The sequence below is a fragment of the Loxodonta africana genome, chromosome 5, assembly GCF_030014295.1.
Source record: "Loxodonta africana isolate mLoxAfr1 chromosome 5, mLoxAfr1.hap2, whole genome shotgun sequence".
NCBI lineage: Eukaryota > Metazoa > Chordata > Mammalia > Proboscidea > Elephantidae > Loxodonta > Loxodonta africana.
Window position 1 is genome coordinate 153,107,174 of NC_087346.1, and position 72,089 is coordinate 153,179,262.

The 72,089-nt window shown below is 42.6% G+C and overlaps 1 protein-coding gene across 2 annotated transcripts; it reads left to right on the forward strand.

Annotated features, from left to right (window-relative positions):
* The first annotated feature begins 3,874 nt into the window (after positions 1–3,874).
* On the forward strand, positions 3,875–19,270 carry ZNF518B (zinc finger protein 518B). 2 transcript variants are annotated; one of them, XM_003411272.4, is made up of 2 exons: positions 3,875–3,954; positions 15,814–19,270. In XM_003411272.4, the coding sequence occupies exon 2, from the start codon at positions 16,014–16,016 to the stop codon at positions 19,239–19,241; it is 3,228 nt and encodes a 1,075-aa protein (XP_003411320.1). In that variant the 5' UTR covers positions 3,875–3,954; positions 15,814–16,013; the 3' UTR covers positions 19,242–19,270. The 2 variants fall into 2 exon arrangements, with proteins under 2 accessions (XP_003411320.1, XP_010589666.1); XM_010591364.3 differs by lacking the exon at positions 3,875–3,954 and adding an exon at positions 4,300–4,432.
* The last annotated feature ends 52,819 nt before the right edge of the window (positions 19,271–72,089 follow it).

A 72,089-nucleotide genomic window follows, 5' to 3' on the forward strand; every position in this document is an offset into this window, starting at 1 on the left:
ACTTTACCCTCTTTTGCAACTGAACAAATTCAGGCACAAAGAATTTATTAAAAACTTCTTAAGTGTTTTAAAAGAGAAAAACCCCTTCGAAGGGTCTCTTGTTTATGCATGAAGTTTAAAACGTCCGTGATTTGCATGTCTGTGCCTCTGAAAACCAGGGGTAAGTACCTGAACTGGGAGTTAGAGACCTGGTCACTGCTCCAAACCACAGTGGGATTTTAGTCAGGTAGGGTTGCTATGAGTTGGAATCGACTCAACGGCACTGGGTTTGGTTTTAAGATCTCACAGTTTGTAAGTGCCTGTTGTTGTTAGTTGCTGTCAAGACAATTCCAAGTCATGGCCAACTATTGTTCAACCACATCCTGGCCTAAGCCATAATATTTTCCATCTCCTTATATGCATGCTAAACCCAGACAATGACTAAGGAAGACTGAAGAAGAATTGATGCCTTTGAATTAGGGTTGGCGAAGAATATTGAACATACCAGGGACTGTCAGAAGAACAAACAAATCTGTCTTGGAAGAAGTATAGCCACCGTGCTTCTTAGACATAAGGATGGTGAGACTTTGTCTTACATACTTTGGACATGTTATCAGGAGGGACAAGTCCCTGGAGAAGGGCATCGTGCTTGGTAAAGTAGGGGGTCAGCAAAAAAGAGGAAGACCCTCAAAGAGATGGATAGACACACTGGCTGCAAGAATGGGCTCAAGAGTAAAAACGGTTGTGAGAATGGCGAAGGACCAGGTGGTGTTTCATTCTGTTGTACATAGGGTGGCTATGAGCCGGAGCCAACTGGAGGGCATCCAACAAAAACATTAAATATGTACTGCTCTGCTGGTCTACAGTCTACCACCCCCAGCACAATGAACATTCCATGAGAGCAGAGCCTTTTTCTTACTCCTCACTCCATCCCCAGCATATAGCTTGTGCCTGTACTAACAAAAACCAAAAAAAAAAAAAACCAAACCCACTGCTGTCAGTCAATTCCGACTCAGCGACCCCATAGAATTTCAAAGACTGTTAATCTCTACAAAAGCAGGCTGCCACATCTTTCTCCTGTGAAGCCGCTAGTGGTTTCGAACCGCAGACTTTCGGTTAGCAGTCAATCACTTTAACCACTGCACCACCAGGACCGTGCACAAATGAGGTACTCAATAAATGTCTGTTGAATAAATGAGAGAACGTCAGCTCCCAGCCCTTAGATTCGGCGACTATGATTTCAGCACGTGACTTTCCTTCCCTGTCTTAGGCAGTGGTACCTAGGAGGTGATCCACAAATCACTAAGAAAGAATTTAAGCCAACTTAGGCTAGGAGGTGGGGGATGAAGGTATGGCACGCAGATGTTCAGTTTAGAAAGTGTGTCCTGGCTGCAGGTCCGAAGATGACATTTCTAGGTGAACTCTCCCTGCATCAGAAGACTTTTCAGGACATTTCAACCTTAAGCGATTTGGTGGGAGTAGTTTTTTATCTTTGCTCGGCCATTTTCCAGGCTGGGAACACCCCATTTCCGGGCCCCCTGCAAAACCTTTTTTATCTCACTGAATGCTGGCTCCTGGGCGATGTAGACAAGGTAACGACAGTTGTTGAGCAATTCCTCTCTGCCGGGCACTGTGCTGAGCCTTGCTCTGCTTTCTCTTGTATGATGTTGACAATTTGCCTTCAGGGTAGGTCCTGTTATTCACCAAAGTTTACATAAGGAAACTGAGGCTCAGACAGGTTATCAGACCTTCGCAGCTTCTATATCCCAGAGCTGGGATTTTTTTTTTTTTGCTGCTGAGCCGATTTCCATGCATGGTGCCCCCATATGTCTCGAGAGTAGAACTGTATGCCATAGGGTTTTCAAAGGTTGAAATTTTTCCAAAGTAGATCACCAGGCTTTTCTTCTGAGGCGCCCTCACTCTAGAGGAACTTCCAGGAAGCCCAGGGGCAAACTTTCATCAATTCTATGTGACTCCAGAGGACAAAACTGTGACTCATGAGTGGAAGTTACAAGGAGAGGCAACCATTTGGGCTAAATTTTAGGAAAAAACTTCTAATACTTACATTTCTGGTTCAGTATGAGTGGGAATCGACTCGACAGCAACAGATTTGGTTTGTTTTGTTTTTAATACTTAGGATGCCGCTTAGAAGTGAGGATGGTGAGACTTCATCTTGCTTTCCTTGGATGCATCATCAAGAAAGACCTATAGCCAGAAAAGGACATCATGCTTGGTAAAATATGGGATCAGCGAAAACAAGGGAAACCCTCAATGGGACGTACTGACCCAAGAGCTGCAACAATGGACTCAAACATACCAACAATTGTGAGGATGGTGCAAGACCTGGCAACATTTGTTCTGTTATGACTGACTTGACAGCAACTAACCACAACAATTCTTAGAATTAAGTTTTTCCTGATTTGGCTCCTTTTGCCACTCAGATTTTGAATGGCCTCTACCCGTGCAGTCCTGAAACATAGGTATGCAGATACGTGTTTTTCTAAGAGGTCCATTCCTTTCTCTGAGCCCTAGGAGATAGAGACCCAGGAGGTAAGCAGTTCTCTTATCAGGAATGAGGTCCAGCAGGCTGCAGCATAGGGCATGGGGAGGACTTGTTGGACGATCTGTCTCTGGGTTAGCATTCTCAGCCCTGCTCATGCTATTTCGACGACGGAGAGTTTGTCCCGCTGGTGTCCCCTGGCTGGCGCTCTCTTCCTGAACTCCACTTCCCCGTTTTGCCGAATTTCCCAAGCCTGCATCTCCTCGGTGCCCCACGCTGACAGCCAAACAGGAAAGTGTTGGAAGCCAGCCTTGCTCCTCCCAGAGCTTTGAAGGAAACTTTGGTCTGTTGTCCCTGGAGCAAGTGCACTTCCCAGTGACGCTGCTTCCTCGCGACAATTTGCCCTTGCTAGGAAGCAGTTTTATTTTTTAAGGGAGTAGCCCTGGTACCGCAGTGGTTAAGAGCTCGGCTGCTAACCAAAAGATCAGGCAGTTCGAATCCACCAGCCGATCCTTGGAAATTCTATGGGGAAGTTCTACTCCGTCCTATAGGGTCACTATGAGTCGGAATCGACTGGATGGCAACGTTTTGGGGTTTTTGTCTTGTTTTAGCATTTGGTTATGCGGACCGCGGCATTATGGTTCCCTTTTATCCCCAGAGAAGGGCCTATTCTAGGTGCATCTTCCTTCCAGAAGATCAGAGGTGTGCGTGTGGGTGCAGGGAGAAGGTGTCTCCCCAAATAGGACTGAAGTCCAGGAAGCAGGAGGAAGCGCTGATATTAAATGAGTTTACCCCAGCCCCAGCCTCCCACAATCACTGTCTCATCTACGTGATAGGTGAGGCTGTGGGGCCCAGGTATGCCCTTCCCCACTTTTTGAAATGAAACATCTAGACTCGAGAGGTGAGGGGACTTCCTGGCCCAAGTGTTCGCAGCAAATATGTGAAGGAGTCAGAGTCGGGATTCGAACCCGGCCTTCAAGGCCACCTAATCCACTGCTAATCTCAAAAGCGGAGGCATTTGGAGGCTAAAGACTTCATTCATTCATCCGCTGCTGGACTTCAAGCCCCATGAGGGCAGGGACCAAATCCGCCCTCTGCGGGGCATACAGCAGGCGCTCCCTAAAGACCCGCTAGGCTGGCGATGCCAGACGAGTCGGTTCTCCGTTTGCAGAGGAGGCTCCTGGAGCTTGTGGGCCTTGCACGCCGCCGTGAACGCGTGGGCTCGCGCTCCGGGGCCAGAACCGGAGACCCGGCCGGGGGGCTGGCTTTCGGCTCCAGGCAGCGCTGCACCCGGCGGCGGCGCGCGGCCTTAGGGACTGCGGGCTCCGGACCTCGCGCCCGCCGCGCCGCCAAGTGCGCACGCGCGGCCGGCCGGCTCCGCCCCCTGAGTAGGGACCTACAGCGGGCGCGGCGAGCGGCTGGCGGCGGCGGCGGCCGTGTAGACGCGCCTCTGCCGGGAGCGGGACCGGCCGGCGGTGAGTGTCCGGGCGGGAGGGCGAGGCCGGGCCGTGCGCGCAGGGCGGCCGGGCCGGAAGCCGCCGGCGGGGGCCTGGAACCGGGGGACTGGAGGGACAGGAGCCGGGAGGCCGGGGGACAGGGGACGGCTCCGCGGCCCCCGCCTCGCGTGTCCGAGCCGCTGGCCGGCGTCGTGGCGAGGGGCCCGGGCGGGCGGGCGGGCGGGACGCGGGCTCGGGCCGGCCGGGGGCCGGGGGACAGGCCCGGGGGGCGAGCGGCCGCCGGCTCGGGCGGGGGTGGCGACAGGCCGCGGAGCCGGGGGAGTGCGGGCCGCGCCCCCGCCGCCTTTGTGCCGCCGCGACCCCTCGGCGCGCCCCTGCCCGCGGCCTCCCCGCCCCCAGCTTTGAAAGATGCCTCTCCTCGGAGCTCGCCTACCGGTCGGCGGAGCAGGAAGTGGCGTCAGAAGGCCATTTTTAAAGCCTCCTGCGGGCCTCGGAGGTAAGTGTTGACGTTTTGGGTTTTCAGTCGTTAGAAGACACCCCAGGCGGGCGACCCCACGGTGGGCCCGGGCGTCCCCGGGAGACGACGACGTAGTCGTATTGTACCCGCGCCTCCGTCCCTACTTAGCACCACGTTGTTAGAGGGCGAGTCGCCTGGGTTGGCCCACGCGTGGATATTGTGTACCATCGGTGTGATTGTGCCAACAATAAACTTGAAAACCAGACTGGCATCGTCTTTCCTTGGGAGTTTTCGAGAATGTGTCCGGGGATGGGCTTGGCCATTGAGTGCCTGAGCATCTTTTGTGTGTATTTGTGTGTGTGTGTGTGTGTGTGCGTGCGTGCGCATGAGAGAGAGAGAGCATGTGGATGGCGAAGGTTTGAATTGTTCCAAATACCGATGTCACTCTTTGTGGAAACTCCCCCACCCCAACCTGCCCTTTTCATCTTGTTTTTGGGGTGGTTGGGCTGTTTAAGGCAGGGGAAACAATGCTGGGTTCGAAGAAATGGAAGTTTCTTAGCGGGAAAGGGGAGGCCAAAAAGGAGAATGGGAAAAACAACCTGAGTCCTTTTAGGTACAATGTGGATTTAATGCATCCAGTTAAAATACTCCCTGAGTTTAATAACTGGGAAAACGAACCGTTTAATCAACCTGACATGAAAAAATAAAAAGCAAAGCACGGAGCACTTGGTTCTTTTTTAAAAATAAAGCCTGCACAGCTAAACTGTAATATTACCATAGATCCTCAAGCAGTAATCCTTATATTTTAGGATTGAAATCACCAGCAAGAGTAAGACAAGCCCTGGGCTCCAGGAGCTTGTACTCCTTTCCTGTAGAAGAGCTGAGAGAAAGAATAGGAACGTATGTCTTTATCTCTCTGAGTCACAAATGCAGAGTTCAACCCAGCCTGCGATGTGTGTATAAGGAGATTTAGGCCAAGGGCTCTAGAGGGCCAGAAAATCTTGTTTACAAACCAACGTGGTGTAGTCTCTTTAAGTAGAGTACATTTAGAATGTTCTTTTTAGAAAACAGTTACCTTAGATTTAAGTTAGCTTTAAAAATAACATTTTTGTATGTGTTCAGCTTTGTTATTCTGATAACATTCACTCAAGTGCAGTTTGAAAAAAGGCAGACAAAGGAGAGAGTTATGTCATCCATTGGGCCTCCTCCCCGACGTGTTAAGCAAAACTAATGTGGATTTTAAAAATCCAGTAATGGCGATGAAAAAAAATCACCTCTCTTTCATCCTTCTGTTCGCCTTGAAGTAGGGGATTCTGGGCCGACTTTTGTGCAAGAGGAAGAACAAAGAAGAACGTTTTTTATAATTGTCACTTAATGAAGGGTGCCATTTCTTTCAGTCATTCACTCATTCCATCATTCATTCGGCCAATCTGTGTTGAGTGCTTTGTGTAGCTAGGCCTTGTGCTGTTGACTATGATGGGATTTTTCCCAGTCCTGATTGTTCTCGAATTGTCCCTGTACTGCGTTGTCTTTGTTCACATACACAGACCCAGCCAACTGCAGTTTCCGGGCTCCATCCTTGGAGCGAAAGTGACCAGACACCGTCCACTCCAGATGTTCTCATCATGAGTGGAGGGAGGGGGCATCAGAACCACCTGGGAAGAATTTTAAATCACATGCTAAGCTTCGCCCCAGGAAAAGGGCAGCCTGAGGCATTAGGTCACGTGGGTCCTGGGAATCCTTTTTTTTTTTTTGAAGCTCCCTAAGTGATTTTGCCACCCACCCCTGCTTGAGAGCACTGCTGGGGCGCATTCCCCTTATTTTATAGAAGAAACATGCCCTAAGAAGCCAGGGCTGCAGGCCCCTGACTTAAACCCAAGTGTCTGGCTTCTGTTGCAGGGCTCCTGTGCAGCACCTTGCTTTCACCCAGGGTGCTGAGCATAGAAGGCTACACCAGGGCCAGAGGCTGTGAGACCAGATGGCACTTGGTGCCAGGCAGGAAGTGAGCACCAGGCCGAAGTGGCAACAGATCCTGACTCTTTAGTTCAAAGCCTCCTACCTCCTCATCCCAAGCTTGCCCCTGCCCCACTCTTGTAAGATTGGGCAAGGGAAGGAGTGAAAGTGTGGAAGAGCAAGGCTTCTGTGGCATCCCTGTGACCACTTTACTTTGAGGACCCAGGAAGTACTTATCAGTAGTAAATTAAGGGCTACCACCTACCCCACCCCCCGCTACAACGAATAATTTGCAGACCACTTTCACACATGATCTATTTAAATGTACGTGTTTGAACTATAATTTTTGAGGAAAGCAGGGTACCAGGAACCAGAATTTAGACCAGACACCAGATGCTGCCCTTCACCAATTCTGACCTTAGGAAAGCTATGCAGCTTCTCCAGACCTGGTTTCTTGGGATGGTTAAAGGATTTGGCTGAGGGAGAAGCAGGTAATTCAAGACTGGATTTGACAAATCTGGAGGTACTGTATGAACCTGCTCCTGCAGGTGCCCTCTCCACCTGACTCAGGTCAAGGTGCTCCAGTTGATAAAAGCCACCACACACCGAGAGAGAGCTCCCTGATCACATCCCTGATGTGGCATTGCACATTTTACTGACACCACCCACGAACTTCTCACCTCCCCCCATTACATTGCTTAAAGACAGCAGCCAGTGGCAGCAGGCTCACAGCTCACTCCGTGCCAGGCACCGTGCCAGCAGCGTTGACGTTTCCAGTCGTGGACGAGGTAGGTACTGGCATTGCCCACTTTACAGAGAGCTTCAGTGACATCTGCAAGGTCACACGACTAGGCAGTGGAGGGACTCCGAGTCTTAATCATCCTGTGGCAATCCCAAGGTAGTGTCTTTGCCCTAGCTCAGGCACCCTCAGGTGGGTCAAGTGTATAAAGGATTGGCAGTATTTTGGCCATTTCCATGTGCTGGTCTCTGTACTGTAGTGTCAGGTGATTCTCAACCTTGGCTGCGTGTTAGAATCACCTGGGAAGCTTTTAAACATCCTGGTGCCCAAGGTGCATCCTCCCCATCTCTAGCGATGGGGCTCGGGCCTGATTATTTTAGTCTCCCCAGGTAATTCTGGTGTGCAATATGGTGACCAACCGTCCCAACTTCCCCTCAACTTTCAGTTTTAAAACGGGAACTTCCTGGGTGAATTGGGACTGATTGGTCACCCTCATGCAGCCATCATTGAGAGCCACTGGGAGACATTTCTTCTAGGTTTGATGCACTTTTTACTAAATTCTAGATCCATTTCTTCTGCAAAAATCATTGTTTACCTTTAATGCAAGAAAATAGGGGAGACACAGCAGTGCGCACGCCCTTCATTTTAGCACCTTCAGAGAGCTGAAGTCCCTGGTTGGCTGACTAACAGAACGTTGCAGTGCTCCTTGTAATACTAGCCTTGTTTTACCCTGGGTGTCCCCCCCCCACCGCCCCCACACACACAAATGGAACTACAAGTTTGTTCCTTTGGAAGCTTTTTTTAAAAACAACTTTTATAATTACTTTGTTTTCTAATCTAGACTCAGTTGATGTGCCCAGCAGTGTCAGGTTGATCCCCAGAGAACTTCTTTGTGGGGTCGGGGGTGTCGGGAGCAGAGCATTGTTGCCTCCAACTACTGATGAAATCAGTTTGCCTTAAAAAACCAAACCTGTTGCTGTCGAGTTGATTCTGACTTATAGTGACCCTATAGAGTATAACTGCCCCATGGGGTTTCCAGGGAGAGGCTGGTGGATTCGAACTGCCTGCCTTTTGGTTAACAGCTGAGCTTTTAACCGCTAAGCCACCACCGTATGTTAAGCTATCAGTTTCTGCCTCTCTGGACTTTACTGAAATCTGCATTTGAAGTAGTCAACAAAAATGTGGTGATTTATCTCTTGACAGAACAGCTGCTGTTTGCCAAGCGCATAGGTATTCTCACATCAGCCATGCAAATTCAACATCAGTATCCCCTTTTCACAAGTGAAGGAGCCCTGATGGCTCGGTGGTTCAGAAAGGTCAGCTGTTGGAACCCACCAGCCAGCTCTTAAGGAGAAAGATGTGGCAGTCTGCTTCTGTAAAGATGACAACCTTGGAAACCCTGTAGGACAGTCCTACTCTGTCCTGTAGGGCTGCTATGAGTTGGAATCAGCTCGATTGCAGAGGGTTTGGCTTTGGTTTTTTCAGGTGAAAAAAACTCAGAGGTTAAGTAACAAGTCTGAAATACACAGCTAGTAAGTCCAAGACCTAGGTCTTGAACTTATTCTTGATATCCTCAGGTCATTACTCTTTCTGCTGTTTTCCTTTGAGCTGTTTTCATATGTAAAGCAGAGGAATGGGAACCAGGGCTCATTGCTGCAGCCACCTTGCCCCATCCAGTGCTGAAGGGAGGCACTTGGCTTCAGAAGAAAAATCTAGGATCCCAAAAGTGGTACGTGTGTCAGTAACGTGTGGAAGCATTTGTCATCACCACATTGTTGTCCAGATGACACTCAACTTGCAGTTCAGTCATTTTTAAGTGCATGGCAGTTTGGCAAAAAGGAAATAAGGCTTCATTGATCTTTTTCCTTGTTTAGGCCTCTACCAATTGAAGTCAATTCTGACTCACTGTAACGGTCCAGGAGATAGCTCTTGCTGAGGTCACAGTTTCTTCCTAAATACCTTCCAGCTGGGGATATATTAGCCATTTACATGTCTAATGTCAGATTTTTCCCCCAGTCAGGTATTGTCTGCATGCTCCAGGGCACTTTGGGTAGAATTGTTTGGAAAATTTTAGTTAGTGGGGAGTGTTAGACAAGCCTTTGGTATGGCTAAATAGACAAAAAGAACTTAGGTGTGTTACTTGAGTACCTGCCCGTGTCACTGGGCTGAAGGCTTCATGCATTATACATTTGCTTCTAAATCCCTTAAGTGTGATAATGCTGAAGCCTGTGTCCTGGCCTGTCAGTGAATCCAGAGAAATCACTTGCTTAAGGACCCAGCAAATAAGGTATGCAGGATCAGGGATTGAACTCCATTCCCACTGCTCTTCACGGCTGCAGAAGCTACATCCCTGCCCCTGTGGTGAATGTTCTAGAAGCCACAATGAAAGGAGGACTTCTGGGTTGTAATTGCTGGAAAAAACTTCTGAAACTTTATTCTCCATCCGGAAAGAATGCAGTCAGGCACCAGATACTGCTTTCACTGGCATCTCTCAGAACCAAGACTATGTGATGATCCATGGAGCATGCATATGACATTGTCGGCCAGCCATTTCTCTAACTTCTCACATTGACAGCTAGCACGGGAACACAGTCATTCGCTAGAAGTGCACGTCACAGTTCTGCGGGGCTTGGAGGGAAGTGGTAAAAACGTAGTCCAGTAACTAGTTTATATGTAAACCTTAACTGTAGTGAGTACTTTTTTAGTTAGGACTTCTTTTCCTTGGCAATTGTAAGAGGACCTTAACCATTTTGCCACTAAGGCTAAGTGAGTGGTTTTGCCCCTAAGGTTTAAGCTGGTAAGTATTATCTTTTAGGCTGTACAAGCAGATATGATTAAATTACAAAATGAGATTCAGTGTATGTTCTAGAAAGAGCAGTTACCTGGCAGCTAAGAAGCCTGTACTTTAGCCCCTCTGTTTATGTGACTGGCATCATTTCTTTTTCTCCTGTTTTCTTTGTAAATAATAATAATTTCTAACGTGTCCCATGCTTATGATGTGACTTACCTAGCCACGTCTACGCCCATTGTCACACTGAATCCTCACAGCAACCCTGTGAGGTAGGTGCTCTTCTAGTACTGTCTCTGTCACAGGTGAGGAATCAGATGCAGGTTCAGCGGTCTGCCCCCGTCATGCACCTGGAAGGTGACCACACTGGGATTTCAAGCTATAATCTGATTGCAGAACCTGTAGTTCCAAGTACTGTTCTGCTGCTTAGTTCTCTTCTAAGTCTGTTGAACATTGCCAGATCCCAGTATTTAGACGTCAAATGCTCATACAGTCTTCCATGTTTTGTATAGCCCTCAATGTCACTGAACTGTTTCCCCTCCCCCCCACCAAATTCACTGGTTTTTTTTTCCATGTGGCCCCATAATAAGTCTTTAAGAAACCAGGGCAAGTAAGGTGAAAGTCAATAAGAAAAACCCACAAGCGGAGAATGCATTTAGGCCTTTTCCCAGGAAATGACAAGACTCATTCAGAGGGAAAAAAAAAGCGCGTTGATAATACGCTGTGCCCCTGTCTTGGCGTGTGGTGGCCATCTTCAGCTGAGCGGCCTCTTCGGCCGATGCTGTAGATAATTCAATTTAAAAAACAAAACTCATCGAACGCTGTTGAATATTTGGAAAACAGGCCTCTTAATACATAAGAACACCTTATTTCCTGTGCCAAAAAGTTAATAATACTAAATATTTTCTGTTTTTGAGGTCTCCTCTAAGTTACTTGGAAGAATGTACTTTTTAAGTCCTAAGAGGTCAAGTGCAGAGGTCTGAAAGTGAGGCCTTGTGAGTTTGGAAGATAGGCAAGCACTGACCTGGGTGTTAGTAGTAACTGACTGGGTTTCTGCTCAGCATCAGGCCCATGCTTGGCCCTTTATCTGCAGTATCTCATGTAATCCTGGATCATTGGGCCCATTGGGCAGTCACTCTTCAAGAGGACCCCCCTCCACAGGTGATTGTACCTGGACACGAACCAGATGCAAGAATTGTATGTGGAAGGAAGAGGAGCTTGGGAGCTCACTACTTCAGTGTTCCTGCTGCAGCCGAGGAGTGTACATGTGTAAATACCAACATCAGATCCATCCGTCTTGGTTCTTCCATGCTACTGCCGGAGTTTACCTCTGTCTTAGGTGTTAAAGCTGAGATATTCCTCCCCCCCCCCCCCGACTAGCCACACAAGTTGCAGAGGCCAAAGAGAACGACACCTGCTTATTCTGAAGAAGCCTGACGTCTTTTTTACCTGGACTGAGAGAAGTGGCAGTGTAGTAATATTTCATTGTTTTGAGAATGGTTTAGAAGCTCATGGCCCAAATACCCTGCATTCTCCATTAAACTGTATTTGTTAATCACAACTCACGCTTCATACTGGCGCTTGCCCCTGTGGAATCTTAGTTCAAAATAACGGCTAGGTAGCTTCGTGGGGCATCTCCAGGTGGACTCTGCCGTCCTCGTGAACTACTGGTTTGGTTGATTCCCTAGGGACCTTCCTCTGTCAGAATGCTTGCTCTCCACTTCTTGTTGTCAGTGTAAACTCTGCTTTTCTAGACTGAAGGACATGGTCTTACAGTTCAATCCATCCTAGATTCCAAGTTTTCAGTTTAGAAAGAATGACACCCTTTCAAAAGGACTTGAAAGAAACTGGCAATATGGCACTCTGTAATTGTTGATGAGGCTGGGAAAGGTGCTGGGAAACTGAAAGTGGACAAATGGAATCCTGGTTTGGGTGATTGTTAAAACAGAGGGGTATCTTCCCGGGCTTTATTGTAGAATTTTTTGAAATTGGTATATAAGGTGTTAACATTGAAGCACTTGGTAAGCACGCTGTGTCAGGCAAGTAGTAACCTAATTAGGTGGTCCTCCCTTCCCTTTTTCCAGTTTGTTGTTATCGTTAGGTCCTGTCGAGTCAGTTCCAACTCACAGCGACCTTATGCACAACGGCAGGAAACACTGCCCTGTCCTGTGCCTTCCTCACAATCATTGTTATGCTTGAGCCCATTGTTGAAGCCACTGTGTCAATCCATCTGGTTGAGGGTCTTCATCTTTTTTGCTGACCCTGTACTTTACCAAACATGATGTCCTTCACCAGGGACTGATCCCTCCTGATAAGATGTCCAAAGTATGTGAGACAAAGTCTTGCCGTCTCCGCTTCTAAGGAGCGTTCTGGCTGTACTTCAAAGACAGATTTGTTTGTTCTTTTGGCAGCCAAGGATGGATTCAGTATTCTTTGCCAACACCACAATTCACAGGCATGAGTTCTTCTTCCAGTTTGTAGGATTATAAAGCCGGAAGATGAGCAGAGGTGTACCTACTGAGTGGCGTAGTCTCATGCAAATCTTTTGAACAGAATTGAGAACTAGGGGCTGGCTGAGAGAGGTGCATGTGAATAACTAGTCATCAAGAGAGAATAAGCTTTTTTTTTTTTTTTTCCCTAAAGCTAGGATAGAAGAACGTTAAGTTGCAGGGAGGCTGATTTTATTTCAGGGTGAATTCTTTACAGTGAGAACTCTGGAAAGAAAGGTAGCTGCCTAAAAGGACGGCATCTTCTGTTTTGTAGTGATATTAGAACACCAGCTGCAGGACTAATCGATGAAGCTGTTTTAAGGTCTTAAATGCCACTGGAAGCTTCAGCCAGTGATTTCTGATGCTGGCCTTCATCAGAACTACCTGCAGGGCTTTACAGACCAGACCACCACTGTCACCACCCCCCACCCATGCCCCCGAGACTTGGATTCGCCAGCTTGGGGATGAGGCCCAGGAGTGTGTATTGGAGGAGTCATTCCAAGTCTCCTCCAGGTGTGAGAGCCAGTGGACCAGATGCCCTCAGCCTGCCCTCCTCAGCCTCTGCGTCCTTTGGGGGTTTTTCTTGGGCTCTGGTTGCAGCTGTGGCTTCCTCTGTTTTAGCAGCTGGCAGCCTACACGTGCTGACAGGAGCACGCTGATGAATGAGAGTAGCGTTCTTAGACTTACAGTAAAAGTCTGATTGCAAGGATCAGCAGTGTCAGGCTGGGCTTAGAAATCACCCAAGCCAGCCCCGTGTTTTATAGATGAGCAAGCTGATGGCATTGGGTGACTTGATCAGGCATTCTCCGGGGTGTCCCTTCTGCCTCCCTTCACTGAAGCCACTTTACACATCCAGAAAATGAAGCGTCCCATCTTCCATCCACTCCTCTGACAGTTACGCTTCCCTTCTATCCCAGGGGTGCGAGGGAAAAGAACGGTCCTTGTCTTTGCCCTGCGTATCTCTGTTTCCCAGTCGGAGGCATCCTGCCTGTGCCCTATCCAAAACCACAGTCTCCTAGCATAGGGAGGTATTTGCACATTGAGGGGATATGCGCACCTCACAACCCCACAAGCCTCTTCCTGGGGGCACGCTTATATGGTAGAGCAGTCTGGTTGAGCCCCTAGATGCCCTTAGGGCTTGGCTGCATGCCGGAAGTTGCTTTGGAGAGGAGGTAACTGTATTACAGATGCAAAACAGGAAAAGGCAATCCAATAAAAAAATAAATGCTAAAGCCTGTCGGTAGCTACCACCACACCGTCTCCTGGGGCTTCCCGGAGCTGCTTTATGAAGGGAAGGTTTTAGGTCAAGCTAGATCGGAATATGCCACGGTTGTATCTCCTGACCCTCACAAGTGACCGTTTTGCCCCCAGCATGGGTCTTTCAGCCTGGCTTTATACGACGCTCGGCCTATTAGCAGTGTGCCCGAAGGAAGCTGCTAGTTCTCCCTCTTATTGCTGCCTGTCACCAAACAAGTGCCGAGTGCCTCCATGCCTCTTGACACTCAGAGACGCACTTTAAAATTTCAGAAGTGTTTTCTTGTGCTCTTCAGCCTTTTAGTCAGCAGAGCTATCCTGCAGGAGAGCTTGAACAAGTGCCCTTAATTTTGATTGCCAGACGAAAAACTTGTTACAAAAGTTTAAGTGGCTTTTTTAAGGTCCGAGAAGAAAAGGCTTTTAGCACGTCTCTAACTGGAAAGACTTTTGTTTGGCTCCTAGGTCTGTGTATTCTGAGGGTGGGAGGGAGCTGGGGCGTGGGGAATGTCTTTAAAGATCAGTGAACTATTTTCGTATAAAAATCAGTGACCGTTTTCCACACAATGTGTGTGACTATTGGAGCACTTGATTTAGATGTCACCTGCTAACCTGTTCCAAGCCATCATCATCTCTCACCTCAGTCCCCCTGCTGCTACTGTTGTACCCCTGACAGGCTTTTCTCTTCACAGCAGCTAGAGACTTATTGAGATATGAGTCAGGCCATGTCCTGTCACTGCTCCAGTCCCTCCCCTGGCTTCCCATCCCACATGGAGGACAGGCCCATCCTTACCATGCTGTGGTACAGATCCTTCCATGACCAGCCTCCCAGTTCCCTCTGACCACATCTCCCTGTGCTCGTTCCCCTCTAGCCTCAGGGCCTCCTTGCTGTTTCCCATGGAAGCCAGGCCCACTTCCCACAAGATGTTTGCTTCTGTCTTCTTGAAACACCCCTTTCCCAGACAGTCACATTGCTCCCTCCCTGGCTGCCCTCAGGTCTGCGCAAATGTCCGCTTACTGCGAGGCCTTTCCTAACTACCCACACCTCACCACCCCAGCCCTGTATCGCATCGCACAGGCAATCCTGTACCCCCTTGCCTTGTTTTGTGCTTTTTTTTCCCACTTAACATCTCTGGCAAATAAATGCGTATCCTGTTTCCCCTCCGCTTTATAGTGTACACATCACAAGGGTAGGGGTTGATTTCCTTTTGTTTATTTCTAAACAGTACTTGGAATAGTCCCTGGCTCATAAGAGATATGTGATAAAATGTTGAAGCCATAAATGATTAGTTGTCTACCGAACATTGTTGGTATCACTGGCTCTTAACCACTGGTGAAAGCAGGTGGCGTATAAAAGTGAGAGTTGGTATCCAGGCTGATAAGCTCTAATATAGAAATGGATGTGAAGATGTGGGCCAAAGCCCTGGCTCTACCACTTGATGACTGTTATGTCCTAAGCCTGAAATGGCAGTATTTCCTGTACAAGGTTTAGTGAGGTTGATGGGAAATTGTTGTTGTTGGGTACAGTTGAGTTGATTCCAACTCACTGACCCTGCGTGCAACAGAATGAAACACTGCCCAGTCCTGTGCCATCTCACAATTGTTATGCTTGAGCCCATCATTGTAGCCACTGTGTCAGTCCATGTCAATTGAGGTCCTTCCCCTTTTTTGCTGGCCCTCTACCAAGCATGATGTCCTTCTCCAGGGACTGGTCCCTTCTGATAACTTGTCCAAAGTACATGAGACAGAGTCTCGCCATTCTTGCTTCTAAGGAGCATTCTGGCTGTACCGCTTTCAAGACAGGTTTGTTCGTCCCTTTGGTCCAGTTGTGAGGCTTTTTGTTTTCTTTCTGTTGAGGTGTAATCCGTCCTAAAGGCTGTGGCCTCTGATTACGCCTGTGAAATTGCTGGCACGTGCCCACTCGCGCTGGAAGAGAACTTCTACTGAGCACAGGCTACTCCAGACGATCACGGGGACTTCCTGGCTTCTGGCATATCATGGCTGGAGGTCTCAAGTGACTTTGAGGGGCCTTGTTATTTGTCAGCTCTGTTGTGTTGCATGTTACTATCAACATGCATCTTAGATAACGTGAGGTTTAGCATAAAATTCCCAAGGCCATTGAATGTAGAGACATTTAATAATAGCAAAACCTTAAGTTCGTATACTAATCATTATAATTTTTTTTTTTTCTTTCCTTTAGTGTTGCCTGGAATATCAGAGAATTGGAAGAAATCCTACTCTGGGGCCATGAACCTACTGTGGCAGTGTATAAAAAAGGATAATTAAGTATGCTCCCAGAGAGTAGCTTCTTTTCTTCTAATCCCAAAATATGTTGAAGGATGCCTCTTAAGAATTTCATCACGTGAAGTCTTTCTGAATTTCCATGGACTCTTTCTAGAAATGCAGATAAAGATGATGAAGGATCTTGGACAGCAGTTCTATACTCCGCAAGTGAATGACAGACATAATTCCTTGACCATGGCCCCCAAGCAGCCCAGTGCTGATCGAATGACTCAACCAGATGGACAACAAGTTCAAGCCCTTTTGTATCAAAGCTCAGAGACCGAGGCTGCCGGGATGACCATTGCTACATGTGTGAAATGCAGAAGTGTTCACAAAGTCCCTCTTCAAGACTTGAGTACTGGACAAAGCCAAAAGGAAGACAGGTACATCTGTTTCACATGCAGCCTTGCTGTGCCGCCTCCTCGTTTTCATTTTGTGAACAGTAACTCCAGTGCTGCTCACGTAGGAAATAAAATTGAAGCCATCTCCAGCTCTGTCAGTAATAAATTTAAGGTAAGGAACTTTAAGCCCGGCAAATACTATTGTGATAAATGCCGATTTTCCACCAAGGACCCTCTGCAGTATAAAAAGCACACACTTCAACACGAAGAGATCAAATTCATTTGTTCTCACTGCAGCCACATTTCATATACAAAAGGAGAGTTTCAGAGGCATTTGGTGAAACACACAGGCATATTCCCTTATCAGTGTGAGTATTGTGACTATGGTGCTATCAGGAATGATTATATTGTCAAACACAGGAAGAGAGTGCACGAGAAGGCGGGTGCTAAACGGCCACCCAAAGCTGCTGCCAAGTTGGAGCCAAAAAGAACCAGCACATCCAAACAAAACCCAGAGCTTTTAAAAGCTTCCACCCTGAGTACTGCATTTCAAAACAAATTGTCTGATCAACTTTCAAGATTCTCCCTCCACGCAAATAAAGACAAGATGCATAATATCATGCTGATACCAGAATCAATGGAGTACCAAAAAGATGTAGTGTGTATTCCAAATAAAATGCCCCTGTCTGAGCCGACTGACCTCAGTCTGTTTGAGAACAAAAACGTTGAGGTAGAAGTGTTATCCCCCGCAAAAGAGCCCGTCCAGCCAGGCGTGCCGTTAACAGTTGTAGCACCAGCAGAGCTCGTTGTCCCTGCAAACTGTCTAGCCCAGTTGATGGATGTGAAGGTTGTCAATGGGACACAGCAACTTGTTCTGAAACTGTTTCCTCTGGAAGAAAACAGTTGCCTTGAAGCTGGTGGCGGAGATGGAGGTAATTCTGAACGTAGGACGAAAGAGAAGGTTTCAGGTGAACAAGAAAAAACAACGTCTTCAGAGCAAACAAAGCCACTAATGATTGAGGGGAATGTTGGAAAACTTGGAGGCTTTGATAACCTTCAATCTTCAGTGCACAAACAACTTAAAAATGTGAAATGGGTAAAGTCTTACGATTTCTTCATGGCAAATTCTAGTGTGTACAGCCAGGGAGAATCCTTTCTAAGCCCGAATAGATTCAAGGATTTGCAGAAAAAACATAATTTGTATCCACCTAGAACTGTACCTTCTTCCCTTGCCTTAAAAGGTCATTCTCCATCATCTGTAGTAAAAACCAATGTTTTATGTGGTCTTGGAACTGCATCAAACCCTTTTCCATATAAGACTGCAGCTTCTTTTCCTGACGGTGGACGGAATTTACACAGCAACTCACAGCCGTTGTTTCCTCTTGCTGTACCACCTGCGGCCATTTCCTTCTGTGGAGAAAAGGGCTTATTGCCTGTAAGTGAAAATAACTTTGAATCTAGAAGTGAGATCAGTATTCCTTTAAAAATGGTTTCCTCTAATAGGAAGCTGAAAGACAGCCAGACAGAGGCAGTTTCAAATATAGGCCAGGTCTCCTCTCAACATAAAACTGAATATCTGCACATAAACATAGCTGGAGACGACAGAAGCAGATCTCAGCAACCCAGGGAGAAGCCTTTGGAATTAAAGAATTCTGAAAGAAATAGTGACTGTTTTGATGGCCCGGTCATCTCATCAGTATTTTCTCTGAGCTCTGGATCTGAAAACGTTCCTGAAGGCATCAAGTGGAATAGTTCAACTTCCAAAATAAAGTCAATTGAACTGTTACGCAGAAAGATAGCTCAGTTAATTGAGTCCTGTGGCAAGCCTTCAAGTTTGGCTGCAAACAGTGCACACCGTCGTTCTGTAGGGCAGGCGTCGAAGGTGACTTCGAAAGCTACCTCTGAAAGTATTCAAGAAATTAATGTATCATTCCCTGACTCTGGCTATTCCACAAGTACTCCCCCAAAATCTCAGGATGATGGTAGTATTAGTGGACAGCTTATTCATGAGCAAATATACCCACGGTTTATAGATGGCAGTGATGGGAAGAGTGAAAACAGAATGACCAGGCAGGCTCATGTCGCTGCTCCGGTGTTGATCCCCAAAGGGGCTGTGTTGAGGGTTCTTAATTCCTCTGAGGATGCCCACATTATAGAGGCTACCTGTGAAGCACCTGTCAGCATACCTGACAGTGAAACACAGCTAATAAAACCTGTTCCGTTCTGCCCTATGAAACAGACTGACTCAGAGATACCGACAAATGAAAGTGGGCCAATAGACATGTCCCAGAACCTGGAGACATCTCTCCGGCCTAAGCCAAAAAAAGAGAGTGCTGCCTGTACCACCACCCCTAGGAAAGCTGCCCTCCTGCACGGGCAGCAAGGAAGCAGTGAATTGAGTAAGCAAGGGAAACAGTTTTCCAGAAATCTTCCCGTAAATCGAAATAAAGTCAAACAAGTAAACTCATCCAGGAAGAAGAACAAAATTCAGGCCGATCCCAGCCGCTATCTCAAGGATCCTTCCATGTTTCAGGTTGCAAGACAGCTTCGACTTAGAGCAGCTAAACCAGACCAGTTGATCAAATGCCCCCGTCGGAACCAGCCGGTCATTGTGTTGAACCACCCCGATGTGGACTCACCGGAAGTGACCAATGTGATGAAGGTCATAAACAAGTACAAAGGCAATGTCCTCAAAGTCGTCTTATCAGAGAGGACCAGGTGCCAGCTGGGCATCAGAAGGTATCACATGCGGCTCACCTACCAGAATGCAGAGGAAGCCAATCATCTAAAAAGGCAAATGATGCTGAAAATGAAACTTAAAAAAGTTCATAAGAACAACTACCAGGTGGTGGATTCCCTGCCCGATGATGCATCGCAGTGTATATTTAAGTGCTGGTTCTGCGGGCGCCTGTACGAAGACCAGGAAGAGTGGATGAGTCACGGCCAACGACACTTGATAGAAGCCACGAGAGATTGGGATGTGCTTTCTTCCAAGGGCAAATAATAAGTAAAAAAATTGGTCTTTGAAGCAAATTGTTTTTCTTCCTTTTAGTTTATACTGGTTCGGTTCCCCTCTTCCCCGCCCCCCGCCAGCCCCCAAACTCAGTAGGAGAGATACAGACTGTCGGGATGGAAGGATTGTTAGTTCTTCAGATGTCCTGTAGGAATGTTGAGATCCAGGGTCTTAACCTGAGAGATGTGACTAGGCCCCAAAAGGTCTTCAGAGCTCCTGAATTGTATGCGCAAATGTATGGACACACGTGTTTTGGAAAGAGAGCATGTGAAACTTTGAGTAGGTTGTCAGGGAGGCCTGAGACCTTTCTTTGTTTAGCACCCCGTTTTCTGAGTACATGCAGATCTTTCATAATCCACAGAGAGGGGCGAGTTTAGAATGTTTTACTCATGCTCTTTTATATAACGACATGCTACTGAAGAATTAAACCGATGTCTTTGTGGCCACATCCACTCTGGTTTTGCTTTAACTCGTCTCCTGAATATTTGGTACATCATGGAAATTATATTTTCTCCTTTATCAGTTCTCTTAAATTTGGTTATAGAAAGCAACGACCGTTCTTTTTAACCCCTTCCCTGTTTTATAACACTCGCAAGGACGGTACGTAGCACTGAGAGCCGTACCTTTGTCAGCCATTGTAAAGAAATGGTACCAGGGGTATGCCTGAGTTTACTAATTGAGCAGCAGGTGTGAGGGGAAGAACACCTTTCCAAACATGGAACTTTTGCTTTCTTTTTAAGTATCTTGACTTATGATAGTAAAGGAGGGGTTGTGCCCTTTGCAGAAAAGATGATCACGGGGGGAAAACCTAAAAATTAAGTCTCCTATCTTTGCCCTAATTACTCCCACAAACATAAGCAGCCAGACAGGCTTCTTTATTGCGTAGATAACACTTGGGAAGACAATTCAAGGTAGCCTTGTACAGAGAATTGTAATGGAGTTTAATGCAGCTTTTTGCTTTCATTGGGTGAAAACTGTGTTTTCTTCCAGAGCCCTTGGATGAGTGTTGTGCATTTGTCCTTGGTCGCCAATGCTGCTCCCCTGGGTCATATCCCAGCCTCTGTTTGCCATGACCAGCCATTGGAATAGGGCCCCCTGTGAAATAGGAAAGCTTCCCTGCTCACCTCCCGTCCCTTTCCATTTATGCCTTTGAGGCTCTTCCTCCTGAAACTACTAGAAATGGGCAGGAATCAGGAAAATTGAAATATCCCACCATCTTTTCTAAGGCTATAGAAACACTCCCCCTGGTTTTCACTGTAACAATCTGGTTCTGCTGTAACTTAGCTCACCTTTTGTAGGGAAGCACCTCTGGGAACACTTCTTCCCACCCTGTCTCCGCCAACTGATGTCGGGACTGGTCCTGACCTAGATCCAGCACCTTTGTGTAAGTTAGAGGAGAGGTCACCCTCCCGATTCCTGCAGCCTCTTGGGCAGATGGTTTGTCACATGGAGCTGGAACTGGTTCTTAGTCCTCACTTGTCCACTCAGCAGGGCACCTTCCTACAAAACACAAAGGACATAACCACAAAGCAGCCTCAACTTGTGTTTGCCCCTCTTCAGGTACTGTTCCTTCCTTGGGGGATTTATTGGTGCAGTGAGTGAAACTGGAGGCTGTTACCTCTGGAAACCACACCAGTGAGATTTCTGTCTCATGGGGTATTCAGTTGGAGACTTCCTGATTTTTTTTTCCACATGGGAAAATCTGAGCTTATCCTCTGACAGCTGGGATTGTAATCCTTCTTTGTAGTTGGCTTTCATTACAGATCATATTTCTCATACATAATTCAATACATGATCATTAAGTTGATTAACTGGCTAATTTTTATTGAAATTTAAAACTTGCCGTATTGATTTTTGAGTGTGTGTGTGTGTACACATATAAATATTTTTTACCATATGAAAATAAGCAGTAGCTACTTTTTTGATTTCCTATTTTATAATGACATGGGCTGGGAAAATGTAAAACTTTTTTATATTCTAGAAATAATTTATTTTGGAAGTACATTTTTATAATGGTCTGATCTCATTTTTAGAAAATGAAAGCACAGAAGGTGATGTGGGATCTGATTTATTTGAACAAATGTTAGTAGGGACCCCCGTGGGTCACTTCATTACAGTATTTAGTCTTCGTGCATTTTCAGTTGGTGCTTTTGGGAAATGGACCTTGGGTGCCACTTCCCTACATAGTGGAGAGCATTCTGAAGTTTTCTCCACGTATAAACACGCAGCCCTCTCGCAGGCAAGAAGACTCCCAAAGTGTGGAGAGAAGGAGAATAGAATCTGTGACTGACTTTTTCTATAACTCATCCCTCAACAGCATCTTTCCTGAAAGGCTAGACTGCGAGTTGGCCATGAATCAGGTCAAGGTGTTAAGTGTCAACATGAAATATTTACACCTTGCAGCATCAACTGATTCTCAAGTGTTAACTAAAGCACAGCTTATGTACTTCTATGGAGCTAAATTTTCTAAGTAGAAAATGTAGCGAATCTTTTGGGGGATTCCCAGAAGTATAATACGTTTGTCTCTGGAAGTCATAAAAATGGAAAAGCAGAAAGTGTCTGCTTTCCCCATAGAAGGAGCTTTGGAAAATAGCATGTTAACACATAGATAAATGCCCTGAAATGAACGTATTTTTAACAGAGTTGGAGGGAGTAGGATCAGAACTGTGTCGTGTATTTGTGTACTCTTTATTTTGAAGGACCTCACCAGATTTTATTAATAGTAGTTATTAAGAAATTAAACTTTTTACAGTAGGTTTTCTTGCTTTTTGAGGGGCCAGAAATTAGACCACCTTATATTTATGGTAAAATAGGCGAATAGAGTAAAAAAAATTAAAAATAATGACTCAAAAATAGATTATATTTTATCCCCAACCCAAAACATTTTGTGAGCCCCTGTTTTGGCCCTGGTGGTACAGTGGTTAAGAGCTCGGCTGCTAACCAAACGGTTGGCAGTTCAAATACACCAACCACTCCTTGGGAACCCTGTGGGTCAGTTCTACTGTGTCCTATAGGGTGCTGTGAGTCGAGATTGACTCAACGGCGATAGGTTCTTGATTATGGGCCAAATGTTTGTTGAACTAAACTGAATACAACACCGTTAACCCTCAAAAGGTTCATTCCTCTTTCTTAGGATATACTACATAAGGCATCCCAGAGAATGAAGAAGTGATGCTGTTTCGCCTCTGAAATGACTTTTGAATCCCTAAATGTCAATATGAGCAAAAATAAAACATTGCTTAACATGTTTTAAGTATTAGAAGTCCTGTGTTAACATTTTGTGCGTCTGCTGCTCTGGTTTTAAGACAGGTCTGTGTATGGATACAGAGATGTTGGCATAAATGTTGTCAAATAAAGCATCCGTACAGCCTTCTCTGCCCTTTCATTTCAATGTTAAGCAAGATGGCTCCTTACTACACAGCACTACCTTTGACGATACCTTTCTGAACCAGATAAAGACATCACTGTATACAGCGCGGGTGACCTGAATTCCACGGGGCTAGATTTGGAATTAGGTGCACTGGTAGTCAACCATACATACCCTAATGTGAGACCACGTTACTATTTGTTTTGTTTTGGCTTAAATTTGCAGGAGATGCTGGTTTAGGCAGCAGCAGCAATTTTCCTACTGAGATCAGTGGCCTCAGCAGAGAATGTAGGTGGGCACTTAACCTACCCTTCATGTCTAGCTTCTCAGGTGGGGGTGAGATGAGGCCTTGGGTGGAAGAGTTCCCAAGCAGTCTGTGGGCCAGCTGGGCTATCTTGAGTGTAGTTGCCTGTTTGACTCCATCTGTCAAACATAGTGGACCCCCATGCACCTGATTCCATGTATATTTGGAAGGGAGGAATACGAGGATATTTGGAGAGTGGGCTTCATTGCCTCATCTCACTCCCAAGACCTAAGGAGCAAAAAAGGAAGAGAATTCAAGTTGACATGAATAGTGGCAGACCCTGGGGAAAAACCGAGATGTGAGTTGCTTAAGCTCAGCTATTTGGCTGATGATTATCCGAGTCTCAATGAGCTGTTATCCTCTGGAATTCTACAAGACTAGTCTAATAAATCCTATCACCTTTGGCATTGGTTATTTAGGGAAAGTAGAGATCAGATAAGGCAGTGGGAGCCTGAAGCAGAGTTTGTATTCAACACGAACCACCACTGGTAGCTGTGGCATAAAGAGAGTGGGAGACTTGAACAGAAACTGACTTCAGAGCTATAAAGCTAGGAGAGGGCAGGCACTAATTCACACTATAATAGTAAGAAAGCTTAAGCTCAGAAAGATTGATAATACTTGATTCATAAGGTTTACATGAGGATGCATGAAGTCATGTAGAGGACAGTGTTTTGGCACCGTTGTACCCCTTCATATTTGCAAAGCTCTGCTTTGATGTATGTGGAGCTCTTTGCTGCCCACGGGCTACACTCAACATGAGTTGGCTTCATAAGACTCCAATAGCCATTAAACTTGCAAGTTGGGATGAGATACCATGCTAAGAAATTTGAACATTGTCTAGAGCACCACTGTCTAGTAGAAATATAATGCAAACCACATGTGTAATTTTAAGTTTCTAGTAACCACATTTTAAAAAGTAAAAAAAAAAGATTAATTTCAGTAACATTTTATTTAACCCAATAAATCTAAAATATTATTTTAAACATTTACAATCAACATTTTATATAGATATATATAAATATGAAGAAGCCCTGGTAGTACCATGGTTTATTAAGCCCTCAGCAGCTAGCCAAACTGTTGATGGTTTGAGCCTACCTGGTAGGTCTGCAGGAGAAAAGACCTGGTGATCTGCTGCCATGAAAATTACAGCTTAGGAAACCCTATGGGGCAGCTCTACTCTGTCATATAGGGTAACTATGAGTCAGAATTGATGATATACAACAATACATATACCAATTGCCATAGAGTCGATTCCGACTCTTAGAGACTATATACTACAGAATGCAGAAATTACTGAACAATATTAATATCACATGCAAGTAAAATTTTGCTGAAGATCATTCAAAAGTGGTTGCAGCAGTACATCGACAAGGAACTGCCAGAAATTCAAGCCGATTCAGAAGAGGATGTGAAAGGAGGGATATCATTGCTGACGTCAGATGGACCTTGGCTGAGGGAGAATGCCAGAAGGATGTTTACCTGTGTTTTATTGACTATGCAAAGGCATTCAACTGTGTGGATCATAACAAGTTATGGATAACATTGCAAAGAATGGGAATTTCAGAACACTTTAGTGTGCTCCTGGGGAACCTGTGCCTAGACCAAGAGGCAGTTGTTCGAACAGGACAAGGAGATACTGCATAGTTTAAAATAAATAAAAGGTGTGTGTCAGGGATGCATCTTTTCACGATACTTTTTCAATCTGTCTGTATCCTGAACAAATAACCCAAGACGCTGGACTATATGAAGAAGAATGTGGCATCAAGATTGGTGGAAGATTTATTAACAACCTGCAATATGCAGATGATACAACCTTGCTTGCTGAAAGTGAAGAGGACTTGAAGCACTTACAATGAAGATCGAAGACTACAGCCTTCAGTATGGATTACACCTCAACATAAAAAACAAAAATCCTCACAACTGGACCAAAAGCAACATCATAAATGGAGAACAAATAGACATTGTCAAGAATTTCATTTTACTGGGATTCACATCAACATCCATGGAAGCAGCAATCAGGAAATCAAAAGACACATTGATTGCATTGGGTAAATCTGCCGTAAAAGATCTCTTTAAAGTGTTGAAGGCAAAGATGTCACCTTGAGGATAAAGGTGCACCTGACCCCAAGCCATGATATTTTCAGTCGATTCATATGCATTTGAAAGCTGGACAATAGATAAGGAAAACCAAAGAATTATTGATGCCTTTCAGTTATGGTGTTGGCAAAGAATATTGAATATACCATGGACTGCCATGGACTGTGTTGGAAGAAATACAGCCAGAGCGCTCCTTGGGACCTTGGATGGAGATGCTTTGTCTCACGTACTTTGGACATGTTATCAGGAGGGACCAGTCCCTGGAGAAAGACATCATGCTTGGCAAAATAGAGGATCAGTAAAAAAGGGGAAGACTCTCAGTGAGATGGATTGACGTAGTGGCTGCAACGATGGGCTCAAACATGGCAACAATTGTGAGGATGGTACAGGACTGGGCAGTGCTTTGTTCTGTTGTACACAGGGCCGTTGAGCTGGAACCAGGTCGTCAACACCTAACAACAACAACAGTTTCTGAAAACTTCATAACAAAAAATATGTATGTATATGTGTGTATATATATATATTTTTTACAACCTTGTAACAAAAAATATAAGTGCATATGTGTGTGTGTGTGTGTGTCTTTTTTTTAATGAAGTTTTCAGAAACTGGGTGTATATTTTACACTTACACCATGTTTCAATTCTGATTTGATGAATTTTCAGTAATTATACTAAAGTAAACTCCTACAAAAAGAATGAAATTGTGTTTAGTAGAAAGACATTTTACCTGGCTTCAGTTTCTAAATGAAAATTAAATTAAAAATGTGATTCCTCAGATACACTAGCCACATTTCAGTGCTCAGTAACCATATGTGCTGTGGCTACTGTACCAGGCATACGGGAGAAGTTTATTTGAGCTTGGCGGGAAGAAATGGACTTTGTGTATCTCTAAACTAGGGTAGGCTTGGTGAGACTTCATAACTGACATTTTGGGAATGCCTATTGGATGCCAGATTCTGTATGAATGTCCCAGCAGCCCTCGCTCTAGGTCTATGCCCTAAAGAAATAGTTGCTCATGCAGGCTTTTGAGGTTATCATTTCTTTAATTCACAATCTTAGTTGGTAAAACAGGCAAATATTTATTTCTAATTCACACTACACATACACCATGTGTCAGTAAGGGGCTCGGCTCCCCACGGTCTGTCGGGGTCCTAGGCTAATGGACGGTTCCACCTTGTAGCTGCACCATCTTGAACACTTAGCTTTCTCCATCACTGTGACAGGGAAAGAACGAGAGAAGAAGATCTTGCATGGGCCATCACGTGCTTTTTGGGAAACGACACACAGCCCATTGCCTAGAACTAGACATGCGACCTTCCAAAGGGGTTGGGAAGCACTGCTGTCTGTGTGCTCAGAAGAAAAAGAACGGTGCATCGGTGAACACTGACGATGCCTATCGTGCTGGGTTGTAGGTTGCCTGCTGAGGAGTATAAAGGACAGTCACCTCTGTGGAGAGCAACTTGTCAATCTGATAGTTGTGAAATGGTGACAAGTCTGATAAGTATTAGTAAAATGTGGAGAAACCGGAATTGCAACATAATATTTGGCAATATTTAAATTTGAAAGAACAATGTACTGTTTCCTTTGCATTTTCCTGATTATGCTTATTGGGCATTTGAATTTTCTGTGTATGGCCTGTTCATATACTTTGTACATTTTACTATTGTACTGTTTGTTTTAAACATATAGAAGAATAATGGGCTCAAACATAGCAACGATTGTGAGGTTGGTGCAGGACCGAACAGTGTCTTGTTTTGTTGTGCATAGGGTCACTATCAGTCGGAACTGCTCAATGGCACCTAACAGCAACAACAGCAGAAGAAACTATAGACATTCAAAAATCTATAAGAAGAAAACTATCAGGTTTTGGGCTTCTTGTGTTTTATTTTAGAAATTCTTCCCTACCTTGAGGACAAAAAATAGTCTTCTAAGTTAAATTTCATATTAAAAATTAAAAATATCATACTTCCATACAAAAGCAGACACTGTAATAAATAACAGGCTGTGAGTTATAGACTTCATAAAATTTTTTTCCCAAAAGGATCCAGACTCAGATTCTTTACATACATTGAAAAATACCTGTGTTGTATTAGATCCATATTCTCACAAAATTCAATTCCAGTGGATTGCTCGATCAGTTGTCCTAACGCTCATTACCGGAGAGTTCATCCTTTGTGTAGCCTGAGGTAACGCCACCTCCGTCCAGCTTCCCTACTGGCATGGATCTACCCCTGGGTCTCGGTGCTGTCCCATTGCATGGTTTACTGTGATTCTTCTTCACAAGCAAATCTTAATGAGACAGCTGCTATTGGGACAGGTACATACAGAGTAGAGAGACTTGCCCTAGTGGATATTACAGAGCTGTAGCGATTGTCTTGGCTATTATTGGCTCTTTGCTCTTCCATGTGCATTTTAAAACCAGCTTGTCAAACAATATTAAGATTTGCAGTGGAAGAGAATTGAATTTATAGATTAGATTTAAGATACATGATATACTGATATTATCTCAATAACAGAACAAAGAAAACCCTTTACCCAAATGGGATTGCATCCACAGGTATAGGAGTTAGGATCCCAGCACATATTTTCTTGTTGTTGTTAGGTGCCCTTGAGTCGGTTCCGACTCATGCAGACCCTATGTACGACAGAACAAAACCCTGCCCGGTCCTGCTTCATGCTCACAATCATTGTTATGCTTGAACCCACTGATGTAGCCACCGTGTCAATCCATCTCATTGAGGGTCTTCCTCTTTTCTGCTGACCCAGTACTTTACCAAGCATGATGTCCTTCTCCGGGGACTGATCCCTCCTAACAACATGTCCAAACTATATAAGACACTGTCTCATCATCCTTGTTTCTAAGGAGCATTCTGGTTGTACTTCTGCACATATTTTGGGGGGACACAATCCATAACAGATAGTAAGTGTTTATTCAATAAGTATTTATTTATAAATAAATTTATCTATTAAACATCTACTGGGGCAGACACAGGTGATCGTGATATTGTTGATGTCGTTGTTAGTTGCCATCAAGCCGATTCCGACTCCTGGTGACCCCATGTGTGCAGAGTAGAACTGCTCCACAGGGTTTTCAAGGATGTGACCTTTTGGAAGCAGATGCCTGGGTCTATCTTCTGAGGAACCTCTGGGTGGTCTCGAACCACCAACCTTTCTGCTAGTAGTCCAAAACTTAATCATTTGTGCCATACAAGGAAATCATTGCCCTCACATTGCCTAGAACCTCACTGTTCAAATGTAGTCCTTGGACCAACAGCATGGGCATCACCTGGTATCTCGTAAGAACTATAGAATGTCTGGTCCCATCCCTGACCCCCTGAATCCGAATCTTTACCTCAACTGCACATGAAACGTTGAGAAACTTAGGCTAGAACACTGCACCTTCAGCCCCCTCCCCTCCATCTGGCTAACCTTTTGTTTCCTTTCTCAGGAACACCTGCTCTGATTCCCGTTCCATTCCCACCACCATCTTGAGATTAGATGTTGAATGGCGTTGCTAGTGCCGTTAGAGAAAGCAATACACATAAGCTATAATTAATGGTAATACGAGCAAGCAGGGAAGGCTGGGGAGGGGCAAGCAGGAAGGAGGACAGGGAAGAGCTAAAGGAGAGTGTCCTTGAACCCTGAGAGAGTTGGAGAGAGAGAATATGGATTGAAAAGATGCTGTTGCTGATGGCAAGACGCTGGTGTGGTCCAACTCATTTGAGAGCTTCCTTGGAGCTAATCTCTTGAAAGCTGAGAGCCTGTTTGCTGTGGCTGTCTTCTTATGACCAGTTGACAGCGTTGCTGGGACTGCCGACAAGGCCTCTCACATAGTAAGAATGTGATACAAACTCTGAAGTGTGAGAAGCACTGGTTTATTGCGCCAACAAATCATTGGAAATCTCATTAAAATGCAGATTCGGTTATAGCATGTCTGATGATGCCAGTGCTGTTGTTCCAGGGATACCCACGCTAAAGTCCTAAAGCTCTCTTGGATAAAAACAGAACAAGAGCAGCTGCTGGGTAGAGTAAGTTTAGAGCCTTGCTACTCAGGCTTGTTTCTGTGGACTGATGTAGAAAGCAATTGTAGTCTCAGCTTTGCAGTTTTGAATATAGTACATCCAGCCATAAATCACTCAAGCTTGCCTCAAAAGCTAAACGGTAAATAAACCGAAACCAAACCTGTTGCCATCAAATCTATTCCAACTCATAGTGACCCTATAGGACAGGGTGGAACTGCCCCACGGGGTGCCCAAGGAGCAATTAGTGGATTCAAACTGCTGACCTTTTTGTTGGTAGCCAAACTCTTAATCACTGCGCCACCAGGTCTCCGAGGGGTAAATAGTAGATCGAATTGTGGAGTAGCCCGGTCCCTAGCATTCCCTAGAATAACTTGCACACAGCTGGTCTTTGATATCTGTACCTCGCCCCTCTAAACCCCTCCCCTCCCAAGTCATCCTCGGAGATTTTGGTCACAGAACCGTCTGGTAAGGTAATTTGGAGCCTGGATGTGTATCTCGTAGGGTATCTGAGTCATAAATACTAATGGCGCCCCGGAACCAGCCGCTGGGTGGGTAGGCCCTTAGAGTTACCTAAGCCACTGGTGACTGTTGGCAGGTGCTTAAGGGCTAAGCAGGTGGCCCTAGAGCCCCACCCCCACCCCGCACCCAGCCAGAACAGCTCGGATTTTACTTGAGGTTATCGCCACGCTGTTGTTGTTCTTAGTCGGTCTGCAAACCTTTCTGGAGGGAGAGAAGAAATTCGGTCCTTTGGGAAACTCCTAATTTAGCTTTGCCCCGTTGTTTTAGAAACTGTAAAACCGGGCGAGTCACTTCATCTCTTCCAATTCCAGTATTATCCCAATACCCACATTTTAGAGGATCGTGTATTGTATTGAGAGGGAAAAGGGAATTCTTATTTCCAGTCTTTATTCTTTTTGGCAGAAATTTCACTAGGAAATTCCTAAGAGGAAATTGTAAGTTTGTCCCCAGAGGTTTGTCAAATGAAATGAAAGAACACCATTGTTGCCGGGTATATTTGCTGGCAATTGACACAAATGGTCTCTGAAACTGTAAACTGTTAAGTAAGCCAATACAGTTAGAGTTGAGATTTGTAAGAAATTGGAAAACAATAAAAAGCTTAACCCAGAATAAGTAATATGTTAATGGGGCATTTACTGTAAGAATAAAATTATTTTTTAACTTGTCAAACAAGGGAGTTGAACTAGATCGCAGTAATGCTATTATGTTTATTACCATCATCATCAGGAATTGCTCCAAGTGACCTTATTTCAGGACGTCTAAACCAGGTTCGAAGGAACCCTGGCTGCGCGGTAGTTAAAAGCTTGGCTGGTAACTGAAAGGTCAGGGGTTCGAACCCACCAACCACTCTGCAGGAGAGAGATGTGGCAGTCTGCTTCCGTAAAAATTCCAGCCTGGGAAACCCTATGGGGCAGTTTTCCTTTGTCCTGCAGAGTCACTATGAGTCAGAATCGACTCAACAGTACACAACAACAAACCAAGTTCTCAAATGAGCTGCCTCAGATAAGGCAGATTTTGCCCCCTTCGCTAGCACAGCTGGGTAGCTGTCGCCATCATGGCAAAAGGGTACACAGGATACACCCCCTCTGCAGGGAGGCGGATGCCAGTGAAAGAATCCAGACGGTGCTGAGCCCTCTATGTGTAATCCCTTCTCCCAAACTCACCAGTTGCTTAAGTCATTCCATTACCAGTGGGCAGGAGTGAGCAGGGGTGAGCACAGGTGTCTGTAAGTGGCCCATTCTAGTGGATGGCCCATCACGGACATGACAGGCCAAAGGGTTAGGGGCTTCCCACTGTGCTGGGTCTTCTCCATCTTCCCTTTCTCCACCCTGCTTTGTGCCCAAGAAACCAGACTCCATGGGCTGAAGTAATAATTAGGCTTCCTTGTCTTCCGGTTGCATTTGAGTTGGGAGCTTAAAAGAGGGGCAGCATAAAGGTGTCAGGGTATTTATCACCCCAGTTCATTACTAAGCTACCCTTTAGAAGTTTTGGTGTTTATCTAAAGCCATAGCTAAGGGCCAGAACTAGCTTTGTGGGGAAGAAGTTTGCACACATTTTTGACCCTCTTAAAGAAAAAGAATATAAAACTCTAAATCCAAAGTTAGGTATGAAAGTGAATATTTAGAATCAGAAAAGAAATCACAGTTTTCAAAATTAAAAAAGCTTAAAGATAGCATAAATTTACAAAATCTGTACACATTTCAACAATATATTTTTTCTACATTTTTGACTGCTTTCTCTTTATTATTATATGACAATTTGATCAACTTTGTAATATTTTAATAGAGAACACAACTTCAGTCAAAGCACTTGGCTGCTAACCGACAGGCCAGTGGTTCAAACCCACCAGCTGCTTCACAAGAGAAAGATGTGGCAGTCTGCTTCCTTATAGATTTAAAAGAGATTTACAGCCTTGGAAATCCTATGAGGCAGTTCTACTCTGTCCTAGGGGATCAATCGCTATGAGTCAGAATCGATTTGAAAGCAATGGGTTAGGTTTTTTTTTTTTTTTTTTTCTAGTTACTTGAATACTGCACTCACTGTACTATTAGAATAGCAGACATTTTTTTATGAGAATACTATGAAATAGAATTTATTTCTGATAAAAGACTGTATCTATTTTGACCAGGAGTCAATGCAAACTGAACCCAGTTCTTACAGTTTAATTGGAAGATTTTCCACAGACTAGCTTCTGGCTTCTAACATCCCAAACTTTCTTTCCCTTCCGCTATCCACATATTCTGGTGGCTAGGCTCCGTAGAACACATTTGTAGTATCATGGACAAAGAGACAAGAGCAAGAATATACACAGCTGTGGGAAATACCCCTGAGAGAGCACAATTCAGGATTCTAAATCCAATGGACAGCTTTCATTCATTCAATTCTTCAAGAATATTTATTGAGGCAAGGTCATGGTAGCTCCGTAGACACATCCATATTCCCTGAGGGACCAAATTGCTGGGCTGAGAGCTGTGGGGACCCTGGTCTCAGGGAACTCCTAGCTGAATTGGCATAACATAGTTTATAAAGAAAATGTTCTACATTCTACTCTGGTGAGTAGCATCTGGGGTCTTAAAAGCTTGTGAGCAGCCATCTAAGATACTCCACTGGTCTCACCCCTTCAGGACCAAGAAAGAATGAAGAAAACTAAAGACACAAGGGAAAGATTAGTCCAAAGGACTAATGGGCCACATTTACCACGGCCTCCACCAGACTGAGTCCAGTACAACTAGATGGTGCCTGGCTACCACCACCAACTGCTCTGACAGGGATCACAATAGAGGGTCCCAGACAGAGCTGGAGAAAAATATAGAACAAAATTCTAACTCAAAAAGAAAGACCAGACTTGCTGGCCTGACAGAGACTGGAGAAACCCTGAGAGTATGGCCCCCGACACACTTTCAACTCAGTAATGAGGTCACTCCTGAGGTTCACCCTTCAGCCAAAGATTGAACAGGCCCATGGAACAAAACAAGACTAAAGGGGAGCATCAGCCCTGGAACAGGGACTGGAAGGCAGAAGGGAACAGAACAGCTGGTAATAGGGAACCCAGGGTTGAGAAGGGAAAGTGTTGACATGTCATGAGGTTGTTAACCAATGTCATACAACAATGTGTGTACTAGCTGTTTGATGAGAAACTACTTTGTTCTATAAACCTTCATCTAAAGTTCAGTAATTAAAAACAAAAAAGTGTATTTATTGAATGCCTAAGATATCCCAGACATTGTTGAGCACCAAGGGTACAGTGGTGAAGGAGACAGAATAAGTCCATGCCCACAAAGAACTGATGTTCTAATGGTGGAGATGGGCAATAAATGTATTGATTTATTTACTTACCTTGTCTTTCTTCTCAGCAGATCTCCACGTGAAATTAGAGTAGGGTAATGGAATCAGAGGGGCCTTGGTGGCACAGTGGTTAAGCACTGGGCTGCTAACCAAAAGTTCGGCAGATCAAACCCATCAGCTGCTCCACAGAAAGATATGGCAGTCTGCTTCCATAAAGATTTACAGCCTTGGAAACCCTATGGGGCAGTTCTACTCTGTCCTGTAGGGTCACTATGAGTCAGAATTGCCTGAACGGTAATAGGTTTGGTTTTTGGCTTTTAATAGCATCAGACTGAATGGGGAGGTGATATCAAATTATTTCATGTAGTGTGTTCAAGGAAGAACTCCCTGAGGAGGTGATATTTGAGCAAAGACCTGAAAAGAGCAAAAGAATGAGGTATGCAAATACATAGAGGAAAACCATTCCCAATATGGGGAGCAGCAAGGGCAAGACTTCTAAGTCTGGTTCCTTTTGATTCTGTTGATTCTTTCCACACAGGAACAAATTTACAGGAAAGACCCTCTTTCTCCTTCTCTCTGCAAGCGTCCTTTGGTGTTCCGTTCATAAATCACATTTTTCATTACTGTACACTACTTCCTAAAGAAAGAGAACAGCACCAGGTGCCAGAAAACCTGGGCTTGGACCTGGAGCTAGCAATAGCTAGACACATAGAAGAGTTTTCTCTGGCCACACGCTTCATCATTTCCTGGGCATTTTGCATAACTCTATGAGCTCATGTTTCTCCAGCTATAAAATGGGAACATTGCACATTTCAGAGAGACCGGAGCAGTGGTGGTTCACTGGTAGAATTCTTACCTTTCACGTGGGAGATCCAGGTTTGATTCCCGGCCAATGCACCTCACACGCAGCCACCACCTGTCTGTCAATGGAGGCTTGTGTGTTGCTATATGCTGAACAAGTTTTAGGGGAGCTTCCAGACTAAGATGGACTAGGAAGAAAGGACTAGTCATCTACTTCTGAAAATGAGCCAGTGAAAACCCTATGGATCGTAATGATCCCATCTGCAAGGATCACAATGATGTCATCTCATGGGGATGCTGCAGGACTGGGCATTTTGTTCCATTGTGCGTGGGGTTGCCATGAGTCAGGGGCCGACCGCACAGCAGTTACCAACAGCAACAGTGGCTTGTTAACTCAGCGACCTCAAGTGCATGAGTGGCCTCACTAGGATATGTAAAATGGCCTCCATGCCTCCTTTCCAGCACACCATCACCTCTCTCCAAGACTCCCGTCTTATCCTCTGCCTCTCCTTCCAGGAAAGTATTATATGGACTTGCTTTCTGAGTTTTCCCATTTGACAAGACAGCTTTCACCATGGGTCCTAACCTTGCCCCAGATACCGCTTGTATATTACCTTGCTTTACTGAATTCCCTCCAATTAATGTAGTTCGGGTGAGCTAATGATGATGGATCAAGGATCATGCAACTGACTATTCCCCTTGAAGATTTTTTTTCAAACCCTTGTGCTGTGTTAATTGGATAAGTCACTATCATTACTTGGGCTTGTTAGTGATACTGCTTTTGTGCTCATAGGGAACTGAGTTTGGGGTAATTATGTCCTCCCTTTAATTTATCCACTATGGTGGGTTTCCTCCTACCTCACATACTAACAGCTGTGTGACTTTTACAAGTGCCTTCCCCATTCTTGGCCTCCAATATCCCACCTATAATGTGAAGGGACTGGATGAATTTGTCTCCAAGATCCTTGACACAGCTTAATTACTCTTTTAGCCTATGTTGACAATTCATAATGTCTTTAGCTTATATTTTCCAAATGTGGTTTCCTTGTGTGAATTGGGGTTCACGTCTTAATTCACTTAGTGTCATCTTTTTGTTCTTGTCAGTGTTTAAATTTACAGTGACAGTGAGTTCAGAGCACAGAGTAGTTTGTAATTCCTTTCAGAGCGACAAGAGGACCACTAAATAAAACCATTCTTGTGTTAATCCCTCTGCCACCTCATTAGGCACTTCGAACTCATTCAATTACAAAGTGTTACTACTCTTTCACTTTGCTTCATTATTCAGGCCTAAATTTATGCTGTGAATCTGTGACCATACAAGGACTAAGTACTGAGCCATGCCTTGGTTATTTAGCACCCAGAATGCCAATAAATCAGTTAACTGGCCAAAGGCCAAATGCGTCTGCCCTCTGTAAAGGTTAACAGTGACTGCTGCAAATGGTGGCAGAGAGTTGAGGATTCACTTATTCGTTCAACAAATCATGTTTATCAATTGTTTCTCCTCTTGGGACTTCTTTGTTTTTATTTATTTGTTATGAATTTCGGGGGGTGTTTAGGGACAGGTTCTGACAAAATCACCCGTGTGAGATTCTATAGAAGGCCATTTGAGAGAGGAACACCAACATTTAGGTCAGGTACTGAGAAGGGACTTAGAAAAGTACACTGAGAAAGAGAAGCCCAACCTCTTCTTCTTACCTCTGGTTGAGTGGAGAAATGGGGTAACTTTTTTTAAATTTTTTGAAATTTAAACCAGGAATGGGAAGGTAGCACTGAGAGGATATTTAAAAGAGATGAAATAATTTCAACAAAGGGAAGAGTTTGTGGAGAACATTCTACACAGAAGGAACACCGGTGAAAAATAATCAGTGGTGGAAAATTGATCAAATGTTTGAAGAACGGAGGGTATTTCACTTGGCTGGTACAGGGCATATTGAGTCATTCAGCAAATATTTTCTGTGGATCAACATTAAAGTACGCGTGTTTATTTCCACATCTTAATGTCAGATCATTTGACTTAAGAATACCTGATGCGATAAAGATATCAATATTGAAGTGTATTTCAAACCAGCTGCCACTTCAGCTGCCAGGAAAGAATTAAAATCCTCAGGGTGGTCAAGCTCTAGATGTCATTTTCATTGCAGTGTTGCTGGAGAGATGTTAACATTTCATATGTGAACCACCTTCCTTCTCCTCATGCCCACAAAATCGTTGTCCTTACCCATTCTTCTCCATGAATATAAGACCTGAGGATTAGGGATGAATTAACTCAAAAGCAAAAGCAAACAGTTAAGCTCTTTGAGGAAGGTGCTCAGTGATGCAATTTGATCAGGGTGGTCTTGTAAGCACCACTTCTCAAATGCCTCTGTAGGCCACAAACTCCATGATACACAGGGACGTTAGGAGAAAGAGGAGCTCAAGAAAGTGGGCTGGGTACACATTATGCAGTTCATTTAACTGCATTGTCCTCTGACAGTGTTGTTGTTGGTAGTGTTGGGTGCCGTTTAGTCAATTCCAATTCATACAGACCTCATGTGACAGAGTGGAACTGCCCCAGAGAGCTTTCTTGTCTGTGATCGTTACAGAAGCATACTGCCAGGTTGTTCTCCTGCAGAGCCATGGGACGGGTTCAAATTGCCACCCTTTCTTTTAGCAGCTGAGGATTTAAGAGTTGTGCCACCAGGTCTCTTTATTGTTGTTGTTGGCTGCCGTTCAGTCAATCCCAGCTTATAGCGACCCCATGTGACAGAGTAAAACTGCCCCATAGGGTTTTCTGGGCTGTAATCTTTATGGGACCAGATTGCCTGCGGTTCCTTAGCCACTATCAGACCTAGAAACCAAGTCTCCTAGGTCTCCTGCTCTGGGTTCATAATCTGAAATGTATATCAGGAAAAAGACAGTAGGATTGAGAACTGACCTCAATGATAATCCCAATATCCTACAAGAGTCTGGCTGAAAGCCCTCCTTGATATTTACCATCATCTCTGTCTTCTAAAGACCATGAGTCCCAGTGAGGACCTTTGTGTGCTGGGCAGGCGATTGCAAACTGAGATGATGCAAACTGGAGAAGCCCACCAGTAACCAGTTACCACCCAGTCAATTCTGACTCATGGTAACCTCATGTGCCAGAGTAGATCTGTGCTCTGTAGGGTTTTCAATGGCTAATTTTTCAGAAATAGATCACCAGCATTTCTTCTGAGGAACATCTGGGTGAACTCAAACTTCCAACATTTTGGTTAGCAGACAAGTGTGTTAACCTTTTGCACCACTCAGGGACTACAGAGAAGCCCAACAGGTAAAAATGTATCTACATAGAAAAGGATTATGGACCAGGGGAAGGTGAGAGGGATGGAGGCTTGAGCCAGCTTGTTTGGACAAGTGGAGGAGAAGAGGCTGTAGTGTGAAGGAAGAGATGAGGTGGCTTATATTAGAAGAGAATATGGGGGAAAAGACCAGAAATACTTAAGAGACGTTTTGTGAAGTTCGTCATTTTGTTATTGTTGTTGTTAGGTGCCATCGAGTTAGTTTCAAATCGTAGCAACTCTATGTACAACAGAATGAAACACTGCCTGGTCCTACGCAGTCCTCGCAATTGTTTCTGTGTTGGAGCCCATTGTTGCAGCTACTGTGTCAATCCATCTCACTGAGTATCTTCCTCTTTTTCACTGATTCTCTACTTTACCAAGCACGGTGTCCTCCAAGTGCTGGTCCCTCCTGAAAACATGTCCAAAGTACATGAAACGAAGTCTCGTCATCCTCACCTCTAAGAAGCATCTCAGTTGTACTTCTTCCAGGAAAGATTTGTTCATTTGTCTGGCAATCCATGGTATATTCAATATTCTTTGCTGTAATTCAAATGAATTGATTCTTCTTCGGTCTTCCTTATTCATTGTCCAGCTTTTGTACACATATGAGGCAATTGAAAGTACCACGCCTTTGGCCAGGCGCACCTTAGTTTTCAAGATGACATCTTGGCTTTTTAACATTTTAAAGAGGTCTTTCGCAGCAGATTTGCCTAATGCAATGTGTCCTTTGATTTCTTGACTGCTGCTTCTATGGGCCTCGAATGTGAATCCAAGTAAAATGAAATCTCTGACAACTTCAATCTTTTCTTTGTTTATCATGATGTTGCTTATTGGTCCAGTTGTGAAGATTTTTGTTTTCTTTATATTGAATTTTAATCCATACCGAAGTCTATGGTTTTTGATCTTCATCAGTAAGTGCTTTCAGCAAGCAAGTTTGTGTCATCTGCATATTAATGAGTCTTCCTCCAATCTTGATGCCATGTTCTTCTTCATATAGTCCAGATTCTTGGATTATTTACTCAGCATAAAGATTGAACAAGTATGGTAAAAGGATACAACACTGACGTACGCCATTTAAACCTGCAGTATCACCTTGTTCTCTTTGCACAACTGCGTCTTTTTCTGTGTACACGTTCTGCAGGAGCACAATTAAATGTTCTGGAATTTCCATTCTCCCCAATGTTATCCATAATTTGTTATGATCCACACAGTCAAATGCCTTTGCACAGTCAATAAAACACAGGTAAACATCTTTCTGGTATTCTCTGCTTTCAGCCAAGATCCATCTGACATCAGCAATGATATCCCTCATTCCACGCCCTCTTTTGAATGTGGCTTAAATTTCTGGCAGCTCTTTGTCAATGTACTGCTACAACCATTTTTGAGTTATCTTCAGCAAAATTTTACTTGCATGTGATATTAATATTGTTCAATAATTTCCATATTCTATTGGATTATCTCTTTTTAGAACGGGTACAGATATGGATCTGTTCCAGTCTGTTGGCCAGGTAGCTGTTTTCCAAATTTCTTGACATAGACAAGTGAGCACTTTCAGCGTTGTTGAAACATCTCAATTTGTATTCCATCAGTTCCTGGATCCTTGTTTTTCACCAGTGCCTTCAATAAAGCTTGGACTTCTTCCTTCAGTACCATCAGTTCTTGATCATATGCTACCTACTGAAATGGTTGAACATCAATCAATTCTTTTTGGTACAGTGGCTCTGTGTATTCCTTCCATCTTCATTTGATGATTCCTGAATTTTTCGATATTTTCCCATAAAATCCTTCAAAATTGTAACTTGAGGCTTGAGTTTTTTTCTTCAGTTCTTCCAGCTTGAAAAATGCCAAGCATGTTCTTCACTTTTGATTTTCTAGCACCACGTTTTTGTACATTTCATTATCATACTTTATTTTGTCTTCTCCACCTGCCCTTTGAAATCTTTTGTTCAGCTCTTTTATCTCATCATTTCTTCCATTAGCTTTAGCTACTGAGTCTTGCCTTAAAAAAAGCTTAGGGCCAAACACAGTCTGCCCATAAAAGCAAAGAATTATTTTGTACTCTCCAAGAATGGACTAAGTTACTAGCTGGCCTCAGTTAGGGTAAAGGATTTTCCTGGATCCTGAACTAAAGAAATCTCAAATCCAGGTATCAGAGGTGTTGTGTGGGGTGCTTATGGGTTTATAAAAGCATGAATTCAGATCAAATTGCCTTTTATTAGTGACTGGTACCTTGACTGGATAGCAATGAAGACCTCTTTCTCCATTCTCTTCCTTACTACCTAGGTCTTGATCTTGGGTCTCTATGATCTGGATGACTGCAAGCAACAACTACCCACCTGGCTCCTCTTCTGCAAGCCTATATATCCTCTCAAGCTCCACCAGAACCACCTTCAGGACGAGGCACAAGCCCCTTTCCCTAGACCCTACACTTTGGGAACTCTCAAATATCATGAACACACCATGATTCAAATTTATTCAAAGAATACATGGGAGTCTCAGTCCTTTGGGATCTTTGCTCAAAGATCATGGGTACACACCAACCATTAATACTAAAGATGAAAAAATTGAAGATTTTTACCAACTTCTGCAGTCTAAAATTGAGGTAACATGCAATCAAGACATGTTGATATTACTGGTGATTTAAATGCAAAAGTTGGAAACAAAGAAGACAGATCAGTAGTTGGGAAATGTGACCTTGGAGACAGAAATGACACCAAAGATCACTTGACAGAATTTAGGAAGACCAACAACCTATTCATTGCAAATACCTTTTTACAACAACATAAACTATGACTATACACATGGACCTCAATGGCTGGAATACATAGGATCAAATCAACTACACCTGTGGAAAAAGACTATGAAGAAGCTCAATATTATCACTCACAACAAGGCTAGGAGTTGGCTGTGGAACAAACCTTCAATTGCTCATATGCAAGTTTAAGTTGAAGCTGAAGAAATTAAAACAAGTCCACGAGATCTAAAGTAAGACCTTGAGTATATCCTACCTGAATTTAGAGACCATCTCAAGAATAGATTTGACACGCTGAACCCTAATGATGAAAGACCAGACAAGTTGTGGATGACATCAAGGACATCACGCATGAAGAAAGCAAAAGGTCATTAAAAACACAGGAAAGAAAGAAAAGACCTAAATAGATGTCAGAAGAGACTCTGAAACTTGCTCATGAACATAGGGCAGCTAAAGCGATGAAGTAAAAGACCCGAACAGAAGATTTCAAAGGGCGACTCAAGAAGACAAAGCATTATAATGAAATGTGCTAGAACCTGGAGTTAGAAAATCAAAAAGAGAACATGCTTGGTATTTTTCTTTTCCTTTTTTTTTTTAAGCATATATAACAAAATAATTGGCATTTCAACATTTTGTATGCTTACAATTCAGTGACATTTATTATATTTATCATGCTATGCAACCATCACCATTATCTGCTTCCAAATTTTTCCTTTTCTTTTTTATTTCTCTATCACTTTTTTTTAAACCGTATCTTTAGGTGAAGGTTTACAGAACAAATTAGTTTCTCATTAAACAATGTTTTGTGACATTGGTTGCCAACACCGCAACGTGTCAACAGTCTCTCCTACTCAACCTTGGGTTCCTCACTTTCAATCATCCAGCTTTTCTGTCACTCCCTGCCTTCTTATCCTTACCCCTGGGCTGGTGTGCCCATTTAGTCTTGTATATATTGTTGAGCTATGTGTATTATTGTTTGTTTTATAGGCATGTCTAATCTTGGCTGAAGGGTGAACCTCAGAAGTGGCTTTAATACTGAGTTAAAAGGGTATGTGGGTGCCATACCGTCAGGGTTTCTCCAGTCTCTGTCAGACCAGTAAGTATGATCATTTTTTGTGAGCTTGAATTTTGTTCTTCATTTTTCTCCAGCTCTGTTTAGGACCCTCTATAGTGATCCCTGTTAAAGCAGTCTGTGGTGGTAGACACGCATCATCTAGTTGTGCTGGACTCAGTCTGGTGGAGGCTGTGGTAGTTATGGCCCATTAGTCTTGTAGACTAATCTTTCCATTGTGTCTTTGGTTTCCTTCATTCTCCCTTGCTCCAGGTGAGGTGTAACCAGTGGAGTATCTTATACTGTATCATGGATTGAATTATGTCCCCCCCAAAATGCATGTATCAATTGGGCTGGGCCATGATTACCAGTGTTGTGTGATTCTCCTATATGTTATAAAGCCTACTTCTATGACATTAATGAGGGAGGCTAGGTGGCAGTTGTGTTAGTGAGGCAGGACTCAACCTACAGGTTTGGATTGTGTCTTGAGGCAATCTCTTGAGATATAAAAGACAAAAGCAAGCAGAGAGACCGGGGGACCTCATACCACCAGGAAAGCAGCACCAGGAACAGAGCACATCCTATGGACATGGGGTCCCTGTGCCTGAGAAGCTCCTCAACCAGGAGAAGATTGAGACCAAGGACCTTCCTCCAGAGCTGACAGAGAGAGGGCACCTACCCCTGGAGCCGATGCCCTGAATTTGGACTTGTGACCTATTGGACTGTGAAAGAATAAATTTCTTCTTGTTAAAGCCATCCACTTGTGGTATTTCTGTTATAGCACTATTAAATGACTAAGACATATGGTCACTCACAAGCTTTTAAGGCCCCAGAGGCTATCCACCAATGTAGAATGTAGAACATTTTCTTTACAAATTATGTTATGCCGATTGAGCTAGATGTCTCCCGAGACCACAGTCCCTAGGTCTCGGCCCAGTAATTTGGTCCCTCAGGGAGTTTGGATGTGTTTGTGATGCCTCTATGATTTTGTCTTTGTCAAGTTGTGCTGACATCCCCAGTATTGTGTACTATCTTACCCTTCACCAAAATTACCACTTCTCTGTTGTCTAAAGCCAAAAAACCAAACCCATTGCTGTTGAGTCAATTCCAACTCATGGCAAGTCCATAGGACAGAGTAGAACTACCCCATACGGTTTCCAAGGAGCAGCGGGTGGATTCAAACTGCCTAACTTTTGGTTAGCAGCTGAGCTCTTAACCACTGCGCCACCAGGGCTCCATCTATTGTTCAGTTAGTGTTTTTCCTTCCTCACCCATACCTTCCCTTGTAACTATCAAAGATTATCTCTTTATGTGTGTAAACCTTTTCATGAGTTTTATAATAGTGGTCTCATACAGTATTTGTCCTTTTGTGACTGATTTATTTCACTCAGCGTAATGCCCTCCAGATTCATCCATGTTGTGAGATGTTCTGCAGATTCCTCACTGTTCTTTATTTTTGCATAGTATTCCACTTTGTACATGTACCATAGTTTGTTTATCCATTCATCTGTTGATGGGCACTTAGGTTATTTCCATCTTTTTGCAATTGTGAATAATGCTGCAGTGAACATGAGTGTGCATATGTCTATTTGCATGATAGCTCTTATTTCTCTAGGATATATTCTTAGGAGTGGGATTGCTGGATTGTATAGTATTTCTATTCCTAGCTTTTTAAGATGATGCTATGTTGTTTTTCAAAATGATAATATCATTTTTCATTTCCACCATGACTGGCATTTTTCAAGTGGAAAGAACTAAAGAAAAAATTGAAGCTTCAGGTTGCAATACTGAAGGATTTTATGGACAAAATGTTGAATGATGCAGGAAGCATCAAATGAAGATGGAAGGAATACACAAGAATCACTGTACCAAAAAGAACTAGTCAACTTTCAAACATTTCAGGAGGTAGCATATGATCAAGAACCAATGGTACTGACTGAAGGAAGGAGCCCAAGCTTCACTGAAGGCATTGTGAAAAATGAGACTCCAGGAATTGATGAAATATTAATTCAGATGTTCCAACAAAGAGATGCAATTTTCAAAATGCTCAGTCACCTATGCCAAGAAATTTTAAGACAGCTACTTAGCCAACAGATTGGAAAAGATCCATATTCGTGCCCATTCCAAAGAAAGGTGAACCAACAGAATTCGGAAACTATCAAACAATATCACTAATATCACACACCTGTAAAAATACACTGAAGATAACTCAAAAACAGTTAAAGTAGTACATCAACAGGGAACTGGCAGAAATTCAAGCTGTATTCAAAAAAGAGGATATCATTGCTAATTTCAAATGAATCTTGGCTGAAAGCAGAGAATATCAGGAAGATATTTACCTGTGTTTTGTTGACTATGCAAAAGCATTCAACTGTGTGGATCATAACAAATTGTGGATAACATTGGGAAGAATGAGAATTCCAGAATACTTAATTGTGCTCGTGTGGAACCTGTACATAAACCAAGAGGCAGTCCTTCAAACAGAACGAGGGGATACTGCATGGTTTAAAATCAGGTAAGGTGTGTGTCAAGGTCTTATCCTTTTGCCATAGTTATTCAATCTATATACTGAGTAAATAATCTGAGAACTAGGCTACATGAAGAAGAACATGGTGTCAGGATTGGAGGAAGATTCATTAACAACCTGTGATATGCAAATGACACAACCTTGCTTGCTGAAAGTGAAGAGGACTTGAAGCACTTACTGATGAAGATCAGACTACAGCCTTCAGTATGGATTTCACCTTAACATAAAACAAAAATCCTAATAATTGGACCAATAAGCAACATCATGATAAATGGAGAAAAGATTGAAGTTGTCAAAAATTTCATTTTGCAATCAATGCCCGTGAAAGCACTAATCAAGAAATCAAAGGATGTGCTGCTTTGGGCAAATCAGCTGTAAAACACCTCTTTAAAGCGTTAAGAAGCAATAATGTCACCTCGAGGACTATAGTATGCCTAACACAAGTCATGGTGTTTTCAATCACTTCATATGCATGTGAAAGCTGGACAATGAATAAGGGAGACCAAGGAGGAATTGAAGCATTTCAGTTATGGTGTTGGTGAATAGTAGTGAATATACCATGGACTGCCAGAAGAATGAACAAATCTCTCTTGGAAAAAGTATAGCCAGAAAGCTTCTTAGAATCGAGGATGGTGAGACTTTGTCTCATGTAATTTGGACATGTTATGAGGAGGGACCATTCCCTGGAGAAGGACATCATACTTGGTAAAGTCAAGGGTCAGCAAAAAAGAAGAAGACCCTCAATAAGATGGATTGGCATGGTGGCAAAACAATGGGCTCAAATACAGCAACCATCTTGAGGAATACACAAGATAGGGCTATCTTTCTTTGTGTTGTACATAGGGTCGCTACGAGTTGGAACTGACCTAAGCGCACCTAACAACAAACAATAATAGCTCAGAGATGGCATAGTAAGTAAACATCCATTCTGATGGCCAACACCATTTAGGCCCCAGGGAATGACTTCTCCATGTCTTCTGCTTGATGTTCTAAACAAAGGATGACTGTGTCTGAATGTCATGAAGGTTTGTGAGTTGTGCTGCTTTGAAGACTACTTCAGAGGGTAAGGAGGATTTGAGCTGTAGACACGCTCAGATAGGAGAAAAAATAACTTGTCAGATCCTTCTTTTCAGGAAATATGAATGCACTAAATTCGTGCGTAACAAACAGGCAGTTTCCGGTAGGGTAGAGTGTCCATTTTGTGGTTTTTCATAATGCATGTGGTCTCAGAGGTATTTGTAACAATTATACATGATGACAAAGCACCCTGGTGGCACAGATGGTTAAGTGCTGGGCTGCTAACCAAAAGGTTGGCTGTTTGAACTCACCCAGTGTCTCCACAGGGGAAAGACTTAGTGGCCTGCTACTATAAAAATGACAGCCGAGGAAATTCTCTGAGGCAGTTCTACTCTGTCACCTGGGATCGCTACGAGTCAGAGCCGACTCCATGGCACCCAACAACAACAACCCACAGGATGACTGAGGGAAATTTCCCAGCCCTAAACAATTCATTTTTTCATATGTGGGGATCTGGATGGAATACGTGTGAAGCGTCATACCAGTTCCATACTTTGGCAACTGAACGGACACTGAATACTGGATTTGCAGAGAGTTTTAATTTTATAAAAATATGTCATATGATTCAGTTATATGCTTAAATGTTTCCTATTTTTAAACAACTTCTAATTGATATTTGTTATTCATAAATTATAATTTGTGTTTTGTCATTAATTTTAATGGATGCTTGTTAATATTTTTGTTTAAATAACAACTTGATCTGAAAATATATTAAAAATTTATTTTTGACATTTACTTTCATTTAAGATGTTTAGGTCATTTCTGTCAATAGAACACAAACTGTGAAAATCATAAATCCAAAGATAGTGATTCAGCTAAAATAAAGGCAAGAAAATAGATTGCATGCATTGTGACTTAATAATTTATATCATACATGTATTTATTTTATTACTCATCTAAGCATTGCCAGGCCATCAACAGAACACTGAGACATGCATAAGAATAATTAAATTTTGTTATCTTTGGTATTTTTCTGACAACTTGTCAAATAAAGTCATTACCTTTCACGTATTTTTTTGTTTTGCTGTTATGAGGGTATACTTGTCAAAGCCAGAGGATAAAACATGATGATTGTGTTAACTATTAAGTTAAATAACTTTTAAATACTCGGACTTGTAAATGCAGACCTCTATTTGGCTCTTGTACTGGGACTTGCAAAAAGGCGAGGACAGTCTTATTTCCCACAATCTGATCTGCAGCTTTGTTGGGCTTTAGTGGAGAACTCAAAGATCCTCCACTGGCCAATGGAATTGAACAATTTATTGGTGTCCAGTACAAACCACATTGTTTACAGTCTAGGCACAGTAAGCCACCCTTATGGTTTAGAGAAAGCTTGATCAATATAGGGAGCTTCTTATCAGACATGTTCCCAGATCCCAGCAGAGGAGGAGCAACCTGGTAAGCAAGCCTTTCTAAGGATGGAAGTCTCAGGCCTGCTATGTTAACTCTTTTTTGCAAACCACTCAATGTTTTTCTCTACCCACAACCCCCTTTCTTTCCATTTTGCCCCTTCTTCTGGCTCTTCCTAGATGTTTGTTCCTCCAGAAGAATTCAATAATTTTTTTAAGTAACATATTAACGAAGTTTTCTTTTGTTTTATTTAGTTTTTTTCTTTTTTTTAAATGGTGGGCATAACTTGAGGTTGCAATTTGTTTGCAGTCTAATTTTACCAGTCTCTGTTTAACTCATGGCAACCCCATGTGTGTCAGAGTCGAACTGTGCTCCATAGTGTTTTCATGCTGATTTTTAGAAGACGATTGTGAGGACTTTCCTCCAAGGATCCCTTGGGTGAGCTCGAACTTCTAACTTTTCACTTAACACCAAGTGTATTAGCTATTTGCACCACCCGGACCACATAGCCTAATTTATGAGGAATTATTTACACTTAAAACATGCTGAGAAAAACAAAAGATGGCAAATAAATGAAAAGATATTTGTGCTTGGATGTTGTTGTTGTTAAGTGCCGTTGAGTCATTTCCAACTCATAGTGAACCTATGTACGACAGAATGAAACACTGCCTGGTCCTGTGCCATTCTCCTGAGCCCATTGTTGCAGCCGCTGTGTCCATCCATCTCCTTAAGGGTCTTCTTTTTTTGCTGATCCTCTACTTTACCAACAATGATGTTCTTCACCAGAGACTGATCCCTCCTGAACACCGTCCAAAGTATGTGAGACCTAGTCTCGCCATCTTAGCTTCTAAGGAGCATTCTGGTTGTACTTCTTCCAAGACAGGTTTGTTTGTTCTTTTGGCAGTCCATGGTATATTCAATATTCTTCGCCAACACCGCAATTCAAAGGTGTCAATTCTTCGGTCTTCCTTATTCATTGTCCGGCTTAGATAGGAAGTCTCAATTTTATCAAGGTTTGCTCATATGCTTCCTGTACATTGCTTAGGTTTATTCCTACGTGTTTTACTGTTTTATCCTGGTACTATAAATATCACCTTTTCTTCCATCATTTTTAACTGGTTAATTATATATTTTTTAAAAACCCACTAATATCTGAATCTTAAATTTGCAACTAGCAACATTTCTGAGACTAATATTGGTCGATGATAAGACTGATACCAAAAAAATCCATGGAAAATTAGTATAAAGAATTAATTTGAAACTATTTGAAATAATTTTATCAAGTTCTTTACTTTTTAAATATTTTTTTCTTTTTTGTGTTTAACTACTTTGATACATTCAGAACAATATTAAATAGTCTAGTAATAGAAGATCAAAGACTCCAGCCTTCAGTATGGATTACACCTTAACATAAAGATAACAAAAATCCTCACAACATCATGATAAATACAGAAAAGATTGAAGTTGTCAAGGATTTCATTTTACTTGGTTCCGCAATCAACACCCACCGAAATAGCAGTCAAGGAATCAAAGGACATACTGCATTGGCAAGTCTCTCCAAAAGCCCTCTGTAAAGTGTTAAAAAGCAAAAATATCACCTTCAGAACTATGGTGCGTGTGACCCAAACTATGGTGTTTTCAATCACCTCATATGCATGAGAAAGCTGGGCAATGAATAAGGAAGATTGAAGGAGGATTGGTGCCTTTGAATCACGGTGTTGGTGAAGAATAGTGAATAGACCGTGGACTGCTAGAAAAACAAGTCTGTCTCAGAAGTACAGCCTGAATTCTCCTTATAAGCAAGCATGTAGAGACTTTGTCTCTCGTACTCTGGACGTGTTATCAGGAGGGACCAGGCCCTGGAGAAGGACATCATACCTGGTACAGGGCCAGCAAAAAGCAGGAAGATCCTTAAGGAGATGGATTGACACAGTGGTTGCAACAATGGGCTCACATATAGCAACAACTGTGAGGATGGCGAAGGACTGGGCAGTGTTTCCTTCTGTTGTACCTAGGGTCACTATCAGTCAGAACCGGCTCGATGGTACCTAACAACAGTCATAGCATCAGAACCTTTGGCATTTCACTGTCAAGTAGGGTAATAGTTTTTGGACTGTGAAACATACCGATTAGGAATATAAAGATACTTCCTATATACAATGCTGTTGTTGGTAGTTGCTGTCAAATGGGTTCTCATTCATGGCGACCTCATGCGTGCAGAGGACTGTTCCATAGGATTTTCAAGGCTGTGACCTTTGGAAAGCAGATCAGGAGGCCCATCTTTGAGTTGTCTGTGGGTGGGTTCAAACCGCCAACTTTTCAGCTAGTATTCAAGTGCTTAACCATTTGCATCACCGAGGGACTCCTCCATATACTATAAAATAGTCTATTATATTTACATATATATATGGGTCCCTTTGTGAATGGGGGCCCTGGTGGTGTAGTGGTGAAGAGCTCAGGCTGCTAACCAAAAGATCGGCAGTTCATATCTACCAGGCACTCTTTGGAAACCCTATGGAGCAACTCTACTCTGTCCTATAGGGTTGCTATAAGCCGGAGTCGGTTTTCTTTTCATGAATATGTTATTCTATACCATATATATCTTTCTCCCACGTGTCTGTCAGTTTGTCATACTCTGGGGGCTTGTGTGTTGCTATGATGCTGGAAGCTATGCACCAGTATTCAGATTCCAGCAGGGTCACCCATGGTGGACGGGTTTCAGCTGAGCTTCCAGACTAAGACAGACTAGGAAGAAGGACCCAGCAGTTTACTTCTGAAAAGAATTAGCCAGCAAAAACCTTATGAATAGCAGCAGCACCTAACAACAACAGCAACACATGTATCTTTTTTGTACTCTCAGTTATTGTAGTTTTATACTCAGCTTTAACATCTGTTGTTGTTAGATGATGTCCAGCTCACCCTGACTCATAGAGATTTATGTGAACAGAAGAAAACACTGCCCGGCCCTGCACCAACCTCGCAATCGTTGTTATGCTTGAGCCCATGGTTGCTGCCACTGTGTCAATCCATCTCCTTAAGGGTCTTCCTCTTTTTCGCTGACCCCTACTTTACCAAGCACGACGTTCTTCTCCAGGGACTGACTCCTCCTGACAACATGTCCAAAGTATGTGAAACATAGTCTTGCCATCCTTGCTTCTAAGGTTATACTTCTTCCAAGACAGACTTGTTCATTCTTCTGGCATTCCATGGTATATTCAATATTCTTCACTAACGCCATAATTCAAAGGCATCGGTTCTTCTTTTGTCTTCCTATTTAGTGTCCACCTTTCTTATGCATATGAGGCGACTGAAAAGATCATGGCTTGGATCAGATGCACCTTAAGCCTCAAAGTGACATCTTTGTTTTTTAACACTTTAAAGAGGTCTTTTCTAATTCAACATGAGGCCCACTCTACCCACGTATATAAACTGCATTTTGTTAGGTATAAAATTGTAGTTATAGCACCAATAATAGAATCAATTAAATGGAATGTTTCAGTGACTCACATTTTTATAATTCACTGTATTAATAGTCTAAAAGAGACAAAAAATATTATCATCTTAATATAGAAAAGGCAGTTGAAAAAAGTCAACCACCATTCTTCGTAAGTAATTATTAGAGAGTAGCAGCCTTTCCCAATGCTATACGTTGTTTGATTTCTTGACTGCTGCTTCCATTCGTGTTGATTGTAAATCCAACTAAAATGAAATCCTTGAGAACTTCAATCTTTTTTCCGTTTATCATGACGTTGCTTATTGGCCCAGTTTGTGAGGATTTTTGTTTTCTTTATGTTGAGGTGTAATCCACACTGAAGGCTGTGGTCTTTGATCTTCATTATCAGTGAGTCAAGTCCTCTTCACTTTTAGCAACCAAGGTTGTGTCATCTGCACAATGCAGATTGTTGATGAGTCTTCCTCCAATCTTGATGCCCATTTTTCTTCATACAGGAACATCTACTCTCTAATAATTGGAGGAAGACTCATTAACAACCTGCATCTTGACGCCCATTTTTTCTTCGTACAGGAACATCTACTCTCTAATAATTGGAGGAAGATTCATCAACAACCTGCATTGTGCAGACGACACAACCTTGGTTGCTAAAAGTGAAGAGGACTTGACTCACTGATAATGAAGATCAAAGATCACAGCCTTCAGTGTGGATTACACCTCAACATAAAGAAAACAAAAATCCTCACAACTGGACCAATAAGCAACGTCATGATAAACGGAAAAAAGATTGAAGTTCTCAAGGATTTCATTTTAGTTGGATTTACAATCAACACGAATGGAAGCAGCAGTCAAGAAATCAAACAACGTATAGCATTGGGAAAGGCTGCTACTCTCTAATAATTACTTACGAAGAATGGTGGTTGATTTTTTTCAACTGCCTTTTCTACATTAAGATGATAATGTTTTTTGTCTCTTCTAGACTATTAGTACAGTGAGATATTATTAAAATGTGAATCATTGAAGCATTCCATTTAATTGATTCTATTATTGGTGCTATAACTACAATTTTTATACCTAACAAAATGCTCTTCATATACGTGGGTAGAGTGGGCCTCTAATAATATTTCACATTGATTTAGAGACCTGCTACCTCAAGCATCTTTTCCTTAAAATTAATAGCAAATATGTCATGTCATCCCTACATAGCTCAGTACACAGCTCTTTTAAAAAATGGACATTTTCTTACATAAATCAGAATACTATCATTACACCTAACAAAATTTTAAATATCGCCTTGATACTTTCTAGTATTCAGACTACATTCAAATATTCCCAATTGTCTTGAAATAGATTGTTCAAATTAAGACCTAAACAAAGTCCTTGCCATTACCTTTGATTGTATTTTCTTAGCTGCCTGGATGGTTCCCACCCTTGTCTCTGAATGCAATCCTAAGCAACGTAAGTAAAAATTGAATTTAGGAACATGGTGCTATAGACAAAAGCACCATGCAATCCCTCTGCAGCAAAGACCTGAAAAAACTAAGTAAAACAGATACAAACATCAATCCTGGAACCCTAATAATCAAATGAAGGGAAAAAGAACTCGATCAAACACCAAATGGAGTAAGAAACTGATGGAAAACTGAGAACAAGGAGAGCTACAGAGTGGAGGTTCCCTACCAGCTAACTTGGCATGGATTCACCATCCTGGACTACAACCACCAAGGAACACAGGGAGTATAGGAAGACAACTTCATGGAGCTCCCAACAGGAGACAGAGTACCCAGTAACCAGGAATACACACTTTCCCACCCCCCACTCTTCTTCCTTTCACATGATCTCTGCCACTTTCCAATCGGCCACGGTTGCTAGGCCAGAAAGACAATAGCTCATTGCTGCCTAGGTCTGCCCTGCCCCCACCAGCAGGTCCATTCAGCGCCATTTTTTTGTTGTTGTTGTTATTTTTTGTTGTTGTTGTTGTTACTTCTCTCTCCATTGGTCCTTTTCCTTTCTCCCACCCAGCTAGCCCCATGTGCTGTCCCCTCCACTTCTTGATGGGCTGTGCCGCACCACTCAGTTAAAGAGCCACCAGCATACCGCTGCCCTGGGTTTGCACTGCCCCTGCCAGCAGGCTCCCTCAGTACCATTTTTTTCTCTTTTCTTTTAGTTTTTTTCTGGTTTCTTCTCTCTCTCTCCTTTCCTTCCTCCAGCCTGCCTAGCCCCATGAGCTGCCCCCACCATTTATCAATGGACAGTGTTTCACAATTGGGCTAGAGAGCCACTGGTGCACAGCCTCCATCGGTCTGGGCCACCCCCAACGACCAGCTCCTTCGGTGCCATGTTTTCTTCTTTGCTGGTGTTGTTTTTCTCTTTGGTTCTTCTCTTTCTCCCTTCCTTCCTTTCCTTTACTCCACCCACCTAGCCCTGTGCACCACCACCCCTTTCTCAATAGCCTGTGCTGTACAGCTCGGCTAGAGAGCCTCTGTCACACGGCCTCCTTGGGTCTGCGCTGTCGCTACAGGCCAGCTCCCACAGTGCCATATTTTTTATTGTTCATCTTTCCCCTTCTCCCTTTTCATTTCCCCTCCCACTTATGCCCTGTGCTTCCTCTGCATCTTCCTGATGGGCTGTGATGCCTCACCCAGCAAGAAATACCTCAACTTGCTGCTATCCCAGTTCCACCCCACCCCCAGCTGCCAGCTCCCCAGCACCATTTCTTTATTTTTCTAGTTTTTTAAAATGTATTTCTTCCCTCTCTTTCTCTTCTGTCCTTTCCTTACCGTCGCCCACCTAGCCCCATGCTCCATCCATGTCCTTTCTCAACAACCACCAGCGTACAAACTTGCCAGGGTTACCCTGGCCCCACCTGCCAAAGGCTACCATGCCATTTTATTTACTTTTTTTTCTTTTTTCTTTCACTTTTTTTCCTTCTCTTTCTCTCACCCACTTAGCTCCACACATCACATCCTTTCCCTTCTTTATTGCTTATCTTCACTGCATGCCCCGAGTGGCACTGGCATGGACCCCCAGACCCCTGAACCTGCCCTGCACTGCCCTGACCCCACCCCGTCGGCCCCAGTTCATGCTGCAAACTACCCATCCCAGAACAAACCTAAAGGGAATGGACATATTTCTAGAAACACATTGCCTACCTAAACTAACACAAACTTGAGATCAAAAATCTGAACAGACCCATAACACAAGAGGCAATTGCAAAGGTAATTAAAAAAAAAAAAAAAACTCCCAATGAAAAAAGCCACGGCCCAGGTGGCTTCACAAGAGAATTCTACTGAACATTCAGAAAAGAGCTTGCACCAGAACTACTCAAACTATTTTAGAACATAGAAGAGGAAGGGATATTTCTGAATTCATTCTATGAAGCCAGAATAACCCTAATAACAAAACCAGGCAAAGACACCACAAAAAAAGAAAATTACAGACCAATATCTCTCAGGAATATAGATGCAAAAATTCTAGCCAGGAAAACTACTGGAACTAACAGAAAGATTCAGCAGAGTAGCAGAATTCAAGATAAACATACAAAAATCAGTTGGATTCATATACACCAACAAAAAGAACTACAAAAAGGAAATTAGGAAAGCAGTACCATTTATAATAGCCCCTAAAAAAATAATGATACTTAGGAATAAATCTAACCAGGGATGTAAAAGACATATACCAAGAGAACTACAAAACACTACTGCAAGACACCAAAAAAGATCTACACAAAATCTAATTCAAAATGGATCAAAGATCTAAATATAAAACAAAAAAACTATAAAGATCATACAAGAAAAAATAGGGTCAACACTAGAGGCACTAATATCCCAGTGCCATTGAGTCAATTCCGACTCATAGCGACCCTGTAGGACAGATTAGAACTGCCCCGTAGAGTTTCCAAGGAGCGCCAGAGGCACTAATACCAGGTATAAATTGTATACAAACCATAACTACCAATACACAAACATCAGATGATAAGCTAGATAACTGGAATCTTCTAAAAATTAAACACTTAAACGCTCATCAAAAGACTTCGCCAAGAGTAAAAACAGAATACTCCACTAGTTCCACCTCGTCTGGCACAACGGAGAATGAAGAAAACAAAAGACACAAACGAAAGATAGGTCCAAAGGACTAGTGGACCACAACTACCACAGCCTCCACCAGACTGAGTCCAGCACAACTCGATGGTGCCCAGCTACCACTACTGACTGCTCTGACAGGGATCACAACAGAAGGTCCCAGACAGAGCGAGAGAAAAATGTAGAATAAAATTCTAACTCACACACACACACAAAAAAAAGACCAGACTTACTGATCTAAGAAAGTTTGGAGAAACTCTGAGAGTATGGCCCCTGGACACCCTTTTAACTCAGTACTGGAGTTCCTCCTGAGTCACCCTTCAGCCAAAGATTAGACAGGCCCCTAAAACAAAACAAGACTAAATGGGCACACAAGCCAAGGGGCAAGCACAAGAAGGCAGGAAGGGACTGGAAAGCTGGTAACGGTGAACCGAAGGTTGAGAAGGCGAGAGTGTTGACACGTGTTGTTGGCAACCAATGCCACAAAACAATATGTGTATTGATTATTTAATGAGAAACTAGTTTGCTCTGTAAACCTTCATCTAAAGCACAATAAAAATTTAAAAAAAACAGAAAACCACAAATACTGGCAGGCTGTAGTGGTATCAGAACCCTTACACACTGCTGGTGGGAACATAAAACGGTACAACACTGGAAAACAGTATGGTGCTTCTTCAAAAAGCTAAAAACAGAAATATCTTATGATCCAGCAATCCCACTCCTAAGTATATATCCTAAAGATGTAAGAGCAGTGACACGAATAGACATAAGCACGCCTATGTTCATTTCTGCATTATTCACAATAACGAAAAGACAGAAATAATCTAAGTGCCCATTGACGGATGAGTGGATTAACAAACTGTGGCACATACATACAATGGAATACTATGCAACTATGAAGACTAATGAGGAATCCGAGAAACTCCTTTTAACATGAATTAATCTGCAGGATATTATGCTGAGTGAAATAAGTCAATCACAAAAAAACCCAAATATTGTACGGTCCCCTGTTATAAAAAATAAAGAATATATATACACACAGAAAGCAAAGAGCTTTGATGGTTACCAGGGATGGGAGGGAGAAGGAGGGGGAATCACTTTCTAGATAGTAGGCACTTGATGCTTTTGGTGACGGGAAAGACAAGACCAAATATTGGTGAAGTTAGCACAACTAGGCCAAGATAAATAAAGACACTAAGAAGTACACACGAAAAAGGAACAATTTGGGTAAATGCTAGAACATATACAATTTTGCAACACTGTAAAAACCATCAAAAAATACATGTACGGTTATGTGGGTAGATATGGATATATGGATATATGTACATGTGTGTTTATGTGTGTGTATATAGAAAGGCAAACACGAGTAAACACATGTGCATGTATAGGTGTACCTGTAGGCATATGTGTGTGTGTGTGTATGTGTATATATATACATATGCCTATATACTTTTGTGTGTGCTGCATATACACCTACATGAATAACAAACCACATAGGGGACACAGCTACAGAGGCTTCTTAGACATATCCAAATTGCGAGATTAGTTTACTGGGTTAGAAGGCTTGGGACCATAGTCTTGGGGGAAAACTTAGTCAATTGACTTGACAGTTCACAAAGATAATGTTCTATATCCTAGATTGGTGAGTAGCAGCCGGGGTCTTAAAGCTTGTGACCAGCCGTCTAAGGTACAACTATTTGTCACTACTCATATGGAGCAAAAGAAAATGAAGGAAGTCAAAGGCTAAAAGAAGAAACTAATTCCCTAATAGTCCACTAGAACCACAGCCTCCTCTAACAGGAGACCAGAAGAACTAGATGGTCTAGTTTGGCTACCACTACTGACCTTTCCGACCAGGGACACAACAGAAGGTCTCAGAGAGAATTGGAAAAACTGCAGAACAAAACTCAAATTCCTAAAAAAGGCCAGACCTACTAGACCAATAGAGATTAGAGGAACCCCTGAGTCTGTCACCCTAAGATAACCTTTGAACCTGAATTTGAAGCTACTTTTTTTTTTTTCTCCCTGCAGGTCACCTTTCAGCCAAATAATAGATTGGCTTATAAAATAAACAATATCACTTGTAAGTAATGTGCTCCCTTAAACAATTAATTACATGGGACCAAACAGTCAAAATTTACCCAAAAGCAAAGATGAGAAGGCAAGAAAGAGAAAGGAAGCTAGATCAATGGAAACAGAACAAACAGATTGGAAACAATGAGAATGCTGACATATGGTAAAATCTTTAACCAATGGCATGGAACAATTTGTACAAAAATTGTTAAATGGAAACCTAATTTGCTGTGTAAACTTTCACCTAAAACACAATAAAATATTTTCTAAAAAGGAGCATTTACGGAGCCTTCCTGGACGTATCCAAACAAATTGTGAGATTGGTTTACTGGGTTAGAAGTCTTGGGACCATAGTCTCAGAGGACAACTTAGTCAATTGGCATAACGTAGCTCATAAAGATAATATTTTACATCTTAATTTGATGAGTAGCATCCGGGGTCTTAAAAGCTTGCGAGTAGTCATCTAAGATATAACTATTGGTCTCTACTCGTATGGAGCAAAAGAGAATGAAGGAAACCAAAGATTCAAAAAAGAAACTAATTCACAGAACTAATAGCCCACGGGAACTATGACCTCTTCTAACCTGAGACCAGAAGAACTAGATGGTGCTCAGCTATCACTACCGACAGTTCTAACCAGGCACACGATAGAAGGTCCTGGGTAGAACGGGAGAAAAATGTAGAATAAAATTCAAATTCCTAAAAAGGACCAAACATACTGGACTGACAGAGACTAGAGGAACCCCTGAGACTATCGCCTTAAGATACCCTTTGAACTAGAACTGAACCTGTTTCTGGAGGTCACCTTTCAGCCAAATAATAGGTTAGCTTATAAAATAAACAATATCACCCATGAGTAATGTGCTCCCTTAAACAATTGACTACATGAGACCAAATGGTCAGCATTTACCCAAAAGCAAAGATAAGAAGGCAAGGAGGGGAAGGGAAGCTAAATCAATGGAAACAAAACAAACAGAATGGAAATAATGAGAATGCTGATGTATTGTGAAAATTGTAACCAATGTCCTGGAACAATTTGTATAAAAATTGTTAAACGGGAACCTAATTTTCTGTGCAAACTTTCACCTAAAACACAACAAAATATTATTAAAAAAAAAAGAAACTAACAAAGAATTTTTAAAAATTAATTGTAAATAAAATTAAGAAGACACTATGTAAATTAAAAAAAAAAAAAACTGAATTTGGGGCCAGTCTGGGTTTTTTTTTTTTTTTTTTGAGTCTAGTTCTCAGGAGCCCTGGTGGCCAGCGGTTAAGGGCTATGGCTGCTAACCAAAAGGTCAGCAGTTCAAATCTACCAGCTGCTCCTTGGGGCAAGTCTACTCTGTCCTGTAGGGTCACTATGAGTTGGAATTAACTTGATGACACGGGTTTGTTTTTTGTTGTTGTTGTTAGTCTAAAGCTCAATGTCCCTGGGTGGTGCAAATATTTAATGTGCTTAGCTACTAACAGAAAGGTTAGAGATTTGAGTTCATCCAGCAGAGTGCTTCAGAAGAAAAGCAGTAGCTCTACTTCTGAGAGATCATAGTCGTTGAAAACCCTATGGAACAGTTGTGCTCTGCACCCTTAGGTCACCATGAGTTGGAAACAACTTGATGGCAACTGGTTACTGGTTAGGCTAGTGATAACTCTATATGGTTTGCATAAAGTTGAAATGAATGCTCTGCGGTCCATATGAAATATACCTGTCTTTTTGGTTAAAGTCCTGGCCTATAGATTTGGCTAAAAAATATTAAAACAGAAATACCCATCAATGACTAGTCAGCTAGTGTGTAAAGATTTGCATTCGGTTTAGAACAGAGCCTTATCAAGGCTCAAAGGCACTTTTCCCATTATCTTTGCCTCAGCCACACTTTGCCAAGGGATTGACTGCACAGGCCCAGGCTGTCAGCCATAGATCACCACAGAGCTCCTGCTTACTAAGGCCTAGACAGCCTGATCCAATGAAAACAGCTGCTCATCTGGGAGCAGTGGAGAAATAAGCATCTATGACCAACCAACTGCTATTGCATTAAAATCTGAGGCCTCACACTCAGACTAAGTCCAAAGCCCTATCTTACTCCTTGCTAGTTTTATTCCCAGCAACCAGAATTTATGTATCAAACTCCCTGGCCAAGGAATCAAAATATTATTATTATTAATTGTCCTCCTTAAAACCCTTTATCCACTCCCAAATTTAGGACTTTACCTATAGATGATGCTGAAGTTAGACAGATGGAGTTAAATGTGTCAACGTCTTTGCTGATGTAACTAGGTAGGAGAATGTAGTTCATATGTATGCTCTTAGTGGGCATTCTGACGTTTCACGTTGGTTTAGAGACCTGCTATCCAGTCTTGGACCTCATCAGACCAATACGATCTTCTCTTACAGGACCAGTCTGGCCCTGTAAGCACCCCACAAGAGGCAGCAGAGGAAAGCATGTTTCCTTTGGGCAAGGTGAACCCAGAGAAGAATGAGCAGCATGCATGGTGGTCAGAAAAGCTTGCTCAGTTCATCATCCTAAACAAAGCAGGACCATCTCTCTTTCTCCTCTGGGCAGAAGTGAAGATAGTGGGGAAAAGAGCTGGAAGTGTTCCTCATATACTTCTCCCTCCTGGGGAAGAGAGTGGAAAACCACTTCAAACATGAGAAAATATGAGGAATGGATAAAGGTGACAGAACATTCATTTTAGGGAAAACCCTTAAAATCTGTAAAAGAAAACATCAGGGATATTGTCTTAGTTTCTTGGTGCTGCTGTAAAAGAAATACCACAAGTGGGTGGCTTTAAAGAATAGAAATTTATTTTCTCAGAGTTCTGGAGGTTAAAAGCCCAAATCAGGGTCTCAGCTGTGTGGATTTCTTCTTTGTCTGTAGCCCACGTGTTCCTTGGTTCTTGGTGACCCTCACATGGTATATGTCTTCCTCAGCATGTACTTGCTTATCTCTGTGTCTATGCAGCTGTTTCTATAATCAGAAGTGATTAGGTTTAGGATCCACCCTACACTGGTATGACTTCAATTGCATTATGGAAGGTGATTGTATTACACAAGATTAGATTACGTCCACAAGTATAGGGGCTAGAATTCCAACACATATTTTGGTGGGGGGAGACATAATTCAATCCATAACAGACATTTTAGGACCCATCTTTCCAGTTACCCTTTACCGTAGAGCCGATTATGACTCATAGCGACCCTATAGTACAGAGTAGAACTGCCCCATAGGGTTTCTAAGATGCCACATCCTTATCCTTCAGAGCACCTGGTGGGTTTGAACTGCCAACTTTTTGGTTAGCAGCCAAGTGCTTAACCACTGCGCCACTAGGGCTCCTTTTTCAGTTACTAAAACCAAAAAGAGCAAACTCATTGCCATTAAGTCAATTCAGACTCATAGCAACCATACAGGACAGAACAGAACCCTCCCATAGCGTTTCTAAGGAGCGCCATATGCAAAAAGATATTCGGTGCTCCTGTGTGCTAACATTCTGCTAGATGTTATATACAGTTTATATAATGTTATGCTCCCAACAACCCTTAAGGGAGGTAAATATTAGCATTTACTAGCTGGGTGATGGAAACCCTGATGGCATAGTGGTTAACAGGTATGGCTGCTAACCAAAAGGTCGGCAGTTCCATTCCACAAGGCACTCTTTAGAAACCGCGTAGGGCAGTTCTACTCTGTCCTATACAGTCGCTATGAGTCAGAATTGACTCTATGGCAATGGGTTTGTTTTTTGTTGTTTTTTTTTTTTAGCTCAGTGATGGACTCAAACATACCGAGGATCATGAAGATGGCTCAGGACCGGGCAACGTTTCCTCCTGTTATACATAAGGGCATCATGAGCTAGCTCCATAGTAACTACCAACAACACAACAGCTAGGTGACCCTGGGGGAGTCCTAGTTTTTTCATCTGTAAAAAGATATAGACATTCAAACTCAAGTATTTCCATTTTCAAACCCATTGAATTTCTTATTATGAAAAACAAAGAGCTTCAGAGGTCTGATTCGTGAAACAAACTAAGCTGATGAGCCTTTTTCCTTGGACATTCCATTTCCAATTGGGTCATTCTCAGACTTTGTAATTACTGTAAACTGTGTGCCAACCGTTCATTCCTTGGGGGCTAGAGTGGGGGTGAAAGGCAGAGAAGCTGGTAGGACAAGTCTTGAACATTCCCCTAGGCTTGCTTTTTTTTTAAAAAAAATTGTGCTTTAGGTGAAGGTTTACAGAGGAAATTAGTTTCTCACTAAACAATTAATACACATGTTATTTGTGATGTTGTTTGCCAACCCCACAACATATCAACACTCATCCCTTCTTGACACTGGGTTCCCCATTTTCTCTCATCCAGCTTTCCTGTCCCCTTCTGCCTTCTTGTCCTTGCCCCTGGGCTAGTGTGCCCGTTTAGTCTCATATACATGGTTGAGCTACGGGTATTATTGTGTGTTTTATGGGCCTGTCTAATCTTTGGCTGAAGGGTGAACCTCAGGAGTGTCTTTAGTACTGAGTTAAAAGGGTGTCGGGGGAAAGAAATAAAGGGCATCCGGATTGGCAAGGAGGAAGTAAAATTATCTCTATTTGCAGATGACATGATCTTATACACAGAAAACCCTAAGGAATCCTCCAGAAAACTACTGAAACTAATAGAAGAGTTTGGCAGAGTCTCAGGTTATAAGATAAACATACAAAAATCACTTGGATTCTTCTACATCAACAAAAAGAACATCAAAGAGGAAATCACCAAATCAATACCATTCACAGTAGCCCCCAAGAAGATAAAATACTTAGGAGTAAATCTTACCAAAGATGTAAAAGACCTATATAAAGAAAACTACACAGTACTACTGCAAGAAACTAAAAAGAACCTACTTAAGTGGAAAAACATACCTTGCTCATGGATAGGAAGACTTAACATAGTAAAAATGTCTATTCTACCAAAAGCCATCTATACATACAATGCACTTCCGATCCAAATTCCAATGACATTTTTTAATGTGATGGAGAAACAAATCACCAACTTCACATGGAAGGGAAAGAAGCCCCGGATAAGTAAAGCATTACTGAAAAAGAAGAAGAAAGAGGGAGGCCTCACTCTACCTGATTTCAGAACCTATTATATAGCCACAGTAGTCAAAACAGCCTGGTACTGGTACAACAGGCACATAGACCAATGGAACAGAATTGAGAACCCAGATATAAATCCATCCACATATGAGCAGCTGATATTTGACAAAGGCCCAGTGCCAGTTAATTGGGGAAAAGATAGTCTTTGTAACAAACGGTGCTGGCATAACTGGATATCCATTTGCAAAAAAATGAAACAGGACCCATACCTCACACTATACACAAAAACTAACTCCAAGTGGATCAAAGACCTAAACATAAAGACTAAAATGATAAAGATCATAGAAGAAAAAATAGGGAGAATGTTAGGAGCCCTAATACAAGGCATAAACAGAATACAAAACATTACCAAAAATGACGAAGAGAAACCAGATAACTGGGAGCTCCTAAAAATCAAACACCTATGCTCATCTAAAGACTTCACCAAAAGAGTAAAAAGACCACCTATAAATTGGGAAAGAATTTTCAGCTATGACATCTCCGACCATCGCCTGATCTCTAAAATCTATATGATTCTGCTAAAACTCAACCACAAAAAACAAATAACCCAATCAAGAAGTGGGCAAAGGATATGAACACACACATCACTAAAGAAGATATTCAGGCAGCTAACACATACATGAGAAAATGCTCTCGATCGTTAGCCACTAGAGAAATGCAAATTAAAACTATGACAAGATTCCATCTCACTCCAACAAGGCTGGCATTAATCCAAAAAACACAAAATAATAAATGTTGGAGAGGCTGCAGAGAGATTGGAACTCTTATACACTGCTGGTGGGAATGTAAAATGGTACAACCACTTTGGAAATCTATCTGGCGTTATCTTAAAAAGTTAGAAATAGAACTACCATACAACCCAGAAATCCCACTCCTCGGAATATACCCTAGAGAAATAAGAGCCTTCACACGAACAGATATATGCACACCCATGTTTATTGTAGCTCTGTTTACAATAGCAAAAAGCTGGAAGCAGCCAAGGTGTCCATCAACAGATGAATGGTTAAATAAATTGTGATATATTCACACAATGGAATACTATGCATCGATAAAGAACAGTGACGAATCTGTGAAACATTTCATAACATGGAGGAACCTGGAAGGCATTATGCTGAGCGAAATGAGTCAGAGGCAAAAGGACAAATATTGTATAAGACCACTATTATAAGATCTTGAGAAATAGTATAAACTGAGAAGAACACATACTTTTGTGGTTACGAGGGGGGGAGGGAGGGAGGGTGGGAGAGGGTTATTTACTGATTAGTTAGTAGATAAGAACTACTTTAGGTGAAGGGAAGGACAATACTCAATACACGGAAGGTCAGCTCAAATGGACTGGACCAAAAGCAAAGAAGTTTCCGGGATAAACTGAATGCTTCAAAGGTCAGTGGAGCAAGGGTGGGGGTTTGGGGACTATGGCTTAAGGGGACTTCTAAGTCAATTGGCAAAATAATTCTATTATGAAAACATTCTGCATCCCACTTTGAAATGGGGCGTCTGGGGTCTTAAATGCGGCCATCTAAGATGCATCAATTGGTCTCAACCCACCTGGATCAAAGGAGAATGAAGAACACCAAGGTCACACGACAACTATGAGCCCAAGAGACAGAAAGGGTCACATGAACCAGAGACTTACATCATCCTGAGACCAGAAGAACTAGATGGTGCCCGGCCACAACCGATGACTGCCCTGACAGGGAGCACAACAGAGAACCCCTGAGGGAGCAGGAGATCAGTGGGATGCAGACCCCAAATTCTCACAAAAAGACCAAACTTAATGGTCTGACTGAGACTAGAGGAATCCCGGAGGTCATGGTCCCCAAACCTTCTGTTGGCCCAGGACAGGAACCATTCCCGAAGACAACTCATCAGACATGGAAGGGACTGGACAATGGGTTGGAGAGAGATGGTGATGAAGAGTGAGCTACTTGTTTCAGGTGGACACTTGAGACTGTGTTGGCATCTTCTGTCTAGAGGGGAGATAGAAGGGTAGAGAGGGTTAGAAACTGGCAAAATTGCCACAAAAGGAGAGACTGGAAGGGATGACTCATTAGGGAGAGAGTAAGTGGGAGTATGGAGTAAGGTGTATATAAGCTTCTTTGTGACAGACTGACTTGATTTGTAAACATTCACTTAAAGCTCAATAAAAATTATTGAAAAAAAAAAAAGGGTGTCAAGGGGCCATACTCTTGGCATTTCTTCAGTCTTCATCAGACCAGTAAGCCAGGTCTCTTTTTGTGAGTTTGAATTTTGTTCTACGTTTTTCCCAGCTCTTTCCAGGACCCTCTATTGTGATTTCTGTTGGAACAGTCAGTGGTGGTAGCTGGGCATCATCTAGTTGTGCTGGACTCAGTCTGGTGGAGGCTGTGGTAGTTGTGTTCCATTATTGACTTGCTTTTTTGCAGAAAGTTTTGGAATCTTTAGCTAAGCCTATGTTGATTCTATTTTTGCAATCTATCATTCCAAGGCCAGAGAACAGTGGGAAGAGCTGCTTTGGTTGGAACCAAAAGCAAATGTTCTGTCCAGTTGTTCCTATTTATTTGCATTCACAAGTTCTGTCTTTCTCAATAAGTCACTTGTCAGAGCCTAACAGACTAAAAACAGATAGGTATAATAGCTTTAAATTATGTGTACTGGGGAAATAAATGAAAAATTAGAAGTGAAAGTATCCAATATGGTTGTTTCTCAGTACTCTCATGTTCCCTGTCAGACATGAAGGAGGAAGGTAACTAATATTTCCATTCAATTCAATTAAACAAAAAATTGTTAGGCACTGGAGATGCGAGGGGTCCCTGGATGGTACAAACATTTAATTGCTCCACTACTAACTGAAAGGTTGGCAGTTCATATTCACCAGAGGCACCTTGGAAAAAAAGCCTGGGTAAACATGTTCCAAAAGATCACAGCCACTGAAAACCCTATGAAGAACAGTTCTACTCTGAAACACGTGGGGTCAGCAAGAATTGAAATTGACTCAATGGTTTTGCAGATGTAAAGATAAAACACCTTTGGACGTCAAGGAGCTCAGAATAGGTGACATGATACACTGTGGTAAGAGCAATGATAGAGATGGGTCAAGTTGGAGCTGAAGAAAATTAGAACAAGTCCATGAAAGCCAAAGTATGACCTTGTGTATATTCCACCCAAGTATGAGACCATTTCAAGAACAGATGTGATGCATTGAACACTAGTGACCAAAGACCAGATGAGTTGTGGAATGACATCAAGAACATCATACATGAAGCAAGAGGTCATTAAAAAGACAAGAAAGAAAGAGAAGACCAACATGGATGTCAGAAGAGACTCTGAAACTTGCTCTTGAACGTCAAGTAATTAAAAGGAAGAAATGATGAAGTAAAAGAGCTGAACAGAAGATTTCAAAGGGTGGCTCAAGAAGACAAAGTGAAGTATTATAATGACTTGTGCAAAGACGTGAAGTTAGAAAACCAAAAGGGAAGAACATGCTCAGCATTTCTCAAGCTGAAAGAACTGAAGAAAAAAATTCAAGCCTCAAGTTGCAATATTGAAGGGTTCTGTGGGCAAAGTATTAAATGACACAGGAAGCATCAAAAAATGGAAGGAAGAGTCAGTGTATCAAAAAGAATTGGTCAACAGACTTAATGGTCTGACTGAGGCTAGAAGGACCACGGTGGTCATGGCTCCCAGACCTTCTGTTGGCCCAGGACAAGAACCATTCCCAAAGCCAACTCTTCAGACAGGGATTGGACTGGACAATGGGTTGGAGAAGGATGCTGATGAGGAGTGAGCTTCTTGGATCAGGTGGACACTTGAGGCTATGTTGGCATCTCTTCCCTGGAGGGGAGATGAGAGGGTACAGGGGGTTAGAAGCTGGTGAAATGGACAAGAAAAGAGAAAGTGGAGGGAGGGAGTGGGCTGTCTCACTAGGAAGAGAGCAATTGGGAGTATTTTAGCAAGGTGTCTATAAGTTTTTGTGTGAGAGACTGACTTGACTTGTAAACTTTCACTTAAAGCACAATAAAAATTAAAAAAAAAAAGAATTGGTCAACATTAAACAATTTTACAAGGTAGCATATGATCAGGAATCGATGGTACTGAAGGAAAAAGTTCAAGCTGCACTGAAGAAAAAAAAAAATTGAAAAACAAGGCTCCAGGAATAGACAGAGTACCAATGGAGATGTTCCAAAACACAGATGCAACTCTGGAAGCGCTCACCCATCTATGCCAAGAAAATTGGAAGACAGCTACCTGGCCAACTGGCAGGAAGAGATCCATATTTGTACCCATTCTAAAGAAAAGTAGTCCAACAGAATGTGGAAATTATCGAACAATATCATTAATATCACTCACAAGAAAACTTTTGCTAAAGATAATTCAAAAACTATTGCAGCAGTACAACAACAGGGAACTGCCAGAAATTTCACCAGGATTCAGAAGAGGACATGGAGGGAGGAATATCATTGCTGATGTCAGATAGATCGTGGCTGAAAGCAGGGAATATCCGAAAAGTGTTTACCTGTGTTTTATTGGCTATGCAAAGGCATTTGACTGCGTGGATCATAACAAATTACAGATAACATTGCAAAGAATGGGAATTCCAGAACACTTAATTGTGCTCATGAGGAACTTGTACATAGATCAAGAGGGAGTCATTCTAACAGAACGAAGGGATAGTGTGTGGTTTAAAATCAGGAAAGGAGTGTGTCAGGGTTTTATACTTTCATCGTACGTATTCAATTTGTATGCTGAGCAAATAATCTGAGAATCTCGACAATATGAGAAGAATGGGGTATCAGAATTGGAGGAAGACTCATTAACAACCTGTGATATGCAGATGATTCAGCCTTGCTTGCTGAAAATGAAAAGGACTTGAAGCACTTACTGATGAAGATCAAAGACTACAGGCTTCAGGTTTAATTACACTTCAAATAAAGAAAATAAAAATCCTCACAACTGGACCAGTAAGCAACATCATGATAAGTGGAGAAAATATTGAAGTTGTCAAGGATTTCATTTCATTTTACCTGGATCCCCAATCAACACCCGTGGAAGCCAAAGTAAAGAAATCAAACGACACATTGCATTGGCCAAATCTGCTGCAAAAGACTTCTTTAAAGTTTTAGAAACAAAGATGTCACTTTGAGAACTAGTATGTACCTGACCCAAGCCAAGGTATTTTTCAATCACGTCATATGCATGTGAAAGCTGGATGATGAATAAGGAAGACCAAAGAAGAATTGATGCCTTTGAATTATGGTGTTGTCAAAGAATATTAAATACACCATGGACTGCCAGGAGAAAGAACAAATTTGTCTTGGAAGAAGTACAGCCAGAATGCTCCTTAGAAGGGAGGATGGCAAGACTTTGTCTCATGTACTCTAGACATGTTACCAGGAAGGACCAAGTCCTTGGAGAAGGACGTCATGCTTGGTAAAGTAGAGGGTCCATGAGAAACAGGAAGACCCTCAGAGAGATGGTCGAGACAGTGGTTCCAACAATGAGCTCAAACACACTGTTGTGAGGATGGCACAGGACCGGGCAGCGTTTCATTCTGTTGTACACAGGGTTGCTATGAGAGTCGGAACTGGCTCAACGACACCTACATACAATAACTAACCTTACGTCTGAAAATCTCTAGGGGTGGCACTAATTCCACTCCACCCAAGATGACATATTGTTTTGTATTTATTTTCTTGGCCTGGTTATTGATTAATTTCAGAGGGCTCAGGGTTAAATACTTGGCTGCTAACCAAAATGTCAGCAGTTTGAATCCACCAGCCGCTTCTTGGAAACCCTATGTGGCAGCTCTACTCTGTCCTATACGGCCGCTGTGTGTCGGAATCAACTTGACAGCAAAGAGTATGGAGTAGTATATCGTCGTTCCTATTTCATACATTCTATTCATTTTTAAGGGGCCCGCTATGAGATTTCTTCCACCTACTAAGTATATCCATCCTGATTATGTACCATGGGACTGGAAAGATCTACACAGGTAGGTTAATAAGCACACTGCATCCCTGTGGAATAGATTTAGGCCAAAAATCTGTATATGCTATGATAAGTGCTGTGAGGGTTAGTGAAATAATGTAAGAGGCTGGTACTATTATCATCTTAATTTTAATGTGAAAGGACTGTCTCAGCACACAGCTAGTAAGCAATCATGTCCGAGGTTGGTCCCAGCCCAAGTGGTTCACTTAAATCTAGGCTCCAACTGCTATCTTGTCTTTCCAGGGCTCCTTGTTGGTTTTCCTCATGCCATCCTCCATTTCACCACAGAATATATTCAAATCACACGTGACCGCTAAATGTTTAGTTATGTCCTTTCAAAGGAGTCATATTGCCTAGAGCAAGCTATTTTGACCTCTTCTTGATATCCTGAGTCTTTTCATTTGCGGGATTAGGTTAAGGGGAAAAGAAAAAAAGAAACAAAATGTTTTCTTATTTCAAAGGAATTTCCTCTGGAAATTCAATCCCTGTCGTTTTCCACACTTACACACCAGATGGCGGTGTTCAATTAGTCAAAATAAAAATCCTGTAACAATGGACTCAAATCTAGCAATGATTGTGAGAACCATGCATGATTGGGCAGTCTTTAGTTATATTGTACATAGGGTTGCTAGGAGGTGGAACCGACTCAATGGCACCTAACAACGTGACAACAACATGGATTTACTGATAGGATAAAGGCTTTTAGCTAATTCAAAATTGACCTAGGACTCCTCAGATAACCTAGGAGTTACTTTATAAACTGCTAGAGTGGTACCACTATACTCTGACCTTCATCCTAAGAACCAAGGGAGATTTGGAATAACTTCAGATTAGTAATGAAGAAACTCATCCAACGCGAGACAATTGGCAAGCAGACTAGAACCCAGGTCACATAGTGATATTAATGTATTAATAGACTATATCGTAATGTGGGGCCCTGGTGGTGGTGCAGTGGTTAAGTGTTTGGCTGCTAACAAAAATGTTGGCAGTTCAAATCCAGCAGCCACTCCTTGGAAACCCCATAGGGCAGTTTTACTGTGTTGTATAGGGTCTCTGGAAACCCTGGTGGCATAGTGGTTAAGTGCTACCACTGCTAACCAAGAGGCCGGCAGTTCGAATCCACCAGGCACTCCTTGGAAACTCTATCTGACAGTTCTACTCTGTCCTATAGGGTCGCTATGAGTCGGAATCGACTCAACAGCAACGAGTATGGTTACTTGGGTTACACCATAATATAATTAGTATTATTATTATCTCATAATAATATTATTATACCAAAAAAACAAAACAAAACCCATTGCCATGGAGGTGATTCCGAACTGCCCCGTAGGTTTCCAAGGCTGTAAATGTTTATGGAAGCACGCTGTCACATCTTTCTCCCATGAAGTAGCTGCTGTGTTCAAACCATCAGCCTTTCAGTTAGCAGCCAAGCACTTAACCACTGCACTACCAGGCCTCCCTATAATTAGCCCAGTGTTCATAATATTGTATCTATGTAAACTGAAGGAATATTAAAGAAGCTGGAATTTTCCACTCTCCCTAAGACATGAAACCTTTGCATTCCTACCCAACATTTCCCCAGCCTCCATTATATGTTGCTATGGCATCTCAAAATAACTGTTCTGAAGGCAATTTGATAACAACAGGTGAACTCAGCTAAAAGGAAAAGACTGAGCAAAAATGTAGAGAGAGTAAGTCCTGTGAGACTAGTCTCCTTAGGTGTTAACCCAATGTGATGGTTAACCCAATGTGTGTGTCAACTTGGCTGGGCCATGATTTTCAGTGGTTTGGCAGTTATGACATAGTTTGGCAGTTGTATAATAATCTAATCACTTCCATGATGAGATCTGATATAATGTAATCACCTTCATGATGGGCTCTGCCATGAGCAGCCAGTCAGTTGAAAGGGAGTTTCCTTGGGGGTGTGGCCTGTATCCAATATAGGTGGACTTTCTGGCAAGGCTTGTGGGCTTTTGCTCACTCTGGATCCTGCAGCTGGCTCCTGTTCACCTGACCTCCAGTTCTTGGGACTTGGGCCAGCAGGTTACCTGCCATCTTGCCTGCTGATTTTGGGGTTCGTTGGCCTTCACAGCCTGTAAGCCAGATCCTTGCTGTCTGACCTGCCGATCTTGGGCTGGCCAGTTCCCTGCAGCTACATGAATTGGGAGAAGCCTCCAGTCTGACCCACGGACTTAAGATATTTCAGCATCTACAACCGTGTGAGCCATTTCCTTGATATAAACCTCTTTATATATATGTTTATATGCTTTACTGGTTTTGCTTCTCTAGAGAACCCAACCTAAGACACCAAACATGGTCATTTTTTGAGTCTGATGACTCCCTTTATGAAATAGATTCTATTTTAATTTATCCTTTTAAGCATACCTTTTTGCATTTTTAAATGGTAGCTCTGAGTTATAATATCCATTCTTAACTTTTTACACTCTACTTGGAGTTGATATTGTCTCATTTCACAAAAAAGCAGAAATTTTGTAAACATATATGTCCATTAACCCACTTTCATTCTTTTTGCTGTGTTTACCAAATGTATTACATTGACAAACATTATAAACCTCATAAAACAATGGTATAAATTTTGCCCTAAAAAATCCTATGCATTTTTTAAAAGTTAAGGCAAAAAATGGTCTTTAATATTCACCCATACATTTAGCATTTCCATGATGCTCTTCACTTATTCCTGAAGATTCCACTTTTCCTCTGATATTATTTCTCTTCAATCTGAAGAACTTCTATTAGCATTTCTTGAAGTATGGAAATGCTGACAACAAATAATCTTTAGCTTTCTTAAAGTTTTTATCTCTCTTTCTTGAGGGATATTCTTTCTGGATATAGAATTTTGCAATGACAAGGTTTTTTTCAACATTTTAAAATTTTTTAATGGATCAAATTGTGTCCCCCGAAAACATGCATTGTAAGTCCTAACCCCTATACTGTGGGTATAATCCCATTTGGGTATAGGGCTCTCACTGATATGTTAAGGAGACCACATCAGTATAGTTTATGTTTTAAGCCAGTCACTTTTGAGATATAAAAGGAGCAGATTAATCACAGAAGCAAGCAAGCACAAACCTTGGGAAAGATGCATGCCACATGAAGATTGCCAAGGAACAAAGGAACAGAAGCTGAAAAGAGGCAAGAATCTTAACATTCCCATACAGCTAGCACTCTGAATTTGACTTCTGGCCTCCTAAACTGTGAGAAAATAAATTTCTGTTCATTAAAGCCACTCACTTGTAGTATTTCTGTTATAGCAGCACTAAGAATCTGGGGTAATATTGTAAGATTACCAGTCTATGTACCTTGTGCGTAGCCATCACCCACTCGCCAGTGGAGACTTGCATGTTGCTGTGATGCTGAACAGGTTTTAGCAGAGCTTCCAGACTGAGGCAGACTAGGAAGAAAGGCCGGGGAGATCTACTTCTGAAAATCAGCCAGTGAAAACCGTATGGACCACAACAGTCCAATTTGTAACCGATCATGGAAATGGTGCAGGACCAGGCAGCAATTAGTTCCGTTGTGCATGGGGTTGCCATGAGTTCGGGGCCAATTCGATGGCAGCTAACAACAACAACTTGTATGAACTCAAACCTTAATTTCTGCCCCTTAGGCAGTACCTCAAATCTCCATTGGATTTTTTTTTTTAAGCTGGAGACCATTCTGCACATGTATAATGCAGGGGTTAGCCAGAGATTTGGACACTTAATTCAAGAATTTGGGGCTTCATCTCTTGGTTACTCCCTTTTCTGCAATTTTCCCCTCATTTTTAAGAATTGGGATTTCTTGGATCCTGTGCTCTAGTTCTTTAAGACAGCAGGATAATAGTTTTTGATCAGAGTTTTAGCTGTTTCCAATAGTGCTGACTCTGACTGCAGGCTAAAATAGTAAATCTGTAAACTCACCCCCACCATCCTTTCACTGTTCAAACTGTTCACTCCCCTCCAGAATCTGCCTACTTCTGTACTCTTCCCAGTGCCTTCAGCTCATTGTTTTTAATTGCCCTAGACGGCAGTAGGTTTAGGTTCCAGAGTTTATGGTTACCTGCAAGAGGGTAGGGTCTTACAGGAGATACTTGACCACAATAGAAACCATAGATGTAAGCTGAGAGAACTTATTTGTGCCCTCTGGACCTGCTCAAGCCTAATTCCATATGCAACATTTTATTTTTTATAGATTGCTCCTAGGCCTGCCCAAACTTGTGACTTGGTGGGTCTGACAAGGCCTATGAATTTGATAGAATAGAGTTAATATATATTTGAAAATGCACTTAGCACGTTAGAATCTAAGCTATCAACTCCTGTTGCTTATCCTAAGTTTCCTTTTTTTTGGAAACTTAAAATGGCTTTGGTTTGAAGTAAAAACCTTGACTCCTAATGGGCCTGAGCTTTATTCTGCTGACAGTAGCCATTCCCACAGACCTCAGTGATTAATCTCAGAAGAAATCCAAACAAACGAACAAAAAATACATACCAGAGGCTACTCACAAAATTACTGGTTACCTATGTGTTCATTCTCAAGGAGATCACAGCTGTGATTGCAGCAGAGTTTCCAAATTACTGAAGCACTTATGTGCTGCCCTTTCTACTGGGTAGTTTTCTTAGTTTCCTACCTGGTGTAACACAAATATCACAAGTAAGTAGCTTTAAAGAACAGAAATTTGTACTTTCAGTGTTCTGGAGGCTAAAAATTCAAATCAGGATCTCAGCCATGTTAATTCCTTCCTTGTGGAAGCCCTGGGCATTCTTGGTTCTTGGCGATCCTCACATGGCATCTGTCTTCCCCAGTGTGTGCTCACATCTGTGTCTAATTTGCTTCTTTTATTACTCAGAGGTGATTACACTGTACATTGGTATGGCCTCATTAACATAACAAAGAAGAGAAATACATCCACAGGAATAGGGGTTAGGATTCCAACACATATTCTAGGGGGGACACAATTCAATTAACATTCCACCTTTTGGACACCCAAAATTCACGTCCTTCTCACGTGTGTAAAACAAATTCACCCTATCACATCATCCCCCACAGTCTTAACCCATTCGGCATCATCTCTAAGTCCAAAATCTCATTTTCTGAATCATCTAAATCAAGTATGGGTGAGACTCTGGATGCGTTCCATCCTGGGGAAAAGTTCCATCCCACATGTGAAGCTGTAAAACCTAGAATAGAAGTGATTTCAAAAGTACGATGGTGGAACAAACACAGGGTAGACATTTCCATTCCAAATGGGAGAATTTTGAAGTAAAGAAGGGATCACGGTACCAAGCAAGTCCAAAACCTAGCAGCAAATTTCACTAGCCCTCAAAGCTTCAAAATAATCCTCTATTCTCCAGGCACACTTGAACAATGGCTTTACCTTCCAGACTCTGGGCATTGGTGACACTCTCTTGATTCTGCTCAGAGGTATCTCACTTTTGAACACCAGCCCCACTTTCCAGGGCTACTGAAATGTCAATCTTGCTTCTTCAGCTTTGGGCAGCTGCATTATCCTTAACCCCCCTGAGTGGTGACCCCAACTACTAAGTCCTGGGGGCTCTGTTCTTTTGGCCTACTTACACAGCAGTGCCACACTCCTAACTTGGATGGCAGCCCCATTTTCCTGGCTCACTGGAATGGCAGTCCCACCCTATGGAACCAAGGTGGTGGCAGTTGTTCCACCTTTTCAAACCTAGGT

Coding starts and splice junctions, on each gene's coding strand:
- ZNF518B (XM_003411272.4), top strand. CDS start 16,014: ATGCAGATAAAGATGATGAAGGATCTTGGACAGCAGTTCTATACTCCG.